Source organism: Adiantum capillus-veneris, chromosome 25 (assembly GCF_014529385.1).
Source record: "Adiantum capillus-veneris isolate H3 chromosome 25, ASM1452938v2, whole genome shotgun sequence".
In the NCBI taxonomy this organism is placed as follows: Eukaryota; Viridiplantae; Streptophyta; class Polypodiopsida; order Polypodiales; family Pteridaceae; genus Adiantum; species Adiantum capillus-veneris.
This window is the reverse complement of record NC_140955.1, coordinates 30,483,841-30,555,929: the sequence shown is the minus strand read 5'-3', so window position 1 is coordinate 30,555,929 and position 72,089 is coordinate 30,483,841. Positions and strand designations below refer to the sequence as shown.

The window sequence follows — 72,089 nt, the reverse complement described above, 5'->3', positions numbered from 1 at the left end:
CCCTAGAAAGAATTCCTCTGACCTCAAACTTCCCAAGGAGGGCTCTGCTCTACTGTGTTGGGTCAATGATCCCCAACCCCCACTTAAAACATGGTAAGGTGATGACTTGCCGAGCCACTTTGGCCCGGGCTAACTGGGTGTCACCCCTTAACCACAAAAAGTTCTTGATCAGTTTCTCTAGATGGTAAATGAGGGAGCTTGAGAAGATCCATCAAGACATGATGTACCACATAGTATCCAACAACACCTGGTTGGCCACTACAACTCTACTTGCCAAAGAGAGCTGTGTTGAACTCCAGTGAAGCAATTTCCTTAGAATGGACAGGCGGAGGGTAGCATTTTGTTGCTCATGGGACAAGTCCAAGCCAACTTCACACCCAAGATAGCGTACTTGAGTCCTTTCACCTAGCAACCAATCTGGCATACAAGCATTGCCAACCTCAAAAGCCACTTTCTTCCTCCAGTTGATCTGTGCTCTTGATGCACAACAAAACTCCTCAAGATCCTGCTCACACCTATGTAGATTGGGCTCCAGGACCTCTAAGTACATGGTTGAGTCGTCAGCAAACTCAACATCAAGTAACTTGTCTCCCCTAATAGGGAGCTCTAAATCACACAACCCAACCTGCTATGAAGTCAAAAATATGCTCATCACCTCAGCATAGAGGGAAGGGGCTAGAGGGAAACCCTACCTGACCAAAAATGTGAGCATGAAGTGTTCCCCTCTTCCCCCTACGAAGAGCACCTAACTGTGTGCAAACCTGTAGAAAGATGAAACTCCTCTGATCCAAGCATCTTAGAACCCCATCCTACGTAAAGTGCCTTCCAAAAAGTTCTAGTCAATTTTATCATAAGCCTTCTCAATATCAAGGAGTATCACAGGACCCTCTCCTCAAAGACGCACAAGGGTAGATGCCTCCCAAAAGGTGAAAATGTTGTCAAGGATGCTATGCTACTTGACAAAGTCTGTTTGGGTCCCATGTATAATGCTCTCAAGTAGTGGCTAAATCCTCAAACTCAGAGCCTTTGCTAGAATTTTGAGAATGGTGATTGGTCGCCACTGCCGAACATCCAAGGATCCCCCTCCTTGGGAATAAGGAAGATCAAACCCTCACTCATGCTGTCAGGCATCTCTCTTGTGTTCAATATGTACTGATAGGTGCTGCAAAGATCCAAATCAAGCAAGTCCCAGTACTCCAAAAAGGAGCTGGGAGTCAAACCATCCTCCCCTATGGACAACTACCTCGGGGGAGTGCTCTGAGGGCCTCATGGAGCTCCTCTAGTTGGAGAGGAAGCTCTAATCTCTGACACATCTTCCCAGTAAACAAGGCTAGACATCTGTGCCCAAACATACTCTTTGCATGCATTGTGATGCTTTGACTGAGGCTCAATTGACAATAGGCTCAACTGATCATAGATCACGATAGAAGTCAGTATCAATTGCATGCATATCCTTAGGCTCTGATGCAACTGACATGTCGGGTCTCCTCAATTGGATAACACGGGTGTATGCATGGCCGGGCCCCTTTGTCTCAAATAACTCCTTAGTAACTCTGTCATCCACTTGGGTCCACTGAGATGCATGTTGCCAATGGAAGGCAATCTCATGACACAGCTCCTCAATGCTAAGCAGCTCCTATCAAGCATGTTGCATCTAATTCTCCAACCAAGGACTGTCTAGGTGGTGCTCCTGCATCCTCTGCAAGGAAACAATGCCTCATCAAAGACGCTTCTCCTCCTCCCTGGCTGCAGCCAAGTGAGCTGCAGACTCTTGGAGGAAGAAGCAACTAAGCTCAAAAAGCCCAAAGGCCACTCTACTATTAGGGGTATCCAGCGTGTCCAAACTCTCTGTCCAAAGTTTCCCCACCCACTCTCTAAGCTCTAAATGCTACCAAACATCAAAAACCTTGAAGGTCATACATAGCCACTCCCAAGATGCCAACTCAACCCTGTGCACAATAGCATGGCTACCTTTAATCCTATCTGAGGGGTCCTCCAACATTTTGACGTCTCCCCCAACACACCACTGCTTTGCATGCGGCAGCCCATCATGATGAGGCATCCCTTGACCTACATAGTAATCTATTGAGCCCTGTCTGGTAATGCCTCTACCCACAATGGTCTGCTGCCATGAGTTCGTATAGTCATACACATTAGGAAAATTTTGAACTCATTTTTGGGCCTTTTAAGAGTGCCACATCATCAAAGTTGTACAAAAGAAAGCAACCCAGTAGACCCCTCTAAATATTGATTAGAACCCCATTATATGACCTATCATTGGAAACTTCTTGAAAAGTGGATTCTAAAGAGCCAAGGTCCGAAAATTTTGGATGACTTCTATGAAAGTTATGCCATTTTTTTTCAATCAGCCAAGTTTTGTTACCGTTACGATAATCTAAAATCACCTTTTTCTAGATCTACATGAAGGCAATGTCCGATACATGCATGCTATATATCAATAGATAGCATTTGAATAGTAGATTCTAAATATCCAACCTCCGACAAGTTTGGATCTTATTTGCAAAAAATTTACCGATCCCCACTTTTTGAAAGCTATGCCACATCAACAATTCTTACAAGGCCCATTTTTTAGTCCAAACTTTTCCTAATGTACCCCACCCTAGATGCCTCCAGGCCCAAATGCAGCTAATCCCACACAAAATTTGATCACATAGTCTAATGCAGCTCTCACAGAGATGATGCTCCTGAAGCATAAGAATGTCAATCTCACCACCCACAAGGCATCATTGAAGCTCATGAAGTAGGCAACCCTGCTGACGTTGGAACTGGGGTCCACCTAATCCTTGTACATTCCATGCGACAACCCTCATGGAGTCAGTGACAGAAGACCGATGTTGCATTAGCATCCAACCTCACTATCTTTGAGATTGGGAGTAATCTGCATCTAAGCAACCCCGAGATAGTCATGACTGGAGAGACTATCCAACTCAGGCCCACTAAGAGAGCATGCCCTACGTCAGGTAACCTTTGTCCAGGAGTCCTCACGTACATATATAGAGCATGGTGGACTTTGCATGTTAACAAAAAAATGTACCACAATGTGTCTACATCCTGCTGTGTCCAGAGGTATCACCGAGAACTTGGCTAATAGCCACAGAGTCTGTACCAAATCTATCACCACCAAGTCTCTCGTGTGATGAATGAACTCAAGAGCCTAAGCCTCAATCCAATCCATCATTGAGTCTAGAGTCCACTCAACCTGGTTCCTACCACACAAAGGTGACGTATGCACCAAAAGGGGTCCGCAAGATAGTCTCCAGGCGGCTCGTGGCAAAAGCGCTGCCAAGAAACCTCCTAGTAGATGATGAAGGTCCTATCCCCAGAGTTGGCTGTGAGGTAGGAACGAGAGAAGCTGATGGAGCAGGGGGGCTAGTGGGTGGAATGGGAAGGAGGGGGGTTAACCAGGGGAATGGGGTGAGGTGGAGAGGGGTTGGGGGGACATGGGTGGCACGAAGGGAGGAGGGGTTTTCTGTGGTGAAGCTGAGGTAGAGGGGGTATCTGAGGGCTCGTCTTGCTGTAAGGGGTTGAAACGGCTCCCTGTGAGAACCCACCACTGCTAGCCTGGTGTAGGACGACAACATGGGGGAGAACTGGTGTGGGGTCCCTGGCAATGTCAACCACAGACTTGTTACCAATCTACATGAGCTGTGTCTGGCCAGCCTTAGGAGGCTGGGTCTGTGCCAAAGATCTGGGCCTCCTCCGTGGACAGACCTTTGCTAGATGTCCCATCTTTTGAAAAATGAGAGGGTGTGGGTGTACTAAACCAGAATGTGTACAATAGGTATGTCACCTGCCTTGGTAGCTACAGAAGTTGTCGTGCGAGGTGTCTCGAAGATCGTGCCAATCTCTCTGAACCAATCTTGGAAAGGAGTGAGAGGTACTCTCTCCTCATGTCTGAGAAGCATACTCAGATGGGTAGGTCTACCTCCTCTACGAGAGCATCGGTAGCCGGATCAAATCCATGGTGCCATTGTAAAAAATGAGCTCTAGCTGCACGAATGGCTAGGGGGCTCATCGCAATGACCTTGGGTGCCATCTTAGAAGTCTCAAACTCTATCTCATAGTAGCCATGCTTGAGAAGCTGAACGTTGATGATCTTGCCCACCTCTACTAAGATGGACCTAGAGGAGATCACGTATCTCCCCTTTACTAGATCGGGTGCCAATAATCTTGCAAATAAGAGAGGTGGATTGAAGGTGCGCCACCTGTGCCTCTAAGCTCGATTGCTCTATAAAAAAAAGAGCAAATTGGTTGGTAGGTTCCACGGGGTTGGGCGAGGGGGCTTCCGTCGAGTCTCTCTGAGGTGGAGCAAAGCCCTCCATCTGTGTCTTTTGCTGTGAAGGAGAGCAAAAGAGGATCAAATGCATTGAAGAGAGTGAGGGGAGACAACATGACAAAATGATGCCGCTGGGAAACACCACCAACAAGGCAAGCTCGCTGAGCAACCCAGAGAGTAGGGGGAAAGAGGGAGGGGGGGTTGGGGGGGGCTAGAGCAATGTGCAAGGAGTGAATGGGGTGAGGGTAGGCCGCAAGAGGCTCAATGCAGCAAGTTTGGTGGTCAACGTGCAACAATAAGCAAGGGGGTGGGTTGTGGGCAGGGCCGAGGGGGTGGGTAGACATTGTGTAGCGGGGGTTGAGCAATGGGGAACGCGCTCCGAGCGAGCATGGGGCTGCATGCAAGGAGCAAAGAGCTGGGGCAAGGGGGAAGGCAACGCGCATGGGAATGGGGGTGTGCTACCCAAGGGAGGTGAGGGGGGGGGGGGAACATTTAACGATGGCGAGGGGCTTGCCGACAATAGAAGCTAGATTTATCTTCAAGTGTACACATTTAAATATCCTAGTTTCAAGAAATAGAAGTTATTTAAAAAAATAAGAAAATAATCCATTTAGCAACATCCCTATGGCTTCTAAATAGTTGTCCTCAATTTTAGTGCATGTACATATCCTTCCAAAATCTTCGGATAATATGCTAATCCCTGCTCTGTCATCCACTGAGCGTCTGAAGTAGAATAATTCTTGAACTTTACCAAATACTTCCGTGTAATCTTTCTAGACTTGAGTGGCCACTCTTGATGATGAATGATCTGCTCCGGTTGGAGAATTTCTTCTGTTTCCTCAACCTCAGGAGGTTCCTCAGCAATAGGCTGACTTGGAGGCACATATGGCCAGAGTAAACTAACATGGAAAGCATTATGGATCCTCCAATTAGGTGGTAGCTCTATTGGTCAGTTATCGTAAACGGCCCATAATAAAAATTGGAAAGTTTTACCACTTTCCCCTATGAGTCGCTTGTTTCTTTAGTGTTGCCTTCTCAAACTTGAGTAAGACCAATTGATTGATTATTAAGTCCACATTCCTTTTGTGCTTGTCTGCTGGTTTCTTTTTTTTTTCTTGCAAGCGCAATATTGCTCTCTTTACTTGCCCATATGCAGTATCCATATCTCGGAAAAACTCATCCGCTACAAATATCTTATCCTTAGTTCAAAGGATTGGTGGAAGCAAAGGCTTACCGTAAAGAATCTCAATGGATTCCTTTCCTGTAGATGAATGTACGGCATTGTTATATGCGTACTTGACAAGGGGCAAATACTTCTCCTAGCTAGATTGTATGTCCAACACATAGGATTTCAACATATCCAACACTGTGGAATTGGTGATCTCACTCTGCCCATCCGTTTGAGGATGATATGCAGTAGAAAAATTCAAATTAGTGCCAAGGTTATTGAATAGTGCAAGCCAAAAAAAAAATCATGCGAGGATCTTGATCATTCACAATAGACTTGGACATTCCATGATAAAACTGGTCTATTGTCTCATAAAGAGGTGATTCTATCAATTAAATACCTGAACTTTTCATTCACACACAGACGTAAAATCTCACTTCCTCACTCAACACCAGATTGGCCCCGAAGTTTGATACCCCTTGTGGTATTCCTTTATTATTAACAAAATAAAAATTACAAAGGTAGGGATTTCCAGAATTCAAAACTTGTTATCTACTAGTTTTCACCTGTTTTGACATGATTTTGGTAGCATAACAGTACTATTGCAAGATTTGAAAAATATCTCAAGTAGGGAAACTCCTTCACTGAATAGTAGTATCAATGCCACGATGTCCAGCATACAGTGGAGCATGATTTTTGGCCTTAATGGCTTCGTAACGCATAGTCGGCCATGCATCATGATAAAGCCATCTTTAAGAATGTAATGATCATGATGTTGTCCGTTGATCAATTGTTCATAGATTCCAAAAAAATCTTCATCAATTGCATACTGCTCTTTCATATCATCAAGTTCCTAATGATAAGAAATCGGGACAATTGACACTTGTGGTTTGCGAGATAAGGCATCAACATCCACATTTTTCTTGCCTTCCACATGCACTATCTTAAAAGGGAACATTGATAGAAAATTTTCCCAGTGCATGTGTTTCTCTAGCAACTTTGCTTGTGTGATAAATTATTTGAGAGTTTGGTGATCCGTTTGCACTACAAAATCAGAACCAAGCAAATAGTGCTTCCAAGTGAACAGTGCATGGAGTACAGCCAACAGTTCTTTCTCATAAACCTCATAAGTCTTTTCAATGTTAGAGAGCACTCTACTCTCATAAACCTCATAAGTCTTTTCAGTGTTAGAGAGTACTCTACTCTCATATGCCACAACTTGGCCATTCTGCATCAAGACATCACCAATGTTGTTTCCACATGCATCACCCTGCAGTACAAAATGACTTAAGCATTGGATCTTTAGTCATTTGATTTTCAAGCATCTAAATGCTGATTTCTCTTTGTCAGTCCACTGCCACTTGATGGTCTTCTTTACAAGCGCATGTAAGGGAGAAGCAATCTCAGAAAAGTGTCTTAAAAATATTATGTAGTAAGAGCATCGGCCAAGAAAAATGTGGACATCATGTAAAATTTTTAGATTTGGCCATGATCAATTGCTTCTATCTTAGCAGGATCTATTCTAACACCATCTTTGGGAACTATGTGGCCAAGAAAGTGAATCTCTTCCAAAAATAATTCACTCTTTTTCCCATTGATGAGCAATCTATTACGTTTGAGCTCATTAAAGACTGCGGTAAGATCATCTATGTGCTCCTCATTCCTTGAAAAGATAATCATATCATCAAAGAATGTGCCTACAAAGGTTCTGTGTGGACGAAAGATTATGTCCATCATTCTGTTAAAGGTGGTAGGAGTGTTGGTCAAACCAAACGGCATCAGTACGAATTTGTAGAGACCAAATGTAGTTCTAAAAGAAGTTTTGTGAATATCCTTGGGCCTTATTTTAATCTGATGTATCCACTCTTTGAATCTATCCTGCTAAATATTCTTGCTCTTTGCAGTCGATCAAGAATGCGATCAATTTGAGGAATCGGAAACCCATTCTTGATTGTAGTCTTGTTCAAGTCTATACACAATCGCTAAGAACTGTCCTTCTTTTGAACTAATAAAACAGCTGAACAAAACGGTGAACTATTGGGCTGAATTAGACCCTTCTCTAATAGCTCATTAAATTGCACCATTATCTCTTTCTGTTGTGATGCACTAACCCTGTATTGTGGCCTATTGGGCGGACTAGACCTTGGGATGAGATCTATAGTATGATCTTCAGGCCTCTAAGGGGATAACTCTCTTGGTAAAGAATCTGAAAAACAATCACTGAATTTATTCAAGAAAGCCTTTCTACTTTCATCTAGTGTACACAAATCATTTTCAACTTCATTAAATTGGTTTGCAAAAACCAAGTACGTAGAAAGATGAATTTTCATTGCTGAAGTAATAGCATAAGAAAAAACTAATGGGACAGACTCCCCTTTTAGCTTTTTTATCCAAGGTGTGAGTTTCTTGTTATCCAATATCCCCGTGGTTCCTTCTTGAAGTACTCTTGAATCCACATGACCCTATTGCAATAGTGCATTAGCCATGTTTGTATTCTCAATCATCTAAGTCATGTTTGCAACATTGGTCTTAATGTAGTAGTCTCTAATTTCTTCGGGCAAACCACAACAGTTTTTCTCAATCTGCTTTGGCAGTGGCATTGTCTTGTATGAAGTAACCGGTAAGAGGTCATCCCAAAATTTCTTGTTATAATACTCTTCCAGATTTGAACAATCTGTTGCATCCAGCTTGTGCCATGCTGTCTGAATGTTTTTTGTCAGCCAAGAAAATGAGAACTATTGTTTGAACTGGACCCAAGTAGCAGGTGCTAATCCTTGCATTAATAGTGAGGTCCACCAATGTAAAAAATTACTCTTTAAAAACGTTAATGCCTTTTGCATCTTAGAAGACTTTGTAAAATTACCTCCAAAGTATGCGACATCAAACTGTTGGATAAAAGTCAAATATTTCAACTTGTCCTGCATACCGCTAGAAGTTCACTGCTTGACCACCTTCCTTATAGTCCTTAGCCTTTACGCTCTAAGGTGTCAAGTGACCATAGACTAGTGGCAGTAAGAATGGAAAATCCTCATGCATCTTCTTCTCTACACTGACCTCACTAGTCTTTGCTGGGAAATGCTCACTAGACGGAGGAATTTCAACCATGCTAACAGGTGGTGCAGGCATCAAAATTAAATTGTAGAAGGTCTAATGTCCCGGCTGTACACTGATGCTAGCATAAAGAGGGTTCACTGCATCAGTAGGCAAGATTCCTGGTGACCCTCTTGGCATGAATCCTAGAAAACTAGTGAGCTACCTTGCCATGGCCTGAAAAATTGACCCACCACCAAAGTATCCAGGTTGGACAGCAAGCTGGGTAGAAATGGTAGGCATAAGAAACTATGCATTACTCCCTTGACCATTCACTCTTGGATCCTGTGCCTGTGTAGCTTGTAGCACTGGACCAATCGTTACTACTGGTATCTTCTCAACATGCTCTACAATAGCAAGAACATGTTCCTTCAATCTATTTGTGGCATGATGAGACGATCTAGCTTGTGAATCCTCTTTGCATGATTTCATAAACTTCTTCATTCTGGGATTTTTGACAAGTTGTTCAAATGTTGCCAACCATGCTCATGAGTTGCGCAATAAACAGATCTTCTTGTTCCTGGTCTTCAAGAGTCATATTAAGCAGTGGCACACACTCTGTCCTGACAAATGTTGACACCTAGTACCCGTCGTGTCTCTACGGTGTCTGTGCATTGAAGAGGAACTCTCTTCAGGAGGAAGCTTGCCTTTGCCTTTATCTGCCATAGCTTCAACTCTGGATGAAGCAAGTCCAAGGTATCCAAAGAAAGATTAGTGTAAGCTTTCTCACCTCTAAACTATCTGTGTGTATATCCTATTCACCCAAGGCTTTCCGTGTTAGACTCTTTAAGGAAAGAGTTCAAATCCCGTTGATGGAACCATAAAACCGGTCTATGGTCTCATAAAGCGATGATTCTATCAATTAAATACTTGGACTTTTCATTCACACACACACTTCAAATCTCACTTCCTCACTCAACACCAGATTGGCCCCAAAGTCTGGTGCACCTTGCGATATTTCTTTATTAATAACAAGAGGAAAATTACAAAGGTAGGGATTTCTAGAATTTAGAACCTGTTATCTGCTGATTTTCACCTGTTTTGACAGGATTTTGGTAGCATAACAATACTATTGAAAGCTTTGAGAAATATCTCAGGTAGGCAATTGATCAAAACCCTCTCAAAGGAGCCCAAAATAGTCAATTTTAGACTGTTGTAATCTTTGGTTATGACCTGTTTTCAACTCTAAACAATCCCTGCACTGTCCCTTGTATCATGGGCCATGTTGCCCTCCATTCGGGCATTAATTTGAGTGAAAAACAGTCCAAATTTAGCACTAATTCAGAGCTAAAATCAATGCCTAATAAGAGAGGTTATCACCCTCTCGCGTTCCTGCTTTGGAGTAGCAATTAGCTACTCCTGTTCCTGATCAATGAGGCTCTTGCATTGGCATTTTGCATCAAAACTACACAGTTGTACATTATGTCAAATGATTAGCCCTCTAGTGGGGCATTACCACTGTATAATAGAGGTAGAGGTGACCTAGAGGGAGCAAGTTCAACCTCCAGTGCATAGAGAGCAGGGAAAGCGAGCAGTCAATAGATTTTGTACATGTTGCAATCCACCACACCTTGCAAAAAGAGCCCTCAGCTGGATTTCAACGTCCTCTCTTACTCTCAAGCTGGAAAGTGGCCAAGAATGTGCAGAGTGGCACTCATGCATGGTTTTCTCGCTTTGTACCTACCGGTCTAAAATTATCTAAACCGGTTACTTAGTTGACTTAGCGGCAAAGTAATAAAATGTTCCTCTTGTCATTCCAAAGCTAATGAGAACATATTTCAAGGTCCAAAAATAAGAACTCCCTAAATTTTAGGGATCATTTCCATTGCATCCCCTCGAGTCTCCTGACCATCTTTTAGCACTGTGATCGCATTTAAAAATGCAACGTGGCCAAGATATAGTGACTTCAAGTCGATGTCCACTCACAGAGTGCACTTTTATGTCCGGTCTCTGTCATGCACAATCTTCAGTGGCCAAGCATACGGTCTTGATCCACTATCACTCTATTCTTCAGTGCCAGTTCTAAGGCTCAGATAGTCCATTAGTCGAAAGTCCAAATGGCTATCTTTATCTGGCCATACAATGGTCCAAGCTTGTTCCAAGAGAATTTCAGGGGAAAGCAACAGTAGAAAAGAAAAATAAAAAGGAAGATATCTATACATATAAAATAGGAGATAAAGAAACTGCAAAAAAGACCACCACTTGGTGACACATGATGCTTGACAACATGTCCTAGAAAAATCCTATTGTTTTCCTGAGTGGAATAAAGTGAGCTTGCTTGCCAAATCTGTCCACAATGGTCCAAGTTGCATCATTTCTAGTTTGAGTCTTTGGGAGATGCATAATTAAATCCATGGCAATACTCTCTCAAGATAATTAGGCACAGACAAAGGTTGGAGTAACCCAAGCATCTTACGTGTGGGGAAGGATGTACAAGATGCAAGAGAGGGAAGGAGAGAAAGGGGGAAGAGGAAAGAGAGCATACACAACAGGTTTGATGGATCTTAGTGAGACAATAATCTCACACTCCTTATTGTTTCCATATAACCAAAGAATAACAATAGACGGGTGCCCGGCCAAACCAACCACGGGCCACTAGCTTAAAACCTAACAATCTCCCTCTTGAAGGCCAACGTGGCCCATGTGGTTGAAGAATGTTTGGGGCTATTATGTACAATTGTACAAAATGTGAAGCATGACCATAGCTTCACCCTACGTCCATCATCTCTATGCAATGTGCGAACCACTTTGAGGCTAAGCTCTTTGTTAGAGCATCCGCTGGGTTTTCATCCATGTGAACTTTAGCAAACTCAATGCATTTGCTAGCCAAAATATCCCATACCACATGATACCTGACCTCTATGTGTTTTGAATTGGAGTGAAATACGGGGTTCTTTGCTTACGCAATTCCACTCTGACTGTCGCAATGTAACACTGGAGTCTGGTGTATACCAAGGTCTCCCACTAGACGAGATAACCACACAGATTCCTCACTGGAACTGGAAATTGCAACATACTCTGCCGCAGTGGTGGAAGACGAAGTTCAATTTTGGAGACATGATCTCCAAGAGACTGTCGCTCTAGCAAACTAGAAAACATAGCTAGATGTGGATCGCCGAGTGTTCACACAACCCGCATAATCCAAATCAATGTATCCAACTATGGATGCATCATTGTTCCCAAAGCGTAAGTACTTGCTGGTTGAGCCCTTGATGTATCTCAAGATGTGCTTCACTGCTTCCCAATGCTTTCTGCCTAGATTTTCCATATATGTGCTAACCACTCCCACTGCATATGCAATGTCTAGCCATGTGCTAACCATGGAGAACATCAGACTACCAACTGCCAAAGAATACGGAAGCTTTACCATCTCTGTTTTCTCAGCATCCGATTTGGGACAATCATGCTTGCTAAGTTTTTTTATACAATCATTGGGGTACTCAATGCTTTCCCCCTTGCATATTAAAACATTGCAAGACCTTGAGAATATACTCTTCCTATGAGAGTTAAAGTATACCACGTTTACGATCTCTCTTGATACCCATACCAAGAAAATGATGTGCATCACCCAAATCTTTCATAGAAAATGCTTGCTTAAGGCATCCTTGAGAAGTGAAAACTTTCTGGATATGAGCATATCATCCACATACAAAATCAAAATGATGAGGGAACCATTGTTCAACCTCCTTGTGTACAAGCAGTGATCCTCTTGTCTCCTTACGTAACCCTGGGACTGAATGAACTTATCAAACTTGATGTGCCATTGCCTTGAGCCTTGCTTTAACCCAGATAAAGCCTTCTTGTGTCTAGACACCATCTCTATCCATGTTGGCTTCTCAGGCTTTATCACAAAACCTTCTTGTTTCATGTAGACATCCTCTTCAAGATCCCACGAAGAAATGTTGTCTTCATATTCATTTGGACCAATTCCATGTCCTTGATGGCTACTAGACCAAGCACAAGATGCATCATAGTCATCTTGACCACGGGAGAAAATATTTCATCAAAATCCACACCTTTTGTTTGCTTGAACCCTTTAGCAACCAATCTAGCCTTATACTTAAGCTCGGGATCATCTGTCATGTACTTCTTCTTGTACACCTATTTTTGCAATGCCTGTTTACCCGCAGGTAACTCTGTCAAATCCCAAGTTTCATTTTCTAAGATTGAGTTATACTCAAATTGCATAGCCTCTTCTCACTTCACACTATTGTCCATTTGAATGGCCTCTTTGTAGCAAGTGGGCCCATCGTAGTCAATGACTAGCAAATAGTCAGTGCCTAGTTCAATCCTGGCTCAAAATGCTCAGGTGCATGAGATGTATGAGTAGATCTTTGAAGTGCTTGACTGCTAGATTCATCTCTCTCTAGAGACATGTGTGTGTGCTAGTGGAAGGTGCATCACTAGCACGTCCAACATTTTGTGTAACTAGTGGTGAGGCAACATATTCAAATCGTACTCTACAAAACTCAATGTCTTTCACTGGATTTCTATGCATTTTAGACTTGTTCATATAACATTCTTAGATTCCGGGTGCCAGAGACAATATCCCATCTCTCCATCCACACCATATCCAATGAAGATGCACTTGTGTGATTTGGGGTCTTACTTTTGTCTAAGCTCTTTTGGCACATGTGAGAATGCCTCACATGCAAACATACGTAATCTGTCATAATTGGGTTGTTTGCCCATCCACATCTCCTGCAGAACCTTGTACTTTAATGGTGTCCTACGTGACCAATTGATCAAATAAGCAGTTTCGTCATGACAGCTTCTCCCCAAAATTCTTGAGGCAAGTTGGCCGTAGACAACATAGAACTGACCCGTTCCTGAATGGTTCTAATCATCCTTTTAGCCACACCGTTCTAAGCGGGTGTGTAAGGCATGGTAAATATCTTATAATGCCTCATTTACTGCAAAAGTCCTTGAGCTCTAATGCCTCCATTGTCAGTTCGCAAAGCTTTAAGCTTTCTACCTGAATGGTCTTTACCAATGCGAAGAACTTTTGAAAGACACTAAAACGTCGCTCTTCTGCTTCAAGAGATAAACCCACACCTTTCTAGTAGAGTCATCTATGAATGTCAAAAAATATAATGCTCCCCATAGAGACTTGATTGGCATAGGTCTGCACAAGTCGCTATTTATGAAATCGAGTGGACTTCCTAACTCCTTGTCTAAAGGCGCTGATGTCAACATAGTTTTTTTTCCATACATGCAATGCTCACATAAAGAGAAGTTAGAGTAATTCAACACAGGGATATAACCAGAACGCTACAAGACTTTCATTCCCTTTTGACTCATATGTCCTAGCCATCTATGCCACAACTCTGTAGACAGCAGCTCGGCTACACAAATAGAATTCTCTTTCACGAAAGAGACATAAAGTGAGTACAATGAGCCAAACTTCTGGCCTTTAAGCATGACCATATTTCCCTTCTTGATAATCCAAGAACCATGAGCAAATATGGTAGTGTAACCCAAATCATTCAGCTGTCCAAACAGACATCAAACTCTTTATCAATTTGGGTACATGTCTAACATTTTGCAGCATAAACTCAATGCCATTACGCATAGAAAAGTTGATATTGTCCACACCGCATATATCAAACTCATAAGAGTTGCCTAGCTTCATTGTGCCATGCATGGCAGTGTACATAGAAAACCACTCCTTGTGAGGAGTCACGTGAAAGCTAGCACATGAGTCCACAATCTTTGGCTGGGTGCCCGCCGATTGTTATTCTTTGCTTATATGAAAACAATAAGGAGTGTGAGAATATTGTCTCACTAAGCTCCACCAAACCTATTGTGTATGCTCTTCTTCATCTTTCCTCTTTCCTCTTTCCCCTTTCTCTCCTTCCCTCTCTTGCATCTTGCACATCCTTCCCCACAAGTGGTATCAGAGCAAGGCGGAAATCCCGAGTCCACCAACAGGTGCATGCATGAGCTTTGCTTTGAGCTAATGCTCAAAGCCTTCCAACAAGAATTTTGAGTTCTATAAATGGAGGAGCTCAAATTCTGCAGTGGAGATTCCAAAGCAATACTGTGGCAAAAGCAAAGCAATACAACATAGTGTTAATTGCTAACAATGGCAACTCTTAGATCTCGTACAACATAGGAGCAATCGACATATTGTTGCAAGACCTCTAGAAGATAATGGTATTGCAAGCAAGGCCAAAAAGAGCTAACTTTTTAACGCTAATGCATCTGAGAAGGAGGTTGCACTATAAAATCTATTAAAAGCATCATTGAGCTCTTTGAAGGTAGCGCAAGGAGAGAATCTCAACATTGTTTGGCTTCCTCAATAGTGCTACAGTGTGAGCTAGAGAGAGAGAGACATCCTCTATGTGTGCATAGAGAGAGAGAGAGAGAGAGAGAGAGAGAGAGAGTGGTTGTGTGTGTGTGTGGGCATCTTCGGCTCCAACATCAGCATCGGCTCAATTTCTTGGCATCGAGCCAACTTTTGCTAAGTTTTTCAACATTGAATCTATTTGCTCTTAGTTTTTGACATCAACACCACTCTCGAACATTGAGAGTGAGAGTGAGAGAGAGAGAGAGAGAGAGAGAGAGAGAGAGAGAGAGAGAGAGAGAGAGAGAGAGAGAGAGAGAGAGAGAGTAGAGACTCTACAGTTTCTTCGACATCGGCTCCAGACTCTCCGATTTTGATACACACAGAATATGTGCACTTCTTGGGATTGTCATCAACTTGATCTCACTTCTCAATATCGGCATCATCTTGATGTCAGCTCTTGGCATCGACATCACTTTTGGCATCAGTTCTTCTTGACATCTCCAACATCGGCTTTCTTGTCAACGATCATTTACCGCAGACGATTCTGTTCATGGATTGCCATACACCAGTTTCTCTAGGTTTTCAAACACTTACAGAGTCTAGACACAGCGCCTTCACGGGCACTTTTGACAATCATTCTGGCGATCATTTCTCTACGGATGGATGACCATGCATTGATAAATGCATGTTTGTTTGAGCATGCAGCATAGTGCTATTGAGCTCTTTTGAGAGTAGATATCCCTGCAAGGGTCCTTTTTACTGCATGCAACAGTTCTTAGCGCCTGTTTGTGCGCGATCACTCATGTATGTTGTGTTGCGGTTACTACCTTTGTACGTCTTTTGTGGTGCCCTTTTGGCTTGACATTTTGGCAGTTTCTTGGTCGTCTCTGAGACTTGGACCACCTTTTTGAGACTGTGGCTAGTCATTTTGAGTATGCTTAGCCTTTAGAGGGTCGTAGTGTGAGGTTTTGTTTGAACTAGGATATTCTCAAATGTTGAGATACCTTCAACGATACAGGTTGCTAGAGTTCCCTTCTTTGGGTAACCTTACCATAGGATATGTCTGATCTGATATTTTTTCTTTTGACACTGAGTTGGCGGTCACACAACAGTTGGTTTTGAGTAGTTTATGCCCAGTGGTTGTTTTGAGTAGTTTATGCACTTACTTTTTCTTGTTGGGTTTGAGAGTTTGCTCCTCATACAGAGGAGACTCTGTTGGATTTTTCCCGCAAGTCCATTTTATGCATTCTTGACATATTTGACTGTTCTTACACAATGAATCTGCTACATTTGGTTTGCGTTTTTGCTCCTCTTATAGGGGAAACTCTGCCAAAATTAACCTTGGTGAATCCCATTTACTTTACCATAATGGATAAGACCAATGCCAAAAATTTATGGGATGCTCTATGTGCAGCATGGGATGGCAACAATGCCTCGAACAAGGTTTTCTTGATGAAGAAGCTTATGTGCATGAATATGTAAGAGGGCACTAATGTTAGTTCTCACCTTAAATGAGTTCAACAACATATTTTTACATATTACTTCAAAAGGTCTCAATTTCGGTGATGAAATGAAGGCCATTTTCTTGCTATGTTCACTACCATTTTCATGGGATATATTCAAGACAACTATAATCAATTCTGCACCTAATGGCAAGCTAGTTTTTAGTGATTTTAGTAGTGTGTTGCTCACTGAGGAGATTCAATGTCAATCTCTTGATGCAAGTGGGTGTGGTGATGCGTATGTGGCTAGTGGAAATCGCGACAAGTAAAGGCAGCCTGGTTGTAGCCGCGGTCGTTCTTAGGATTGCAAGCAAGGTTGCAGCAAGAGTCGCGGCAAAGACATGAGAAATGTTGAGTGTTACTACTACTGCCATAAAAAAGGACACTTGAAGAAAGATTGCCACACACTGCAGTGTGACAAGGGCAATGAGAAAGTGAAGTCTGACAAACCTAAAAGCAATGTGAAAATTGAAGAGATTAATGTGGTTGAGTCTCTAGCCATTGAGATAGTTTGTGACATGCCAAATGATGTGTTGATTTTCATATTGGATTTGAGTCTTGATGCATTATTATCTCTTGACAAGCGTTATGCACAAAATTGGATTGTGGACTCCAAACTAGCCACGGGCCATTGGCCTCCTGAAACCTAACATTATGCCAATCGTACTGACTTTTTGGCATACCAAATATTCCCTAACATACTAATCGATGTTTGCTTAAGGCTTGGCCAAAAGAATTATCTTTCAATGCTAGAGCCATAGGAAGAATACCCCGATGACCCACATAAGGAAAATCATGTGCTTCATCCATGGTTTTCTTCCTCAATGGCACTGCCACACAAATTGCTTGGTGGTGGTAGAGGTAACCATCCCAAATGGAATAGGGATATTCATTCTCTCTGTTTTGTAACTTCTCCAAGATGGAGGACAAGTCTGGATTATTTAGATACAAATCTAGAAGTGATTCCGGTTTTTGATAATACACAAAAGTAGCTGCATTCACCCTAGGTTGTCTAGACAATGTGTCTGTAGCGAAGCATGTGCTTCATCCATGATTTTCTTCCTCAGTGGAACCTCCACACAAATTGCTTGGTGGTGGTAGAGGTAACCATCCCAAATGGAATAGGGATATTCATTCTCTCTATTTTGTAACTTCTCTAGATGGAGGAGAAGTATGGATCGTTTAGATACAAATATGGAAGTGATTTTGGTTACTGCTGATACATCGAAGTAATTGCATTCACCCTAGGTCATCTAGACAATGTGTCTGCAACCACATTCTTACTCCCAACTGTATAAATACTTTGAAAGTGAAACATAGACAAAAAATGGCCTTTCTCATCTGCTTCTCAAATAGTTTCTGTTGCGTGAGAAAATACCACAAACTCTGGTGATCGATTTTGATCACAAAAACCACTCCTAGAAGATAATGCTTCCAGGTAGACAAAGTGTGAATCATAGCTAGAAGTTCCTTCTCATATATTGAGGCATGCAATTCTACATCCTTGAGCCATCTACTTTCATAAGCCGCTCCATGGGCTTCTTAGAAAATCACTACATCGATGCAATCACCTGAAGCATCAAACTGAACCTCGAATGGTTTCTTTAAGTCTGGCACTATCAAAATAGGTTCATGGATGGGGGATATTTCCAGGCGAGCAATTTTTGGTGAGCGCTTTTTAGGAATCAGGTGAGCAGATTCCTAAAAAGATTCTCTCTTCCTCCTTGTCGACTCTTTTGTCTTTTTCATATCTCTATCTCAAAGAGAGAGAGAGAGAGAGAGAGAGAGAGCGAGAGGTATTAGGGAGGTCGAGACATAGATAAAGATAGAGAGAGAGAGAGAGAGAGAGAGAGAGAGAGAGAGAGAGAGAGAGGTATTAGGGAGGTCGAGACATAGATAAAGATAGAGATAGAGAGAGAGAGAGAGAGAGAGAGAGAGAGAGAGGTATTAGGGAGGTTGAGACATAGTCAAAGATATGGAAGCTAAACAAATTGTTTCAAAAACAATAGAGACAAGGGTACTTAAAACAAGAACACCCATTAATAATAGAAAGTTACATTTTATTGCACTTGCATTACATATGCAAGAAGCGTTCATCTTTTGGAAGGCCCGGTTTTAGGAGTTGATGTGCTCCCTTTGAGTGGAAAATGAAGATTCACCACGTTCCCTAGCTGTTGCGTCATTTCCTCCTCATCCTCCTCTGTGATGAGCCCAATCTTGTTCCAGCAAGAGAAAGCAAATTGTCCCTTCTCGTTCAAGCTAAGTAAGCTCCGCATATTGAGTTCCTTGCGGCATTGATAGAGGCAATACACAGTGATGGTTGTCTTTAGAGCCTCCCTAAACCAGTTTGCTCCATACAATGCCTCTCCATTGGGAATGGCTTCCATGGCATCCCACGCAGACTTGATCTTACTGTCAAGATCGTCGGACATCGTGAAAAGAAAGAGAGGTGTGCTAGGAAGCTAGTGGACGCTTTCACAAAAATAATTCAAGTATGGAAATTTATAGCCACTGTGGATATATTATATTACTTTATACACGATTTGACACATAAACAACCAGTTCTCAAATATGAAAAAAAACTGCAAATGAATGTACCAAAATGTGGCCATCATAAGATAAAATTAGAAAGCAGTATAGTTGTACAGGTAAAGCATACTAAGAAAAAGTGAGAATTGACAAATGCTATGCATCCATGCTTGGATAAGTCCCCGGCTTCGGCTCAGTGCCCTGAAGATATCAACATCTTCCAGGATTGGTTGATGGATAAACATGTTCTCATTTTGGCTTAGCCCTAGCACACGCAGATAAATAAAATACAAATGTTTACATGCAAGATATGGTTTTTGCTTTGACACCCGTTCCATGAAGTCTGGACATGTGCACGATGGCTGGTTGCTAATATAAACTTTGTACATCCCGACATGACCATCTTCACTTTTGGTCTCTACTTTGAAGACCTCATTAACACCATGTGCTGCACATATCTCTTCTACGACCTTCGCTCTCAGGGCTAGTGCTAAACTGATCTTGCGAGCAGCATCCTCGAAATGGAAGTCCGATACCGTACACGCAAACCATCTCGCACTGTGGCTCTTGCACTGCCTTCAGGAGTGGATGTATCTTTTGACTTGAAAGGAGAGTTTTTCATATTTTGTGCAGGAGCAACTAGTGTTACATTAGATACTCCTTCTTTGCTGAGATCCACTTGATACCCCCCTTCATGCAATATATGCACCTCATCCTCCGATAGGTTGGTGCCCACATGCACAGCCCAAGTGTGTGGTGGATGCTGAGGCTGTGGCTCAATGTTCTGGTCTACTATATGGCAATGCAAGAAATGATCTAGACAAAACCAAAACCATTGACGCACCACACCATTTGGATGTTTTCGATATCCTTCAAAAGATGGGGTTGGTATACCAAGGTTAGAACCTGCTATACTGCATGCACACCTGCGTCCTCCTCTTGGCGTGCTGCTACATGTGACCCTGCTACCTTGTGGAGTTCGGCGTATGGCCCACATTGCCTCATTGACCTTGCGCTCAACTACATACTGCCCACCAGAACCTATACTTCATTTTAGGGTTTGTGATATCCCTTCTTATGCAAAGTTGATCTTACATAGTCTTCCACACTTCTTGCGATCTTTGGTGACCGAGTTGTACTCAAGCCTATGCAATGCATCATCTTCCACGTTGATAACCTCATTTGGCTTGCGTTTTTGCCTTGATGTCTCCTTATCTCCTGTTAATGGGGTTGGTTGTTTATACATTGGAGTGCCCTCAGTACACAATCACACGTTGCAATACAGAAAGCAATTGTCTTACAAAAGTGGCATGTAAGGCTCTTATCTCCAATCTTACAATATTGCCCGGGTGCAGTTTCCTTTTCATGTACCTGTTGAAATGACTTGTATTGGGAATATGATAATTAACCAAGCGGACACATTGTTCATTCATGCACTTGAGAGATCCTATGCAATGACTAAGACACACTACACCTAGAAAAACAATATTGGACGTAGTAGGCTTCGACCACAAATGAGGATCATACTTATGCTCCATCGCATCCATATGGTGCAACTTTCCCATGGTAGGTGGAAATTTTAGAACGATATCACCATTGTAAGACCTTGGAATCTCTGTAACTTGTTCCACTTGTTGTATTTGCATTAAAAGCTTTGTCAATGTGCCCTTCTTTTCGGCCTATAAGAGTTTTTGTCTTGTACTCCTTTTGAAGCTATTTGAGAGCAAAACTCGAGGGGGGGTACATAGATCTATAAACTCCTTTTGACCAAATTGCACCTTTGACGAACTATCCACAATGGCAATGGGAGTCATGCTAGGTGAGCCTGCATATTGTGTTTGATGGGATACGTTGACTTTGTATTTACGTGAAAGCTGTTCATCCAGTACATAGATGAATTCACCCAAATTGTTGAGCGTCCTCTCAAGAGGCAAATTCATTTCAATATCACCAACTTCGATGACTGCATATAAAGTTGTAAATTGCATTGGAGAAATTAATTCTTAAAAAAATGATTCAGATATTATAAATTTACCATCGTAAAAAGGATAAGAAATCTCTTTACCCAAGAAAAATAAAGAGCAAGCCATAATAATATGCTAAGCAAATAATTAAGCACAAGATCACGTTGTATAAACTAAAACAAATTGTTTATATACTCATGTCTAATAATATAGCCGTTATAAATTTAAAATTAATATTATTTTATTATTTTGAAAAATTAATGTAAAAAAATACTAAATATTTTTTTAAGAAAATATTTGTTACACAATATTTGTTTGCGACTGTGTGATCACGTAAATTTATTTATTTTAATTTCTTTTTTTAATGTTTATGTGTAAAGGAGATGTGTGAGTGATCGGGTGTGCTAAGGATAGGGGGGCAAGATGCTGTAAGTCGAAGTCGAAGGGTTGGGGAGTCAAGTAACGGGGACGTTTAAGAGATAGTACTCCCCGCCCCCCTCCCATGCTATTTGGGCGATGAGGAAGGGGAGTGGGGGGCGGGTACGTTGCCGCTAACGGGGACGAAGGTGGGGTAAGGAGGGGCGGGGCGGGGTGGGGCGGGGTGGGGTTTGCGTGCAGGGCCGCCACTTGGGGCGGAGGCGAAGACGGGGCCGAGGCGGAGCATTGGCCATTGGCGACCAAGCGCCCATGGCACACACGTTGGCCATGGGCAGGCATACGCCCCCACGTAGGGGCGTGTATCCGCCTTTGACCAACGCGTGGCTAGAGGCAGAGTACACACTCACAGTCATACGCGTGGCAGTCCACGTGGACACGTAGGGCCATTCAGGCCACCGGATGTCCACATGGACTTGCCACGTGTACCGTCGTAGCCGACGATACACGTGGCAGGCCACGCGCACTGTACCACGTGGCGTGCCACGTGTACCTTTCGCGGCGGACGGTACACGTGGCAAGCCACGTGGTCGATGCACTGCCTGCGTGGCAGTGCACGTGGCCACGTGGCCTGCCACGTGTACCGTCCGCCACCGAAGGTACACGTGGCGAGTCCACGTGGACATGCGGTGGCATGCGTGGCCCTGCGTGTCCACGCACACACGTTGCAAAAAGCGGTGTGTGTGTGTGTGAGCACACACACACGAACGCATACACACACACCCACGTAGGCGCGTATGTGTGCACACACGCACACAAACACACACACAGGTGCGTGTGTGTGTACACACAGGTGCGTGTGTGTGTACACACGCTGGCGTGTGTGCCAGCGTGTGTGTGTACACCACACACACCCGCCTGCATGCAGCACGTGTGTGTGCACACACACAAATGCCAATACGTGCGTGTGTGTGTGTGTGCTGACACACGTGCACGCCTGCGATATGCACACACACGCACACGCGTGCACGCACACACACACACACACACACACACACACACACACACACTTTCACCCTCCTCTCTCATACGTATACACACACAAGGACAAAATAATAAAATTAAAAAATTAAAATTAATAAATAAAAATGAAAGCTTTATAAAGAGCATTGACCTTCTCTTTTCACTTTCCTCATCTCTATTTTCTTCTATTGCAGAGATCTCTCTCTATCTCTGTGTCAAGTTTTCTTTTGTTCACATCTCAAACTCTTACCTACAACTTCTCATAAATCATACCTATATCTATATTCTTTAATTCTTTAGCGCAAGCATGAGAACAAGAAATCAATCCAAAAATATTGGTGCCGTTGATGAGGTTGATGTTACTACGTCACAAGAAGTACAGGATAACGAACAATCTCAAGCCTTGAGTTCTTTAGATTGCATTGTGTCCATTCGTAGCCAGAGTGGATGGAACAACACAATCAAGCATCGGACCCAATCATCGTGTGGAAACAGGTACCGCTATTGAAGATGTAAGAGATGAAGCGTTTAGAAACGTTGTCGACAAGCACATTTCATTGGGTTGAGTGGATTCTCATAGAGCACCATATGATGGAAAACTTCCACGCTTACCTCTATGTCGACTTCTTTCAAACCCCGCCATCCGCACGCATGATGACCATGTGGCCGATTTGCAACTCTCCACTGCAAACAAAAGCTACCAATCAACCATGGCAAGATTTATTGTTAGTGAACGGATTCCTAGGGAGGATCACAAAAAAATTTCTCATCGTGGTCATGCTTCGAGGTATCTTGCAATGTCATATGATTTGGATGAGGAGCTTCGTCAAATCCCCGAGCTTAGTCACATGGTCGAGAGGTACTTTGTGGTTTGGAATGGTAATCACCGATTGGAGACATGGATGTGGTGGATGAATGAGAATGACATCCCAATTGAGAAGGCACCAAAGGTGGAGTGCGTTCTAGTTGATTTTCAGCCCCATGAGACAACGGAGTTTCTATTGGTTTTGGGAATGATCAATAGGTAAGCCCAACTTTTTTTGTGTGAATGTAAATGCATCTTATTTTTTAACTATATAAATTACAATCGAGTGTTAAACAGGGCCACAAGGGTCTCAGTGCCTCACACAACTACTGATGATGTTTTCATGATGAGAAAGCTAGGGTTGGCGGACCCTACTTCACTTTTGCAAAATTTCCCCGAAAGAGCGTGTTTGGCAACAGAAAGGGCTTTGAATTTTAGAGGTCCAAACAAGTCCAAGTGGCTAAAATTGCTAATGGTTGTCCTTGTGCAACTACTTTGGAAGGTATGCTTTAAACCAATGCTAAATGAGAATATGTTTAGATTGCGCAATCTTATTATGTGTATTTTGATTGAGTCCTTGGCAAATGATAGGAAGAGTTCGATCATATGTTTAGTAGTAAAACAGAAGGGCTACCATCAAAAGGGAGTTTTGACTACGAGTTAGCACCTGACGCATATGAGGAAAGCATCAATCTAGTGCTATCTCAAACGGAGCAATACTTTACGCGCAAAGAGCTTGAGATAGCCACCATTGCAAATCCAGATAATGGCAACAATTTTTTTCAAAAATGTATATCATTTACAGGTTGGGGCGAGAGGACCACGAAAATGACACCCTCGAGAGTGGCAGAGGTTGCGCGTGCACGCATTAGCCCGAAAGAGTAAGTAAAAGTCATTTAAATCATTCGATATATTACTCTTTTTATATGTAGCAATAAAAAATAAGTCTCGCTTTTCCTTTGCTAGGAAGTGCCGCTTGCTTGATTTGCTCCAAGGCGGTGATGCATCCTTGAAGGAGAATGGCATAGATTTGACGGAGAAGGCCTGGATCCAGTGGCTTCGATATCACATGTATTGGTGGCAATTGGAAAGGTTAGATTTAGTGATTATGTGCACCAGCTAGCAATTTGTTGATAATGTAACTTGTGACTTATTATTTGCTGCAATAGAGTGCTTGAGATGGCCGAGAAAATGGAGGTCGAGAATCATGATGTTGCTATCCAACACGAGAAGGCTGAAGGTAGAAATGGTTGCACACTTGCCCACACATTACTGATATACAGATGCAAGCACTTTGAGAAGGCCTTCAAGAAGTGGAGTGCTCGGATCAGGTCCACACAGGATCCCGAAGAGCAACCCCACTTTGCTTGCACGGCACGACGCTTGTTGTACAGGTTTGACATCTTTAATTCACAAATTAAGAATGTAGTAGGACACACTAATCTTGTTCTTGGTGGCTCAAAACATTGTGGTTTGTCTTGTAGATGGTGGAGAGATGCTCTTGTCTTTCCCATTCCCAAGCACCCCAGTGATGCATTGTGCATGTCGGAGAGAGAGGAGACGGGCTTATATCCTGATGAGTTGATAGAAGACTTGCGGCCAAAGGGAGCATGGCTCAAGTGTTCTTGGTGGCTGGACTACCCGGACAAGGACTACCGACCTGAAGAGGAAGATCTATACATATGTATCATTCTATATAGCTTTTACCTTTGCCATGCAGCAATACAACATGGGCTCAATAACTGTTCTTTTTTAATTAATAGCAGAGCATACTCCGTCACGGAAGAAAGCAGTTGTGATAGAGGATGCTCTATCTCCAAACACATCAAAGAAACCGGACAAGAACTTGAAAACAGACCTCAAAGAAAGACTTGCAAGCACAACCGGCTGACAAGCAACATGGGAAGAGAAAGAAGAGGGCTGTAGTTTACAGTGATAGTGAGAGCGAGCATGTGGTTGTGGAGTATTCTGTAGAAGTCAGCGATAGTGCTCATAGCCTTGGTGCTATGAGCCACAGTGTACCGACACTATCCTTCACTCCAAGACCACTGGGGGGCATCCAGAAATCCCCTCCATGTTCACCATCTGATGGCAGGGCTGCAGAGGACCTATCAGACATGGCCAGAGTTGTGGGAGATAACCATCCAGGTACGTGAAAATGGTTAATGTTGTGTTGTTCTCTTTAGCATTGCTTGAAAGATATATTTGATCTTATGTTGCTACATACAGATATGCATGTAGAGCCGCGCCACCTTGCAATGCATGCTAGTGCCAAAGAGTTGGCAAAATCTATTCCAGATGTGTTGTGCAATGAGAGGTCAACCACGCTAATTTACAATCATAGTTATGTGCACAATTTTAGTGCTAACAAAGATTGCATGCAGTTCTATGCAGCCACTACGTAGATTTTTGGGCTCTCTATCAGGAACAGGGCATATGAACCCCATCTTGAGATTGGGCGGCGTACGTTTGGTGTACATGGCCTTTCCCTTACACACTAGGCCACATGCAGCTAGCACAGGTGGGGTTCCTTTATGGAACCAATGGGATAGTGAGCTTGTGGATGTTGCATTCCTTCTGGCAACTGAGTTTCTTTTGGTTGATGGCATGGTTGTGCGACATGTCGTGCAGAACATCTGTCCATTGTCACTTCGAAGGCAGAGGGAGCTGGTTTCCAGTTGTTGAGGATATTGTACATACGGCTGTCGGAGTCTAGTTGTACGACTGTTCAAGACTATTTAGAGGGGGTATGTTTTTTTTGTTTTGATAATGAATAGTAACTTCGATGTTTGTATTTCAAAATAATAATGTTTACTTCCATTCGTAGGTTGGTACTTTGTTGTTGGTCATTTTTTCAACCCCTAGAACCGGTGGGTGTCGGCTTCTGAGGTATGATCGAGCGGATGGAGAGATTGTAGCAAATGTACATGGCTTCTCTGCAGATGAGGACATGTTGTGGGAGAAGCTACCAGGTTCAGATTCCACACAGTGGAATGGGTCGGCCTTATCGTAGAGGTGTTGAGAGGAGTCCAGCATTTGCCAAGTGGTAGAAACTTTTTGGAAGTTTTTCTGATTGTACCTAGATGGCTACTAGGTACCTTCACAGACATAAGAGATGCTGTGTTGGATTGTTTTGCAGGAGTTGGGACATTGGCAGCACAATGTTTACTACTACGTAGACATTGCATCAGTTGTGAGAAGGATTGGGCAGTTTTCAGTGCTTGTCTGGGGCCAGCTCAGTGCCTACCTTCCGATTTAGGCTCGACATTGATGTTTCATAGGAGTGTCAGAGCTCAGGAAACTAAGCAACTGCAGCAGGTATTCGAGGAGCTTCATCCGCTCGACCCACCTTTCCCAACACCACTCAGCAGTCAGGGCGGGGCAGTAGCAGCACCGTATCCCACTTTCACGGCCCCAGTTTTGGCATGGCATGCAACTGGACCGTCTCCCAGTGCATTCATTGCCTCCACATCTGAGGCCCTTCCTGGAGTTGATCCATTGCCTATTTCACTACCTACAGCCCCCTCCCCCCCACATATAGTTTGTACCCTCTGCCATTTGGAGGAGTTCCCCCAGCATTTGATGCACTGCCCCCGTTGGCACGACCTTTGTTTCCTCCCAGTGCATATGGCCCCCCACCACCCTTCTTTCATCCACGTCACCCATGATGTATCCCCCCCCCATATGTATTTACTTTTGATGCAATGGAACACATAGATTTGGGGTTTGCTATATGAAATAGGCCATAATTGTGTGTAAGGAACTCTTGTTTCTCTTATTAATAGTGTATTGAATGAATCCATGGTGTTTTTTGTTTGAATGTAAGTTGGTCGTGAAACGACAATCAAATTTTAGTTGAAGAGAGAGAGAGAGAGAGAGAGAGAGAGAGAGAGAGGAAACAAGAGAGAGAGAGAGAGAGAGAGAGAGATGGGTAGATTGTCCCTTCTTTTGGGAATCCGCTCGCCCGATTCTTAAAAAGCGCTCGACAGAAATTGCTCGCCCAAAATTATGCCCTTCATGGATTAATAAATACTTTAGTCTGTTAAAGGCACCTTGTTTTCTCGATCCCCATTTGAAAAGGATCTTCTTCCTTGTTAGGTCATGGAGCACCAAGGATCTTCTTCCTTCTTAGGTCATGGAGTGTTCCTGCTACTTGAGCAAAGCCTCAGATAAACCTCTACCGATAATAAGAACACAATCCCAAAAATCTCCGTAAATCATACCGTAGTGGGACTTGGCCAATCTTGTACCACCTAGATCTTGGCGGGATCCACACTAACTTGGTTGTGAGAGACTATATGGACGAGATAGCATATATCTATGATAAAGAACTCACTTTTCTTTGCATCTACATGCAATTCATGCTTTCACAATTCCTAAAACAATATGTCCAAGAAAGACGAGCATGTCATTACAGAACACTCCTGTAAAAGCTCGGTGGGGTTGAAAATTTGATCCATCATTCAATTGAATGTGGCGGGAGCATTGGTCAAGCCGAAAGGCCTTACCAAAAATTCATAAAGTCCAAAGGTAGTGCGAAAGGCAAACTTATGAACATCCTAAGGGGCTATGCGTATCTAATGATACCCGCTCTTGAAGTCAGTGCAAATAAAGATACTTGCATCCTATAACTTATCTAGAATATCATCAATTCGAGGAATTGGAAAGCAACTGTGGATGGTGATCTTGTTTAAGGATCAGTAGTCTATGCACATTCGGAACGTGCTATCTTTCTTCTACACCAGTAAATTTGGATAGCATTAAGGCAAAGTACTTGGTGAAACTAGACCTTTTACCAGAAGCTCATTGACTTGCTTCAAAATTTCCTCTTGTTGAGCAAGACTTGCCCTTTATAACAGGGGTTGGTTTGGCGGAGAGCTACTTGGTAAAAGATCAATGCGGATCTTTCGGCGACATTCCGGAGGTAGCTTATCAAGAAGAGTGTCCGTGAAACAATCCTTATACTTTTCAATAAATTGAAAACATTTAATTTCCAAACTAGAGAGCAAACCCTCATTGGTTTTATCCTTTTCCCATGAAAAAATCAAGCAGAAACTCACTTATTTATTTCTTTTTAAATGGAGATATGGCTTACAATAGGGAATAGCCAATCCCTTGCATCAACACAAATTTAATGTTCTTGCCCTCATGCTCAGAAGAGAGGGTCTTTTCTAGATAATTTGGGACCGGTTGCATATGGTAATGCCATGGCATACCCAAGATGATATCACATCCCTCAATGGATGCCATCAAAAATGATTCGCGGTCCTTGTACTCGCCAATTGTTAGAAGCTGGACACACCCTACGGAAAATGACTGCTCGGCAGATTATTATTTTGTAATTATTCATTTATTGAGAAAACCTGACATTTCACCTTGTAAATATTAGGGCTTACAGAAGTTTCCAGATTGTATCCCAGTTTTGACATTTAGATTGAGTAGATGGTTCAATTGGAACATTAGGGTTTGAGAATTGTAATGTATTTATACCAGTTTTTGACCTTAATGAAAGACCTTTTGTCATTTTTTAAAAGTTTTTGAAGTCTGTGAGTGAGCATACTGTGTACGAGAGAGAGTGAGAGCTTCATCTTGACGCTACGTGCGCACCGGTGGTCGGAATCGAGTGCGGAGAAGTGCAGCGTGTTGCCCCCAATGAGAGCTACGTGCCAATACCTACATTACGCGCGTACGGTCTGGTTTTGCAACCTCCATCTACGAGCTTCATCTGGTGATTCGGTAAGCATACATTGTCCGATTTTGTATTGCAGCATATCCACGCGATCGCATTGAGTAGAGCTACACATTAGGCACTTTAGATTTCGGAAACGAAGACCTGCAAATTTCAGCCAGACATCCTACGTGATTTTCCACCAGGTGTTTTGGGTTGGGATTTTGGTTCATAGACCTTAGGGAGAGTGACCTATTGGTGTTAGTAGGGTCTCCTTCAAGTTCTGTGGTGTTTCAAGATTGTTTGATGGGTATTCGGCTCTAGAAAGCGTTGTAGGAAGTTTCCTCTTATGCACTCTTGAAGGCTGTAGCTTAGACATTGGGTAGAGACCTCTGTAGGAATTAGTTAGGAGTCAGTCGAGTGTAGGTTGACACCCTATGCTTGCTTCCACGCACCTGTGGGTCGAGCTTCATCCTTAGCTGACAAATCTTGTAAGGTGAGTTCTCGCTGTGCTGACGTCCGTCGCGGCGTATCCGTCCAACATTGGGGCGGCTGTCGGAGATGAAAACCTTAGGTAGGCGACCGAGACTAGTCCTTGAGGATAGGGATTCTTTGGCTTGCCAAGAGTCTCATTTTACATTTAGATAGGATCAGAGGGTGGAGGACTCTCTAGGTCTTAGAGGGAGTGTAGGGAGCGTGTGTCTGGCCTAGATCCTTCGACTTAGGTAGACTTAGGTAGTTTAGTTGAGTTGTGAGTTGATGAGTAGGAGTTGGAGTGGTAGAAGCGGTGAGAGGAGAGCTTGAGAGTCTGGAGAGGCCAGGAAGCAACCAAAACACCATTATCACCATTTCACATGAGGAGTAGGAGTAGAGTAAGTAGGACATCATGATTCAGGATCTAGAGCAGTTCATGCATGTATACTTGCTTGTTAGATTTATCACAAGTTTGTGAAAGACGCAAAAGTGTGTTTGAAAGCTGAAGTGAAGTCCAAAAGTTACTGTGAGTGTTTCTGATAGAGCTGCAGAGCATCAGGAGAATTTATGTCAGGAAAAAAATTAATTTTAAGCCAGGAGACATCCTACGCGTAGGATGTCTACATGCTAATCTAGTTGGAATTTTGGAATTTTGAGTTGTCTAGTGTGTTCAGAAGGTAGGTTTTACCCTATTTTCACCTAGAAAGTGGAAATTTGACCATATCTTGGCAAGATAAGGCCAGATAGACTGAAATTGTCAGACATCCAACCCAAATTGTGCCAAGGCATTAATTTCAGACCAAAACCATAGGATGAATGCATGAGCATGATCTGCATGATATATTGAGTGACTGAGAGAGGTTTCATCTCATTTGGGTGAGAAAATTGGGTTCAAAGCAGACTTTAGCACTTTTGACTGAAAAAGGCTAGAACAGCTAAAATTGGGGACTTTTGAAATCCAAACCAAAATCTAAGCATACCACTGGGTTGTTGACATCAAGGGGAAGCTGTGGGTCAAGTCTGGGGTCAAACAGACCAAGAAGACATCCTACGCGTAGGATGCTATCTGTGTGATTTTGCACCCCAAACCTAATTTTGAGCATACCAAAGTGATCAGCATATGAAGAGGAGTTTGTGCTTTGCATTTGAAGCCATTCAGAGCAAAAAGACATGCTACGCGTAGAATGTCTAAAGCAAAAAATTAAAGCCAGATACTGACTGTAGGCATAGCAAGGTGTTGTATAGCCTGGGACAAGCCTCCTAGTCAATTTTGGTCCAATTTGGAGTTGATTAGATTGATCAAACCAGCACAGCAGGCTGTAGGAACAAATTTTTGATCCATTGACCAGCTTATAGGTGTCCAAATCAAAAAGTAAAAACAATTGTGGACTCAGCACATCAAGGGGAATCCATATTGCAAAAATCCAAGCAAAATAGAGTAGGAGACATCCTACGCGTAGGATGTCTACTGGGGCTTAGTGAAGAGAAAATTTGACTGAACTTATACAGTGAGGTTCCATTTGGCTTAAGGGTTCCAGAACTTCTTTCAGAAGTGAATTTGGACCTTGTTTAACCTTTTGACGGAGCAAAGACAGAATTAAGACTTTTCAAGTAAATTGACCAACATCCAAGGGAAATACCGTTCCAGATTAGCAGACCTAATCCAAAACATCAGCAGTGTATAAAATACAGTAGTGGTTGAGGTTAACTCTCCAATTATACCAATCATTACCTAGATAACCTCTAGCGGTTAAATGCTTTGATTCGATTACCGAAATTAAACGCTTGTGTACAGGTATATTCAGCAGCAAAGCAAGAAGTTGTGCGGAGACTGGTCCTTTGCCAGGTAAGTGGTTGGATTTATGATAAATTACATTGATAAGTTTGATGAATTTAAGATCAGAAAGATACATTTTTAGAGACCAAAAGGTGGCAGGTGACCAAGATAGCTTAGTGTCCACCGTGGAGAGTGTAACAGACAAATCCTTCTTCATGATGGGTAGTCAACAGCTAGGAGGGTTCACCTATGATGGACCAATGCCAGGAGGAAGCACCTCCCTAAATCCTTTGAATGATTCCAAGTTCACTGTGATCTTCTTAGAAGGAACAAACTCAAGGGGAGCCCTAGTTTATTTTGACTATCGAGGGGCCATCTCAGAGACTAGAGATAATTCGAGTCTATGATGATGGAGATAGATTCCGAGACGAAAAGGGGAACCACTATCTGATAGTTAGTAACCCTGAGGATTACAACAGATATGGAGATAACCTAGCGAAGGGGAAAATGGTTTCAGAAACTCAAGAACCACCTCCAAACATTGATCGACCTGGAGCAATTTTTAAGTATGATAAGAAAACAACCAAGGTTTCAACTTATAATAATAATGTGGGAATTTACAAACATGAGAGCGAGGGAATAGTCTCCTACTTTCATTGCAAAGAACCATACCCAAACGAGTTAAGCAAAGACAAGGTTCTTTACTTATTCTCTTATGAAATTGCTATGGGGAAGGATATCGTTTTCATTGATAGGTACGGGCGAGAATACCAACGTATTTTCCCAGAGGAGGTAGAAAAGGCAACAGTTCCAGGAGCATCAACATATGCCCCTGATGAAGTGCCAAGAGCCACCTACACCCCTAGCAAGTCGACAAATCCCTTTTTAGAGGAGTATGACGCAACCTCACATTCTACTCGACCGTAGATATTCAACAACCAAAACCAACCAGCAACCCAGCCATCATTGCAGGCATGGCTTCGACAGAGTGCAACATTGGAGCAAGACCGAAACCGAGATGGTTATCAAGACGCATGAGGGCTAAGGGATTTACAAGAACCACCACTCTATTCACGGTATCAAGGAGAGAGTAAGCCAAAGACTCAAGGGTCAACAGAGCCTGGAAGACCACCCATAGAACGAGTTCGGAGAGATGAACCATCTCTTACAAGAACTGTTAGAAATTACGGCTTAGGAGCACCATTAGGAGAGGAACCAACTTACTATAGAAGACCAGACGAGGTATATCGACTAGGACGTGGAGATCCAATGATGAGATTTGTAGACCATCGTAGAATTAGACCTTCTCAAGTGCAAAAATGGGTAAACAAGAAGTACACGGGAAACAGAGATCCGAGAGATTATGTAGCGGCCTTTGTGTGTGTAATTAGAGCTAAAGAGGTGTTAGACTTCCCTACCCAATTTGCAGGGTTTGGACTAACCTTAGAGGACGATGCAGCTACTTGGTTTGACTCTGTGGAGCAAAGAGACTTTGAGTCTATGGAGGAGGTGTTTGAAGAATTTATCGAGAAATTCTCACAAAGGGGGGGATATCTCATAATACAGTCTCACAAATCCATAAATTCAAACAGAAAGAAGGGGAATTTGTGCGAAAGGCAGCTTTAGGACTAAAAAGATATGTTAAGTTCTGCCATGTGGAAGAACTGCCAACTCAGTCCAGACTTATGCTTATATTTATCCAAGGACTAAGGAATGTGGATCTCCAGAAGGACTTACATATGAAGAGGAGCATGACGTTGAATGAGTTAACTAAGGAGGCTCTTTACCTTGTAGACAATTGTGCGGTCTACAAAGAGGGTGAGTTCAAGGATCTTGACGACGATTCATCCTAACAACAAAGTGGAAGCAAGTCTTCTAAGACAGCACCGAAAGGAGAAGTAGATGTAAACCAAGAGCAGCTTGTAGAGGAAGTGCTAAAAAAGATTAACTTGTACGCCAAACCCCAGGCTAAATAGCCCAAGTGGTGTGCTATTGAACAAAAATGGACAAACCATGGGATGGAGGAATGTTATTATAACAAGGGATATGTGAGAGAGAGACCTTAAGCTCCCCAAGCTCAGGTAGCTTCTCCTCAAATTCCACCGATGCCTAGGTATCAAGCAGGCAACCTACCAGGACCTGTAGGTGTAGAAAGACCACAACCAGTGTTGGGACAACAACCACCCCTACCAGGATTACGACCAGTCGACATAAGATACACACCAACAGTAACCGAATAAGAAGAGAAGGCTTTGGTGCCTATGCATGCATATTATGAATATCCCAATGGATATGCGAAAAATCATGTCTATTATCCACCGGAAGAACCCTCAACACCAGAGCCATGGAGCATGATAGGAGGTACAGGACCACCAAAAGTTGCACAGGCAACAGGAGAAGGAAGATATAGCTTGGATGAAAGAACATTGTTGTTCATAGCCAACGGAGGCATGGGTGGGCAGAGACATGCATACCAACAAAGAGGAGCTCAAGGAGCACCTCAACAACCTAAAGGACTCTGCTACAAGTGTGGCGGAGACCATTGGCTAAGAGACTGTCCTCATGATGAAATCATTAGAGTGAACGCATATTGTACCGAGTGTAAAGTTACTCATTTGATTCCTGATTGCCATAAGAACCCGAGCAAAGGAGCAAAAACTACCTTGAACATGCTGAAAGCAGTGCTTTCTAGTGGAGGGTCAGAAAACGAGACAATCATACCTATTCAGGTAGTGACGCGAGCCCAAGCTCAAAGAATGATGAACGAACCCATAATTGAAGAGCCTAAAACCGATGCCCCAAGTTCAGAAATGAAAAATCAGAGAAGCACTTGAAAAGCTAGAAAGGCGTGTATGAAAGCCAGGAAAGAACGAGAGCAAACTGCTCTATCCGAGGAATTAAAACACACAAAGGATAGATTAGAGCGGTTAGAGGATCTAGCTAGCCTAAGATCACACACTACGGCAGCCATAGCACCCAAGGAAATAGCAGAACCCAAAAGTGCAGGTTCAGGAGGATCAATACTGGACGACAAGGTAAATGAGCAGTTAGATGCACTTCTAAAAGCTTACGAAGCCAGACTCAAAAAGAACCAAACCCAAGAGCAAAGATGGATGACTTATCCATATGCTGAAATAGAAAAACAGAGGTTGAAAATGTATAGAAAGATGATTGAAACAACTCAATCTTTGATAGAAAACCCGCTTGGTAAACCTGCAAATTGGCATGAAGTACCAGCTCCAACCCCTATCAAACCAGCTTTAGAGGAACAAGTAGAAACAAAGTAAAGACTCACGAATGCCTCTGAGTCTAGGGGAGGGCCTATCATAGTGCCAAATACAACAGATAAGGCAAGTGACGGGTTCCAGCCTAAAACATTGGCAGAAATGGGTAAGGATTGTAATGGTCTAGATGATCTGTGGAAGCAAATCCGTGAGGCCAACGAAGCTAATAGGGTGAGTTACCACATGAACAGCACGAGAAAAGAAAAGAATGAGATCTTACCTCCTATTGAAGAATTTGAGGCAAGATCGCAAATGAACTTTGATATGCATTCACAAGGGGGAGACCAGGGATCAATTAGTTCGGGGCACAACCAACTAGACTCGCTGAAAACTCTACCCTCTTACCTAGGAGAGTATGAAGCCAAGTCGGAGGTGAGAGCAATCCCATCTCAAAGACTTTCTTCTAACAGAGTGATGGATTCACAAGGGTTGATTGAGTTATTGTCCACTCCGTGGCATGCACAATCACATTAGCTGAACTCCTAAGGTTACGACCAAACATGTGGACCACAGTAGGAAAATACTTAGAAAAATTTGGAGTGAATGACCCCACCTCAAAGCTTCAGGAAGGGATCAAAGAATTGGACAGGCCTCAACTAAACACTAGGCCAGTACCTTAAACAAGGTTGGAGAGTATTGCGAGGGAGAAGATGGAAACACCACGCTACTAGTAGAATTCCAAGGAGTAGTTTCCAAAGCTATTCTTGACAGTGGAGCAGGAGTTGCTATCGCCACCAAGGAAATCTGGAAAAAATGGGGAAAACCAGCTTTGAGAGCTACCAGAATGAAATTGCAATTGACAGATGGGTTCATGGAGAAGCCTCTAGGACTCTTAGAAAAAGTGATGTCACCTCATGCGAAATCGAGTATGAGCATACATTTGCAATAGTCAATTTCGACAAAAAGAAAAATTACGAGATCATCTTGGGAAGACCATTCATGAGACAATTGAAGATGGTCCAAGATTGGGGTTATGACCAAAATACAACAACCAAAATACACCTAAAAGACCATAGTTACAAGGATGTGAACCAGACACCAGTGGAAGAGTTTGATTCAGCTACATTGGCAGGATCGGAACTCCCAGCATGGTTAGGACAACAAAAAGAGCTATGGATGTGCGGAGCTTCACATTGTGGGAGCTTAAAAAGAGAGGAATGTGTCTTAGAAAGAGCTATTGAGGACAAGGATTATATTCCGGAACCTTTTCCTGAAGATGCCTTAGAACCTATAGAATGGGAACACATACTAGAAACATTGGGTGTCTGTACCATTACAGATAGTCCAATGACAAAATTTTATGATAAGGATGGCTATGATGTGCTACCCTATTAAATGGTAAGCATTATACCAGGAGGAAATGTGATGGTAGAACCACCAGAACAAGAAGATTTTTATAACTCCTCTAAGCATCTGGATGTAAATAACAATGCAGATAACAAGTGTTCAGACAACTCAAGTGAGCGTGGGGAGAAAACAGACAGTATCAAGTTTTATGATTTTGCCAATCAGCACCCTAGACGCCAGGAACGCTATAGGAGAAAATGAGCAAAAAACAAAATGAGAGAAAACCTGATGCCCAGGATAAAAGATAAAACTCACTATCTAATGCTCGTCAAAGCAGAGGATTGTGTAAAAGATCAAATATCAGGAAGATTCTCAAAAGTTCGGAGAGAAGGAACACGAGAGGAAATAAGACGAGTACAGAAAGCTAAAACGGAAACAAAATCACAAAAATCTCAAAAATAAAAAAGAGAAACAACAAAAGACCCAGAGTGGACCAAACTGGAGCGTAAACAGAAATACCAAGAACTAAAACGGTCTTTACGAGAGGTATGGACTACTGAGGAAGATAGTGATGGTAAAGGGGAGTCTGAAAAAGGAAACATGAATGTACCATCACACTATCGAAAATTCACCATCCAGGATAGAAAAATCATAATGACACCACCAGTCAGGGAAAGAACAAACCAGGAATCTTACGATAGGCCGGAAAATGCAAAACGGATAGACCTCGCTGAACCAGGTGAGAAGCCTCAGCCGGTCTATATAGCAACTGATTTAGAGCCTGAAGAAGAAGAAAGGCTAACACAACTTCTCAAGAAGTATAAATATGTGTTTGCATGGTCCTACAAAGACCTCAAAGGAGTTGATCCATTGATATGTCAACATACAATTCCTTTGAAATCAGATGCCAAACCTAGCAAACAACGTCCTTATACATATAATGACACATTTGCTAAACGAATCAAAGAAGAGATTGACAAGCTGATGGATGCTGAATTCATCTATGAAATCAAACATACAGATTGGGTGTCACCCATTGTGGTTGTCCCCAAGAAGAATGAAAAACTGCGAGTGTGTGTAAACCCAAAAAGGTAAATGTAGCCACCATAAGGGACAATTATCCCTTGCCAATCACAGAACATGTACTTGAGAGGGTGGCCGGGAAACGGGCTTATTCCTTTCTAGATGGGTTTTCAGGATACAACCAACTGGCGATTGCAATAGAAGATCAACACAAAACAGCGTTTTCCACAGAATGGGGAATATATGCGTATCCAGTTATGCCTTTTGGCTTAACTAATGCCCCAGCTACCTTTCAAAGGTTAATGATGCATACGTTCAAAGAATACCTAAGAATATTCTTAGAATTATACATGGATGATCTTTGTGTACACTCTCTTCTACGAGAGAAACTGTTGGGAGAAGAGGGGGAGATCGACCGCTTAAAGTACTCAACATAAGCTTTCAAGCCATCACCATCAAAATGTCCACCTCTTCTTCCAATTTCCAAGCACACACACTCACCTAGACTATGACACACACACACACAGTAAACAGAGAATTGATATAGACAAGCTTGTAAGGGGATGTAAGAGATGTGTAAGATATGTAGACTAGATTTAGAGAGTACACAGCAAATTAACCATAGCTTAAGAGAGTAGAGAAGAGAATCTGCAAGAGAAAGGCCTAAATCTAGCCCCAAACTCCATGGCACCTCTCTTGTGGAGTTGGTATTTAATATATTATTTTTGAGTTTAAGGTGCCAAAAATTGAGGCCCCTCTTTTACAACCACTTTACTTTTGCAAATGAGTGAAGCTCATTAGTTCTTGCATGACCCATAAGGGGAGTTCCCACTACAACTATTTACAGAGCCATAGTGGCTTATTGAAATGATGTTCTAAGATACTGTGCAAATATAAAATGGCCAAGAGTAATTGCCGCCGCCTCTTCATCAACTCCCCGCATTCCACTCTACAAAATCATCATCAACTCAATTAGTAAAATAAATAGACAGCACATAATTAACCATTACGCCCAGTTATCCCAATTGCAGCTAACCACTACAATAGGAGGGTGCCCAGTCTCGTAACATCCCTCCCACCAGGGATAGCAACTGTCCTCAATTGCTCAATAGAGAAATCAACTGAATCGTGAGTGATGGAAAGTGTGGAGAAGATCGAGAAAGTTGCGAAAAAACTTTTCAGGCATCCATTTGGCATCCTCTCTAGGGTGTCCTTTGAAAGTCAAAAGGTAACGGTTATAAACCATTCCAGTGCGTGTAGTGGTGGTATCATGGTCAACTATTTTGTCAGGGATGAGTTGCTCTTCTTGGTCCACAAGTGAAGGTGGGTCTTCATAAATGTGGTGTGTAGGTAGGGGTCCTCGGAATGGGCGTAAAAGACTAATGTGAAATGCATTGTGAATGTGCCTGTGTGAAGGTAATTAACTAGTAAAATACATAACAAGGTTAGGCTTCTTGTTTAAATAAAGATCATGACCGAAAATATAGTGAGTATTCAAGCATGAGCTAAGGACATGGAGAATGCACAAGATCTTAAGAGTCCTCATGCCTAGCATATCCTGCATTACAACCATAGAAGGTGGCCACAAGTGTGATTATCTGAAAAGAAAACTTTACCAAGAATTTAGTACCTGCTAGGGCCAATAAGCCCAAAGCTACAAGATATGCAATACCATAGCAACTTGTAAACTTCACTTTTCTATCAAATAAGTAAATTCTATTAGGAAGAAATTGGTGTATTTGTTATACAGACATGTTTCAATGTCGAAATAGAGTTAGCATAGTAGTAATAAATAAAGTAATGATGTCAGTTTAGCAACTTAATGACTTGGCATTCAGCTTTTTGAATAAAAATGTATTCCATTGTAAATTTGGAGTTTGAAGTTCACAATTCTCGAGAGAATTTTGTACTTACAAGTGATTGTATGTGTGATCTGTCAACATTAGAACTAAAAAAAAAGGCTTTGTGCCATGATTAATAGCATCAAGATTGAAAAATATGTAGCATGCAATCATCAATGATTAACTACAAGTATCACATAAATTTTTCATAAATCATAACATAAAAATGAATATTACCACGAATGTCCTGGCGATTGGATAACTTCCAAGGAGGTAGGAAGAGAGATGATACACGTAAAGATAAGGAGATGCTTAGATGTTTGATATAAAAACTATAAGTTGATAATCCTTGTAAACTTCAAAATAGGTCTTTGAAAAAAAAAAAAAACTTCAAAGTTAGAAAAGACACTAATCAATTTATTTGATATAAAGATTCGTACTGAGATTATTCTTGCATGATCTAGCTTGGTAGATCGAGGGGCATAGAGTTACGAAAAGTGAGTTGTCACTTTGGCATTATTGGAAAAATAGATCTAAAGAAGCAGTTTTTTGTCGTGACTATGAATTAGTCATCAACTAGTGAAATTGATGCTAAAAGGAAACATATATAAAATGTAGGAAAGAATAGAACTTATCAGGCGGTAAATGCAACTCGAGTCACAAGGTAGAATGTGATATTGATAGCTCTGCATCTCTGGATTGATTTTTGGAAGGCGGCCAGCATGTCCAAGCGGCTTAAGATATAGACATGAGTAAGAGGATTCTTGCACTATCTGCTCGGTACCATCTCGGCAACTAACAACTAGAGAAAACTCCATGGAGAGTTAATAGCATAAAGTTCATCTGATAAAACTTGTTTAAACACATGTAATAAATTTAAATTAATTTATCTGGGTGTCAAATCTAGTAGGCTTCTTTGTAAGCCCTTTTGATAGTTTCTATCGGCTTTGAGAGCTTTTCAACATCATCAGCATTAGCGGTATTCAATTTGTACAATGAGCTCAACAATGGTATTGGCCCTAGAAAATTGTCAGAACACAAGCTACTACTTCCAAGTTCTTTTGAAATGATAATGTCAATGTCGCAAATGATTTGCAACTTAGCTATTCCGCTTGGTTGTTGAATGAAATTGGAGTTTGAAATTGGGTCCGAGCTCTTTTGAATCGGGAGGCATCGACTTGGAAGGCCAGCTTCAAAGGCCTTGGTGGGAATAGGGCTAGTTCTCATAAACTCAACTTTCAAAGGTCAAAATTTAAGGTCACAAGGTCATTTTTTAATAAAATAGTGCAAGATTATCATGGGAGACTAATAAACAAGAGTTCGATTGGCAAAGAATTGCCTGTTAAAAGACTAGGCATGCAATGGGTAGCAAAAAGGGATAAGGGCGGACAAAATAACCAAGGTTAGGCGGTCAAAATAAGGTGTAAGTTGGGTGGTCGAAAGAATTTTAAGTGATTGGCTTTGAAATTTGGTCAAGTGCAATACTAATTGGGTAGTCGACCGAGAAAGTTCTTAAATGGGACGGCCACTCACGGGTATAATAGGGTGGACACGCCCTTGAGGATTTGTTCCTTGAGTACCAAGTGAGTGGTTGACAGTGTTCGGGAAAAATCATTTTTTTTTCAAACATACAAAATCCTTTTCTTGAATTTTCCAGGAGGAAATTTTAGAAAATTAGTTTTTTTTATAGTTATTACGCTATTTTTTTCTCGATTTTGGGGCAAAATTTCTCCTTTACTCTATGCCCTCAACTGGCATTTGTTCGAAATTGAAAATGGCACGATATTGAGCTGAGACACATTTTTCTCGAACACTCGTGGGTGACCATGAATTTGAAGCGAGTGGGGTGGTGATTGCATGGCCAAAGTTGGAACGTAGCATATTGGGTGGTCAAGAGGTTAGTAGCCTCTTTTTATGGGTAAAAGGGAGTGAAAAAACTGTGACTGAGAGCCGTCCAAAGATAGTAGTTCCGTGCACCGGGGGAGTTTGCCCGAGTGGTTAAGGGGCGACCTCAAATTGCCTGCACTCAAGTGTGCGAGGCTGTAGGGAGTTTCGGGTTGATGGCAAGTTGTTGCAGGGAGGCGGAAAGTGAGAAGAGCGGCTCAAGAGCCTTTTGAGGCCTAGGCGACAACTGTGAGCACAAAGAGAGAACGATGGCGATGGGCTTTGGCTTGTACCCGCCTCTAGGAAGTGTATCAGACGATGATGCAAAAGCAAAAATTTCTTGTGAGTCTGTGATTATGTGAGGTTGAGCGAGCCGCGACCATATTCACTGCAAGATGAAGCAATTTTGGTGATGTTGACAGCTAGCAGAAGGTAGGGGATGGGCGGTGTTAGTGTGCACTGTGGAGAAAATCGAAGCCTGAATCAGGGAGGTAATCGGCCCTTGTGTTGGCTAGTGGCGGCCTTGAGAAGCTGGGAGGCAATGAGATGATTGGGTAATTAACTTTGACTTGTACCCTCCAGCCGTAGGTGAATCTGATGATAGCATCGAAGACAAAAAAAAAGCCTTTTGGTGACCTCATTCTTGAATATCAACAGGCCGAGTGAGTTTGGTGATGCCGATAGTTAGCAAGAGGCTAGGGGCCAGTAGTGTGGAACAAATCAAAGCCTGCAGGGCCTTGTTGGTCGCACAGTTTGGTCTCAATTGCAGAGGAAGAAAATGACGGTGCAATAGTGTATGAAGTACCTCATAAGCTTCTTTTTTTTATTAAAAAAAAAAGTTTTGTTGACAGCACAAGCTCGGGGCTTGTTCCTACGATTGTGGAGTCTATAGTTTTAATATCTTTTTGCTTGGAATTGTCTCAGCAATCCTTTCCGCATTCCTCTCCTTTTTTTTTTTTCCTACAACGGCACCTATGTTTCTCTCTTACCATTTTGCCTCTCTATTACTGTGTTCGCCAATTTAATCCACCTACTGCTTTATGAATATTCCCTATATACTAATATCATTTAATTGACGGTTAGAGTCTTTTTTGACATCAACCACTTCTTTAATTCCTATTTCCTACTATTATAGAGTCGGCCTCTCTCATAGGCTTATTGGAGAGCTCTTCCGGACTAATTATTGATTGGTTTCCTCGATTTAGATGCTTAAAACACATCCTTAAAACTAATATTAAGAAAAAATTACATGAAGATATAAACAAAATTAAACTTAGCTGTAATGATTGATCAACAGGATCTTCATGGTTGTGAATTGTTGTTCCACCAAGAGGATTTCAAAAGCTCCAATTTCCAATTTAAATCTTCATCCCTATGGTCGGCGCGTTTCCAAGAGCATCGCCTCGCTCTGATACCACTGTTGGGAGAAGAGGGGGAGATCGACCGCTTAAAGTACTCAACATAAGCTTTCAAGCCATCACCATCAAACTGTCCACCTCTTCTTCCAATTTCCAAGCACACACACTCACCTAGACTATGACACACACACACAGTAAACAGAGAATTGATATAGACAAGCTTGTAAGGGGATGTAAGAGATGTTGACTAGATTTAGAGAGTACACAGCAAATTAACCATAGCTTAAGAGAGTAGAGAAGAGAATCTGCAAGAGAAAGGCCTAAATCTAGCCCCAAACTCCACGGCACCTCTCTTGTGGAGTTGGTATTTAATATATTATTTTTGAGTTTAAGGTGCCAAAAATTGAGGCACCTCTTTTACAACCACTTTACTTTTGCAAATGAGTGAAGCTCATTAGTTCTTGCATGACCCATAAGGGGAGTTCCCACTACAACTATTTACAGCGCCATAGTGGCTTATTGAAATGATGTTCTAAGATACTGTGCAAATATAAAATGGCCAAGAGTAATTGCCGTTGCCTCTTCATCAACTCCCCGCATTCCACTCTACAAAATCATCATCAACTCAATTAGTAAAATAAATAGACAGCACATAATTAACCATTACGCCCAGCTATCCCAATTGCAGCTAACCACTACAACAGGAGGGTGCCCAGTCTCGTAACAGAAACATATTGACCATTTGCAAAAGTTATTTGAAAAGTGAAGAACATATCGAATTTGTCTTAACCGGGAAAAGTGCATTTTTATGGTTAGGCAAGGCCGCATCTTAGAACACATTGTCTCAAGAAATTGCATAACCACTGACCTAGACAAAATCAAAGTCATAGTAGACCTGCCCAGGCCTACTAATGCGAAACAAGTGCAATCCTTCATAGGACAATGCGGATATTATCGAAGATTCATATATATGTGTGCAGTCATCGTACAACCTCTGTATCGTCTACTAGTCAGTTTCGACTGGACTGAGGAGTGTGAAACTTCATTCCAAAAGCTAAAGGAAGACCTTGTATCAGCACCTGTACTTAAAGCACCGGATTGGGAAAAGATATTCCATGTTCACATTGATACATCTGCATATGCCATCGGGAGTATTCTGGCTCAACCTAGAGACGGAACAATGGATTTTCCAGTTTGTTATGCAAGCCGACAGTTAAACAGTGCGTAAAAGAACTACACAACCACCGAAAGGGAGGGGTTAGGAATGATTTATGCTGTAAAGAAATTTCGGCATTATTTGCTCGCAAACAAATTTGTGTTCTTCACAAATCATCAAGCTCTTTTGTATCTGGTAAATAAACCATGCAATACTGGGAGGATTGTACGTTGGTTTATTATATTGCTAGAGTTTGATTTCACAGTGGTGGTAAAAAAGGGTAAAATTCATTTACGGGCGGATCATCTTTCAAGGCTACACAACAGGGAAGCTCCTGAAGGAGTAGATGATGACATACCAAATGCTTATCTTTTCAATATTGAAATGATATTCAAATGGTCTCAGGAAATTGTTAGCATTATTTCCTTTGGAGGTAGGTTTGATAACACAGAAGACAGATCCAAACAACAAACAATTCGACAAACAAGAAACTTCCAGTTGATCACAGGACGGCTGTATCATCTAGGATCGGACCAAATTCTACGACTATGTATAAATCCAGAGGAATTCGAGTGTTATCTTGAAGAAGCACATGTCCAAGATTGTGCGTTTCATTGTTCAACGGTGAAAACACACCAAAGACTGAAACAGTTAGGGGTTTATTGGCCAACTATGTACGCAGACATACATGCTTATGTTACCAATTGTACTATATGTAGTGCCAACCGACCAGTGGATCACGCGACATTGTTTCAGGTAAACATTGCACCGACATGGAGTCAATATATCATTGATTTCTTAACCACAAGGACGTTTCCTGAAAACATAACAAAAGCACGGAAAAGGGCTATAGAGATGGAGGCTCATGACTTTCAGTTAATTGGGAACCAACTCTATAAGCGAGAAAAGGACAATCAACTTAGAATCTGTGCAAGTGAAAGTGAATACCTGCTGATTCTAGAACACATACATGGCAGAATAAGTGGAGGCCATTATTGAGGTGATAAGACGGCAAAAATTGTCTTAACCGCAAGAATATGGTGGCCCACATTACATATGGATGCTGAAGAGTTTGTAAAGCATTGTGACGCTTGTCAGCGCACCAAGGTGCCAATAAAGAGAGATGAGATGCCACTAAGGCCAATGATGGGAGCAAGGGCATTTGCAAAATGGGGCATTAATTTTGTGGGACCTATTTCACCCCCTGCATATCGCACCCATACCCAATATATCATTGTGGCTACGGACTATCTTACAAAATGGGCGGAAGCCAAGGCCACGCAAAAAGCAGATGCACGAACCACTGCACAATTTTTGTATGAGAATGTTTTTGTACGATACGCTTTACCACTAGAAATTGTCAGTGACCGATCGAGGAACACATTTTCTCAATGAAGTCATTGAATATCTGCTAGAGGAATTCATGGTAATACATAGAAAATCTGCTCCATATCATCCACAAGCAAATGGACAAGCTGAGGCCACAAATAAAACACTATGCACGGTTCTCACTAAAATTGTATCAGAGTTGAGAACAGACTGGGATCAGCAGCTACACTCAACACTATGGGCATACAGGGTAGCTTACAAAACATCGATAGGAACGACACCGTACAACATGGTGTTTGGTCTAAATGCTATATTACCCATAGAGTTTTGAATCCCAACTCTACGAGTAGGGGAAACGCTTAGAATGGACAGGACATGAGCTCTCTTCAAGAATAGATGATCTTGAAAAGCTAGATGAACTTCGCTTAAGAGCTGTAGCTTCGATCTATGCTAAAAAGAGAAGACAGAAGAAGTTTTTTGACAAGCATGTGCGCAGGAAAGAGTTCAAAACAGGTGATTATGTACTTGTTTATACCTTGAAGCAACATGCCAAGAAACTTTAAAAGCGGGGGATGGGACCCTTTGTGATTAGTGACCTATCACAAAGCGGAGCTGTCAAGCTTGCTACATTAGAAGGTGAAGAAATGCCAAATTGGATTAGAGGGTGTCGATTGAAGAAATATCATTTACCACTAACATAGGATATACTTCAACAAATCCATCAAGAAAAACAATGAATGAAGGAGAAATAGAGGGTTCGAGAAGAAGCTCAAGCAGAATCACAAGAACGCATTGCAAAAAGAAGACTTCTGCGACAACAACAACAATGTGGAGCACCGTTGCGAATCAATGCCATTCGACTAACGAATTTTGATGAAGACACAGTGGAGCCAATAATTGCAATCAAAGTGGGTAGAAATCAAGTTGAATCAACGGCATTGCTTGATTCTGGAGCTCAAGCAAATTTGATCACTTACAGATTATACAAACAGCTCAAGCCCACAGGTCAACTTCATCCTACTCCACAAGTGTTGGAAAGTAGTACATCACATTCACTGAAAACATTGGGTTGGACTATATTGCATGTACAAATACATCAATATATTTACCCAACAAGTTTTATGTGGTCGAGGATGAAAGCACACAACACCCCATGTTGTTGGGACAACCTTGGAAAAAAGAGTACAACCTGCAGATAGACTGGAGTGCGAATACAGTCAAAATTCAACATGCACAAGAACAACAGGTAGTAGCCTTTGCTCAGCAACCCCGGAATAATCAGCTACCAGCAATGCAATCACTGGATAAAGAGCCCAAAGGAAGGGTGCCATTAAAGAACAACATGATACCTAAGGCTAACAACCAGGGAACTGCCAACCATGCTCACTACAAGTATAAAAAGTCACCGACCGCAGTAAAGAGATCAGAAGCAGTATGGGTGTGGAAGGATAGAAGAGACTTGGCAAACAAACCACAACACAAAAGAATAAATCAACAGAAGCAAATAGTTCAACCAAAAACCAAGGGAATAAAATAGATATGGATCCAAAGAAAATGCTCAGCAACAACTCAAATAAGACTTGCATCTGGATCCCGAAACCGAAGCAAAAGGAACTCCCTTCAGTACAAGCAACATCGGAAGGCAGACAACTGCATATGAAACCAACAAACCGATTTATGTAGGTGCCAATCATCAACAAAAAAATGGCAACCAAGGCAGTAGAAATAAACCTACAAAGACTGGCAAAACAAAGCTACAAATGGAAAGCAAAAAAGACAAGGTCTATGGCCATTCCGGCCAAGCCAATTCTCTCCAAGGAGACGACTACGGCCCTACCAACAGTAGTGGTGAAGCAAGCGACTTTTGCAAGAAAGACAATCAAACAAAGAGCAGTAGAGTTACAGCTTTTACTTGCAAAGAAAACAAGAAACCTCAACGGCGAATGCCAATAAGCATCTTGCTTATACCCTTCTCTTGCACAACATTATTTTCCATGCATTGACCGAGTATGCACTATATAGGGCCACATCACACGGCCAAGCATTAGCACAATTTTTTTCAACCTATGCACGGCACATACTCCGAGGCGATACCTTGTCAACCGGGAGGACTCCGGCTAGGAGGGGGGGAGGCATTCTCAAATGCGGACCCAATGGCAGAAAGAGCGAAAAAGGGCATGTTTTTTGACTATTTTTAAGGGTTGTTGTTTGATTGCGAATTTTTTTGAACTAACCCAAGTACATATGCCCTTATATAGCATGAACCTACAGGTATATGGGGCCAAACGCCAAATCAAGCCCTTAGGTGTGTGTATATAAGTAAAAATAGCCATTTTTCGGGCAAAATATTGGTAAAATGGAGACATCCGGCCATAAAAATTGCATGAGAGTGTATATAATGTTTTGCGGTGATATTTTTGATTTATTATGATTTTTGGGGATTTTTTGGGTTTGATTTGCTATTTTTCTTTTAATTTTACTAATTTTCGGCAGAAAAACTTCAAAAATACAAAAAGCAGGTGAAAAACGATCGTAATGAAAAACAAAAAATATGGGGATGATCAATGACTATAGGTTTTCAGTGGGGGTGCAATTATGAGACTGGAGCGGAAAGCGTGTTTTGGCCAGATTTTGACTGAAACGTCAAATTTCTTGCAAACTGGGCAAATGGAGTCCAAATGAAGAAATTTTTGAGCCTAAAACGCATCTCGCAAGAAGTTGGTAGCACATGTCAAATTTCATGAAAAGTGGTTCAAGGACCCCCATTATAAGAATTTTTCACTTCATTTTTAGCTCATTTCCACTATTGACCTTTGAGAGAGAGCTTCTGCCACCTAGAGCGAACGGAACTTCTAGCAGCTTCTACGATGCGCATGACTACCCGATGAGCTTCAGACATGAGAGGTAGGCTCACCACCTTGAGCTTTTCGCGCATGTTTGTCGTTTTGTCGCAAAAACTAGCGTAGGGTTCAGACAGAAAGCAGGCAGTAGAGACCTACAAGTAGAAGTGGCTGCCAACCCAAAAGCAATGAGACTTCATCGGCAGCTTACCCTAGCATAGGAGACCAGTCTTGGATGTCCAAAGGCAGTAGAAAACCATCGGAAAAAACCCTAATTCCTAGAGCCTCGCAAGAGGCCACCAAATGGGAAATCGGCGGAGAGGCGTCCAAATGCTACCAAAATTCATGGGTAGGAGCATCTCGACATGCTCAACAAGTCTATGTAGCCCACATGACCAAAAGGTGACCCGAGGTGGCACCAAACGTCAGAAACGGCATTAGACACACAAAGCGTCAAATAGCTCTTGCGGCCAAACCGCATGACCGTTTGCCACCAAACTTCACGAGCGGCTTTCCGAGACCATCAACAACCAAGTCCTATGGTGGTAGACCACCACAAGTCATCGAAAACATGTAAACGCAACCATGGGTGCTTCTAGAGCGACAAATTGCCAAACGGATCTCTGGTGAAGCCAAAGTCGACAAAAACCATACGGCAAGGATCCCCAAGGGATCGGGAAGCTATTGAGACCAACATCAAGAAATTTCATCGCCAAAAAGCACTCCAAAAGTTAGAAAACGGCTCGGAGGCTCTGAAATCCACATAGGGAGTTACTTTCTATCCATTTGACTTTTTTGTTGAAATTAGGCTTAAAAGGGACTCAAGGGGACTAAGGGCAGGCACCAGGAGCAGTCTCCACATAAAACGCATCAGGAGACATCCTACGTGTAGGATGTCTCAAGGCCATTTTTGGACACAAAACCCAACATTTTTCATTGCACAAAGTTTCTGAATAGCCTTTACATGCTAGCCAACAAGTTTCATCACATTTGGACCAAAATTGACCTCATATGTACCAAAAAACGCAAAGTTAGGGCATAGAGGCAATAATGGGCCATAGACCTATCATAACTTGTCCAAATCACATGAAACTTGCATAATACATTCATGAGCACATTGCCAACCAATCTGTGTGGTCACTTGCAAATGATGAAGTAGACATCCTACGCATAGGATGTCTCTTTGACATTTTTGGCCTACAGAGGATGTTTTTCCATTCCAGATCTATTCATATCATCTCCAAGAGCTCATATATCAAGTTTGAAGCCATTCTAATCATTTTTGACTCCCAACACCTCCAAGATGCACTTTTTGAGCCCAAAAATATTATACAGGGTCTTACCCACATCAAATCTTGTCCAAATCAAAATCCAAGAGCATGGCCATGTTCCATAGGCCAAGAGCTACCCACAGAACAAATCTCAAGCTAATTTGATGAAAAGACATCCTACGCGCAGCTTAAATTTGACCTTCTATGCAAAAAGTGACATCATGAGAGCCATTACCATGGTGCAAGGAGCCCATATATCAATTTTCAACCCATTTGGATATCATTTGCCACCTGTTGTGGACATTCTACTCAAATTGTGAGCATAAAGCCTGAATCTGCCCAAAAATGCACTTTTTGATGCCCAAATCCAATTACAATCACATAGCCATGTTGCACAGGCCAAGGACCACCAGCATGTCAAGTATCACTACAAACTGATGAAAAAGACATCCTACGCGTAGGATGTCTAGATGATAAAATTTTGCCAGAATTGTACTGTGAGCACATGCATAGTTTCCCAAGTTCCTTTTTAAGTTTTATTTTCAATTTTCAAGTCATTTGGATAGTTAAAACTCAGTTTCTCAGCTGATATGGAAAAAACGCTAACTTCGGACTACTGAGTGCAACAGGATCTATGGCAGCCGCAAAGTCACCGGCAAAGAAGAAGAGGATGACCATAAAAGATTACTTGGAAGAAGTAGAGCCGTTCGTCATACCAGAAGGAACTCTAAAGCCAACCAGCATGTGGATCCAAGAGGACTTGCTAGAGTCAAATGATCTGAAGATCTACCAAGGCGTGTTCAAAGACACCGAAGGAAATGTAATAGAGCTACCCATGCTACCGCGGGAGCTCAATGAGTTTTTCAGAAGCAAAATGGCAGAGTACCTCGAAAATAGATCTCCATAATTATTTTGAAGTTGTGCCAGCTGGAATTGACATAAAAAGAGTATGGGAGTTCGTGACTACAATCAAAGAAGATGGAGTGGCTAGAGTTACGGATCTACAAGGCAAGCCAGACACGGAGATTTTAATCACAGAGAAAGTAGTGGCAGCTGCACTAGACCTCTCTAACAAAGGGGATAGTGTAACCAAAAGAAGGGACGAAGTAAAGGTGTACAGAAAATAAATGCAACTACACCTTTGAAGACATTGCCAACCCTAAAGTGGCAATCATGAGTCATCTGTACAACTAGTACTTCCATATGTGTACAAAGCGGCCACAAAAGTACAGAATGCCGCTTGGAGCAATTGCCACAACCTTCACCTAGGCAATGCAGAAAAGGAAGCCGAAGGTAATCAACTATGCAGCTTATATACATGATAATCTGGTGAAGATGGGCAACCCCACCTACATCGTGTCGGGCGAACTAATCACGAAAGTGATTTATGGGGCATTGCACGCCAAGGGAAGATGGCCCGACCCTCCATCACAGAATGATTGGCTAAGGCTCAAGGAAGATAAGGAAGAGGAACAGCCCAAAGCACAAAGGGTGGCCACAAGGGTGAAAAGCCAGTTAGAAACCGTGCAAGAGGAGCAACCAGAGTTAAAGAAAGGAAAGAAAGAGAGTGTCCAAGTGCTGGTCAAAGAGACAAAATCACAGAAAGCGGCACGGCTAGAGCGGCTAATGGAAAGTTTCAGAGCCGAAAGAGCCCTCAAGGGGGATTTGAGCGAGCTATGGAAGCCGTCACTAGAAGCAATGTCGGGATCATCCGGGTGCATAGAGACAGATTTGAAGATTATATTAAGAATTTTGAGATTTTGGATGCCACGACAAAAAATATCCCACATGTATCATTTACAAAAGCAGAAGTAGAGCAAGTCCGACGGCAACTGCTAGAAGAGCAGGAAGGCCGAGAGATAGATAGATAGATAGTTCTATTATCGTCCTGGGAGGTCAAATATGACCTATGGGACCAAATGAACATGTCACGTGGTGTGAGTGGAGTTCATAAGTGACTCTCGATGCTCAAAAATGGTTGAAATGAGCGTCGCAATAGAGAGTCCACATCGTGGTTGGGAGAGGAAGGTATGTAGGGAGAGCTCATGGCTGAATATATGGGGAAAAGAGGACCTAATGTGGTCAAAAGCTGAGCACTCAAGTAGTGTGTGGTACTCACTCTCTCGCACTTGACGAGGGCATAAGGTGCAAAGTCGATGACACTCCTCGCCAGTGCACCAACGTCCTGTCTCACAGCGTAGAGAATGGGAGCTAAGACGAATGGAGGCAATGGTGCGGATCGCACTCAACGGGATGGGCTCAAGGATGTAGGAATGGGTTCGGTTACCTCGTTCCGAGAAGAAGAGAGATTTGTAGTTTGGGGCAACGTGTGTGGTGTAATGGCTGAAGCGAGAACCTCCGGATTTCTCCCAAGCCATGATACATTGGCGTTGTAAGAAGGCCTCATTAACTTGGGAGTCGATCGACGCATCCTTGACCAAGTGACATGCATCCCATCTTCCAAACCATTTCTTGATATCAAGCATCCACCCCGAACTTAGTATTTTGCTCTTGCATGTCTTTTGAACCTTTTGACTTGCTTCATATGCGATTCTAGGAAGTCGATGCAAAGGGCTACGTTGTGTCTTACGCATGTACTCCACAACCCTTTCCATGCCCAAGACCTCAATGGGAAGCGATCCGGACTCAAGAAGTAAGAGCATGTAGGGTGTTTGTGTCTTGACTTGGAGAAAGTTGGTGAGAAAACGCTTTTGGACATTCTCAAACTCTTTCCAAGTAGACTTCCCGATGCTTCCACCCCACACCTCCACTCCATAAAGAAGCACCGGTGTCACCAATGTGTCAAAGAGGTACTTTTTGAGATCCCAACACTTGATGTCTCCTGCATTGCACATGTTCTCAAATGCATAATAAGCCCTCTTTCCGGCTTCCAAGCGACGCATTGCACAATCCTTCCATTTATGATTGGATGGAACCTCAAGGCCAAGGTACTTGAAGTGATCTACCACTTCAAGTTTCTCATTGTTGTATACAATGCATGGATTTTCGTCATTGAGGGTCTTTACAAGCATAACCTTGGTTTTGGATCCATTCACGATCAGCCCGCTATGTAGGCAAAAGCGTTCCAAGACACTCATAAGCTTTTGTGCATCTTCTAAGGTATGTGCCAAGAGCACTACATCATCGGCATAAAGCAAAAGCATGATCACTGCATTTCCAATCTTAACCTCTTCTATGCCTTCTTGCTGCATAAAATCAAGAACCATGTATTCCAATTCATCAATGAGTAGCCCAAAGAGGGTTGGGGAAAGTGGGCATCCTTGTTTGACACCAATAGTGCTTGCAAAAAATTCTGAAATTCCATCTCCCATACGTAATCGACATATCACTTTTTGGTAGATGCGAAAGACTGCATGCATAAATTCTCTCGGCACTTGAAGGCTTTGCATACGTCTCCAAAGATTTCCTCGCGGTACCATGTCAAAAGCTTTCTTGAAATCCACAAAGCAACAATACAACTTTTTTCCTTTCAATCGAGACGCTTCCATAAGAACTCGAAGAGTGACAAGGTGATCAATAGTGCTATGATTCTTTCGAAAACCTGCTTGGCCAAGCGCACGTTTGCCATTCTTTTCAGCCCATTCACTTATCTTCATCTCCATGATACATCCAAATAACTTTGCCATCAAAGAACCAACCATTATAGTGCGATAGTTGTTCACACTGTTTACATCTCCTCCTTTGTGCAAAGGTTTGATCCAATTTGCACTCCAATCATGAGGCATGCCATACTGAAGTGCAAGGTTAAACATATCGCATATCCAATATCGTGTTTTCTTGCTTGTCCATTTAATCATTTCAGCCTTGACACCTTGAAGGTCACCTGCCTTGCGAGTAGCAAGTTTCTCAAGCGCGCGGCATACATCTTCAATGGTAAAGAAGGGAGACATAAATGGAAGGGAGCTACAACCCTCCATCTTATCAACATTGGGTTGCTCATAGAGGTTCTTACAATGCATATACATATCCTCAAGAGTCAAGTCACCAAAGCTCTCAACGCGCTTGCCTTTTAGATTTTGCCAAAACTTGCCACATGCATGTGCTTTCTCTTGTGCTAAAAGAAGTTGTTTTTCGACTTCCCACCTTCTCCTCTTCTTTTGAACAAGTGCTTTGTATGTGTGTGAACATTCCAAGTAAACTTCCTTGTCTTTGATTGCATCCAATCTTAGCAAGTGTTTTCGGGCTTGACTACATTCCATGTCAAACCATTTCTTCTTGGTGCTACCCTTCTTAGACCTTTTGCAAGACATGTGTTTTGCCGAAAAGCATTCCTTCGCACAAGAGAAAATTACTTCTTTGAAAACTTTCCACTTGCATTCTAATGTTGGGCTCCCTTGATGCTCTATCATGCTTAACATTTGGTCCACCATATCAGCATATATAAGTGCTCGTTTGAAGTCTAGACGTAGGTACAAATGATTCACATCATGATTGGAGGCTACATGCTCGGGCCGTTTACCACACTTGAGGTCAATACATAACATCCTATGATCCGATTCCGGATTCCATTCACCAAGTGTAAAGCTTTGTATGCATTCTAGAGTGGCTTCTGAGAACAACATATAGTCAATCACGCTAGCACCATTGTGCTTTCTACATGTAAAGTCATTGGTGCCTTGCCATAGAGATACACCATTTGCAATGAGCATTCCGGTACTATTGCACATATGTAGAAGTGACTTTCCATAGTGATCCACTTCTTTTGCATCATTAGAACTTTGATTATACATGTATGAGTCATCCACTCTTCTTGATACATGCGGCATGTCGACTTGTTGTGTGTCGTGTTGTAACATATTTGTGCGAGCATTCATGTCTCCAAAAACAATGACTTCACCTTGATCCTTGTAATGAGCAATGTCTTCCTCTAGTTCAACAAAGGGCTGATCTCTATCCATATTCAAGCGAGCATAAAAGTTGGAGTCATAGTGAGGAATGTAGCAGCCGGCCACAAACATGACTTGACCATTTGGTGGGCTGATTTTCAGCCATAAGTAGCGTTTATACTTATCTTCTTTGACAATGGAAACATCTTTCAAACCCTTTTTGGTCATACATGCTACGCCTCCTTGGCCTCTTCGTTGCTTTGTATTTTTGGCCCACATCAAAGAATGCACATCGTATTTGTCAAATCCAAGAATTCGTTGCGCATCATGCTCCCATGTTTCGACAAGAAGTATCACATCGGAGTCATTGGTAAGCTCATCAATGCCAATTCCCGCATTCCATGGATACCCGTTACAATTCCAAAAGCTTATTCGCAAGCGTGAGTTGGTCTCATAGATCATGTGTCCCTATTTGTTGGGTGGACTTGCATCGGGAGAGAGAGAGAGAGAGAGAGAGAGAGAGAGAGAGAGAGAGAGAGAGAGAGAGAGAGAGGAAGACAAAAGCAGACAGGGATTTCAAGAAAAAACCGGAAACTCCACCGTCCAGCCCTGAGTCAAGCCCACCGCCATCACCACCTTCTTGTAGCCCTCCACAAACTCAACACAAGGAGGAGCTAGACAAACCTGAAGATCAAAAAGATACAAGGCAAGAACAGAGCCAAGAGCAAGAGCAAAAAGAAGAAGCTAAGCCCAAAAGTGAGCAGCCAGAGCCAAATGAAGCAAGCTATAACACTTTTCTTGATCTACTAGCTGCTGGATATTCAAAAGAAGAGGCAGCCACAGTCTCATTTGACTTGGCAAGCACAAGGCCCAAAGAGCAAATGCAGAGCCTACGGTTAGTGGAGCTAAAAGAGATGGCCACTGATACAGTGGATATGCAGCCACCCACCAATGATTGGGATGTGGTGATGACCAAGCTAACCAGGCTAAGGGCACAATCATTGGCCACAGAAATCTCAAAGCCACTGAAGTGAAAATCAAGTCTGAAGTTGACACTCTACACAAACAAAGCCAAAGGCATATAGAGAGAGAAGTAGAGCTGCAAGCCAGTCTGGCAAAGGCATTGCAAAGATCCCAAGAGATGGAAAGAGAGAATCAGGCGGTAGCTCAAAGACTGCAAGGAACCGAAGAAGAATATAGAAAACTCAGCAAGTCATTGACAGATGCAGAGAGGGAAAGGGATAACCTAACCCTACAACTTGCTGAAGAGTCCAAGGAAGTGGAAGCAATGCAGAATGCCAAAGAGAAGGTAGAAATAGAGCAAGAGGCTAGCCAGGATGAGGTCATTGAGCTCAAGGACCAGCTTAAAGTTAAAGATCAAACCATCCAACGGCTATGGGTATCTCCTGCCAGAGTCAGAGCTACTAGCTCGACTCACACCACTTCAGAGAGCCAGCTTTATGAAGAACAAATGAAAGAGCTCCAGAAGGAGTTGACCTTAGAGAAGAAGCAAAGGCTGATGATTGCCGAGGGGTCAGTGGTCATGCAAACCCGCATGGAAGAAGAGCACAAGGCAATGCAAGATGAGCTAGAAACCATCAAGAGAAAGCTCGAGGAGGCGGAGAAGATAAACGCCGATTTGAACGACCTCCTTGTGAATATGGGAGAGCAAGATAAAGCGGAAAAGCAGACATTCCAAAAGCAATTAGAAGAGCTGAGAGGCCAGCAGGCAGAAGAGTAGTTAAGCATAGGGCCATCAGCCATGGAAGGAAAAGACTTAGAGAATGTGGCAGAACCTGTGGACACACCCATGCAAGAGGAAATCCTTGTAGGACCCTCTCAAGAGCCACAAGATCTGACACAAGAAGAAGAAGAGAAGCTGTGAAAGGCCATAGAAGCGGAAATCAGAGAAACGGCCAAGGAAGCCTTGGAATGGGATCAGAGTGTGTTTAAATCAATGACAATTCAGAAGATGGACGCCAGCAACCTTCGGTGTGAATGGCTATAGCCCTCTCTCCCATATCCTTTGCTAAAGTACGAAGCCACCACAATCAACAAAAGAATCAGAGAAGAGCCAACAGTGCCACTGTACACAGCAGACATCTCCAAGCCTGAAGGGGTAAAGTTGATAGTCGACTCTCAACCCATGTGGAGAAAGGCATGGCTGACGAAGTATCCATAGTATCTAATCCATTTGGTAGAGGCACCAAAAGTCATCAGAGATAACCTAAGTTTCTGCTCTCTACCAAGGATACGGACGTGGAAGGCCCAAGAGCTACTGCAAAGAAGCCAACCTACTTGGCTAAACTATCCAAAGCTGCATAGTGTATTGAATAAGTGTTTAATACATGGTAAAAACCCTAACGGGTGCCATCAAATTATTCACTGGCTCACCTGACCTATCTTGCATTATGATGAGAAAGATTTGCAAAACCCTTTTGGCAGTCTTCAAGATGTTCAAACCAGCCAGGCAACAGACAGTATCTTCTTCTTTCAAGATACATACAGATGTGCATACGATCTGTCTGGTCAGCCTTCCAAGGAGGTGATACATGGATTGTATCAAAGGATCATGTTTTTGCCATCCTATCACCTCCAGGCCTTTGAAGAAGCTTTCCACACCGGCTTCTTCACAATCAACTCTGACATATTTGGTCCAACACTACTGGCTCAACATGCAAGATACGAGTCACTGCTCAAGATGAGAGAAACCCTAAGATGAAGAAGCAGCTCAACAGCCATGTCCGGGACGACATGAGCAAGGCGGGGGGGAGTGTTAGAAGCTGGACACACTCTACGAAAAATGACTGCTCGACAGATTATTATTTTGTAATTATTCATTTATTGAGAAAACCTTTCACCTTGTAAATATTGGGGCTTACAGAAGTTTCCAGATTGTATCCCAAGTTTTGACATTTAGATTGAGTATATGGTTAAATTGGAACATTAGGGTTTGAGAATTGTAAGGTATTTATACCACTTTTTGACCTTAATAAAAGACCTCTTGTCATTTTTAAAAGTTTTTGAACTCTGTGAGTGAGCGTACTGTGTACGAAAGAGAGTGAGAGCTTCATCTTGATGCTACGTGCGCACCGGTGGTCAGAATGGAGTGCGAAGAAGTACAGCATGTTGCCCCCGATAAGAGCTACGTGCCAATACCTACATTGCGCGCGTATGGTCCGGTTTTGCGAGCTCCATCTACGAGCTTCATCTGGTGATTCGGTGAGCATACGTTGTCCGATTTTGCATTGCAGCATATCCACGCGATCGCATTGAGTAGAGCTACACATTAGGCACTTTAGATTTCGGAAACAAAGACCTGCAAATTTCGGCCAGACATCCTACGTGATTTTGCACCAAGTGTTTTGGGTTGGGATTTTGGTTCATAGACCTTAGGGAGAGTGACCTATTGGTGTTAGTAGGGTCTCCTTCAAGTTCTGTGGTGTTTCAAGATTGTTTGATGGGTATTCGGCTCTAGAAAGCATTGTAGGAAGTTTCCTCTTATGCACTCTTGAAGGTTGTAGCTTAGACATTGGGTAGAGACCTCTGTAGGAATTAGTTAGGAGTCGGTCGAGTGTAGGTTGACACCCTATGCTTGCTTCCAGGTGCCTGCGGGTCGAGCTTCATCCTTAGCTGAAAAATCTTGTTAGGTGAGTTCTCGCTGTGCTGACGTCCATCGCGGCGTATCCGTCCAACACCAATCTAAAGATTAATTTGTCCTTGCACGGGAGTTCCATTGGTAGTCAACCCCTCTAATGCCAATCTGGAAGTTACCAGAGTTCCAAGCCGCGAGCCGATGTGAGGCCCAAGCGTTCTGCAGTTTCCAATGAGATAAAGTTGTCCCTTGTTCCAGGATCATAGAGGATCAATACCCGCTGGTATTTATAGATCCCGAGCCTTTTAGGAGCTGAAGCCTGACGCTTCTCGTTATCTATTTTTGAATTCGAGATCAATGGAGCAGGTTCCTTCTTCAATTGTTCCTTCTAAAAAGATGTTTGTTCCTGCCGCTGCTGCGGAAGAGGGCAGTCGATCTGCATGTGTGCTCTCTCACCACAGTAAAAGCACCTCCATTTCTCTTTGAAGCTTTGTACTTGGTTTGGAGTGAGACACTTGAGCTGTTTGTCGGTACCCTTTGACTTCTTAGGCTGATCCAGTTCCTCACGGCGATACTTTTTGCCTTGGTTCCGTGGTCATCATAGACCACTCTCTGCCTTACACAATACGTGCTATGTTCCTTTTGTCTAGGGGTACCAATGGACTGTAGATCCTTGGCAATGATTTCCGACTCCATCATCCGCTGAAGGGTATCATGGGGATACACCTTCATGCTCTTTCAAAGTGGTGTTTGAAGGTCTATTTTGCATTTTCACATCTTTTCCTCATCAGAGATCTTCATGAAAGGCTTAACTTTCAAAAGAACGGACAAATTGTCAACATAAGCCGTGACTTTTTCATGTTCCTTCTGGGCGAGCCAATCCCATTCCTTCTAAATGTCCTTCTCAAAGTCAGGTGGAAGAAATTATTCATAAACGTCAATTTTAAATTGAGTCCACGTTTTGTCTTGTGTATCTTCTAGAATATTGGCCAACCACCACTAGCTTGTCGTCTCCTTGAGATACATCCCAACATGGTGCAACTTGGATTTATTGGTGACGTCTCCGTTGACAAAAGAAACTTCAAAGTGGGTGATAAGAGATAGTGCCTTAGAGATGTCTCTCCATCCCCTGTGTAACTATCAAACTTGACATCTATGTCACCGGATTTGAAAATCCACATCATGCGGTGACGCTTGTGGCTATCCTTCTTTAACTTGGGCTTCTCTTAAGTATTACGTAGGGAAGTAGTAGGAATTTTCTTCTTTGAAGAAGGTTTAGATATTCTATGAGAAGTAGAAGTAGTACTGTAATCAAGAGAATATGATGGAGAAGAGATAGAGACATCATTGCTTTCATTCAGTAGAGAGAGCACTTTTTCCTCGCTCTTGCTCTTGGAAGGCATTTTGTTTTGATCTAGAGATCCCTCGTGCACTTCGGCACCTCTTTCCACATTTTCCTCCTGCGGCTTGTTATCACCAGTAGGATTTTCTTAACGCCCATCGGCATGTGGTCTTTGCGGCTTCAACTCATACTTATTGAAGTTCGTCTTCAGCGGTTCTTCCATGGCTCATCATGGTTCTTTCTATTCCTTCTTGAATTTATCCTCCTTTACAAAGAAAGAGAGAAATCTGAACTCTGATACCACTGTCACAAACGAGAGTCCACATAAATAATCAACAAGCTGCAAATAAATAGACTTTCAACCAAAAGAGATGAGGGAGAAGATTGACACAATATTAGGGACCAGAAGATGGGTTGGTCCCCCCCTAAAGAGAATCTTTATTAGGGAGAATATTTTACAAGCATAAGAAGCAAAGTTAGCCCCTCTGTTCTAAATCTCAAACTCGATGGATTCCATTTTCAGAATCCTTGAGCGTAGGCTGAGGCCTCCTTGCTCCTCCTCCATAATGGAGTACTTGCAAAAACACAAACACGAAACAACAACTTGTAGAGAGTATTCATACTCGGTACCTATCGCTTCAAGTGCAAAAAGCGACCTTCGCCCGCTGGCTTCGCACAATCACTCACAAATTCCCAACAATAGAGTCTTCAAGAGCTAGCGTTGCAAAATTGATGAGAGAGAGAGAGAATGTTGGCTGCTTCTGATAAGCTCCTGGGACCGGTAGGAATAGGCGGCACGGTGCTGGCAACAATAGTTACAGAGGGGGAGTGCTAGAGAAGGGGAGAGGGCTTGCGACAACTTTGGCGATGCAAGAGAGAGAGAGAGGTCGTACGTCTATTTTCAACCCATAGCTAGCACTAGATTTTTACATAGATCCTTGATTTAAGTGGCTGCCCACTTATTCAATAGGTGGTCGACCAATTTTTTAAAATATGTGAACCTGTTTAAAAACTCAACAAAACACTCAGTGATCTAAAAATGGATGCTACACAACAATTCCCATGCCTCCCTGGATGTAGTTCTTAGGCACAGATGCAATGCAAACATAGATTCCTCACGGGAAAGCATCTGCTTTTCCCAGAAAGCACTAAAAATATTCCACTCTTTTAGAAAAAGCTTCTCAAAACCCATGTTTATTCTTGTGCCTGGGTCTTTACGAGTATTCCTTTTTCTAGTTTGGATTTCTTGCCAGACCAATCAAATATTCCCTTTTCGATGTTCGCGTCACCCATCATATGACGCATCAAGAATATCCACTTCCCGGTCTCTCCCACTGAACTGACAATATAGCCCCTTCGCGAGTCTTAATATCACCCATCATATGACACATCAGAGTTGTCCGTTCCTAATGGCTTGGATCAATTTCAGTAGATCTACAGTTCCTAACTTTACAATTCAAGTGTAAACATTTAAATATCCTAATTTTAATAAATAGAAATTACTCAAAAAGATAAGAAAGTAATCCATTTAGCAACAAGAACTATCCACCTATGGATGCAAAGTGCATGGGAGAAAGTGAGCTGGGTAGAGTCACGGAATGTATTGTAGCTTTATCTTGAAGCCTTTGGTTTACAACCCACATATTCTCCAACTCAAATCACTTCAGTAGAGCAAAGGTCAAAGGTCTTGAAACATGCTCAAAAGAGGGGTGATGCTCGAGCCAGCACTTGACATGTACATACGGATTTAGTGCAATAGAAGTGGTGCCCCTTTAAGTATTTCTTTATGTTGCTTGAACTCAGTACAAGGCCGTTACTCACTCTCTGCGTCTTCACCCAGAAGAGTGCCAGAGAATGAGCCCTTGACTCATATTTAAAGGCTCTTGGCCATGAAAATCAATTACATGAAACGCTTCAAGTTCTAAAAGCATCTGGTCCAAAAGCTAATGCCCAAAAGCTGCAAGCATGTTTCACAAAAATCCGTACACTTGCCACATCAACAACACAAATTGTGGAAGTCTGTACAGTCTGCACGTGGCATTGCAACACAAAATGCGGGCGTCCGTACAGCTACCACATCATCATGCTCCACAAAAATCTTTGTATGTGTGTGTGTGTGGGTCTCGCTTTATTTAATCTCTTTAGGTCACTTAGGCCCCATTGGATGGGGTTTCGTAAGTTGGTGGGAACTCTTTATTAAAAATAGGCCACTCGGCAAGTCTCTGTAAGTTGGTAAAACCTCTTCTGATTCTTCTTCTTCTTCTCACGTTGCTTCTTAGGGTTTAGTCCCCTTGACAAGGATCTATAGGTTGGCTCCATTCTTCAGTGGCTTGACACATCAAAATTTCGTAACATCCCCCCTTCTTAAAAAAAAGTAATCGTCCACGATTACCATATATCTGCAAAACAACTCAAGATTGCTCAAATTTTTTTGAGGGACAATCAGTTTTCTCATTTCAAATTGGAGCTCTTGATATCCTAGGTCGTTGGCTTCCCAGAAAAATCTCACCCAATAAGGAGTATATTGTCATTCCAGATCGGAGCTCTTGATATTATGGCGTAGCAAAATTAGCCATCACACCCAGACCGTGCTGATCTCCAACAAGTGTCTTGATGTACTAAAATTACATACCCCGGCAATCTCATTCAATCAGGAATAATCAGTGGTTGGCACATCACAATGCAACACAAATTCTCACATATGCATGTTACAAGACACAACGAGTTGGTCCATAAGCTCCTGAATAGTCGAAACAGGCCTCGATAAGCAATGTTCCTGTGGCAGTGATGGTAGTCCCAAGACATAGAAATCACACTGGACCTCCAAGGTTATCAGCTCAAGAAGAGACAATTATTAAGAGATGTCCAAAATTTTCAAGTTGTAATCTGTTGTGGCAAGCATTTCAAGATACCCCACTTTGCCAAAATATGAATTCTAAAGGAAGATGCCAAAAAGCATGTAACTTCGGGGAAAACATTTCTTGAAAGCTTGCTAAGTCCTTGGAGTGTGCGGCTTGGTAGCTATAGACATCCACCATTGCATGGAATTGCCTCTGAGAAAAACAACGGCTTGAAAAATATTTGTTCCTTCTCTTGCACGTGATGTGTATGGTTTATGCCCTGTACGTCAGAGGGATGCAAACATGAGGGCACCTGATGTGCGATGGAGTAAGGGGGGGAGTGGCTAATAAGTCCGGGATTGGGACACAAAGATTCTTCATTAAAATGCCTTGTAAAAAGTCCACGGTCGAGACATGAAGATTCCTTCAATAAAATTCCTGTAAAAACTTGGAAGCATTATCTTTCTCTGTCTACTCTTTAGTAGGGTCGGTATGCTTTCGAAAAAGCACACGCATGAAGCTCTGATACCACTGTAATGGGATAGGCACCATGTGCCAATGCAAAAGAACATGTTGAACAACTTTAAGCAGTTCAAATGACATTTGAACTAAAAGAGATGCACGACACACGAGACGGGGAGTGGCGGAGCTCCACCCCAAGAGAGAACTAGCCCCAAACCTTGATGCCCCTTTTGGTATTTCTTTATATTGCTTAAACTTAGTACAGTGGTGGTACTTGCGCTCCACACCTTCACCAAAAGAGTGCTAGAGAATGAGCCCTTGGCTCATATTTTAAGGCTCTTGACCATGAAAAGTAGCTACATGAAAAGCTGATGCCCAAAAGCTACCTGCGTGTTTCACTGAAATCCATACATTTGCCACATCAACAATGCAAAACGTGGGCATTCGTACATATTTCACTTCATCATGCTCCACACAAATCTATGTGTGTGTGTGGGTCCCACTTTATTGAATCTCTTTAGGTCACTTGGGCCCATCGAACGGGGTCTCGTAAGTTGGTGGGAACTCTTCTTTAAAAATAGGCCACTCGACAAGTCTCTGTAAGTTGCTAAAACATCTTCTACTTCTTCTTCTTCTACTGCTACTGCTTCTTAGGGTTTAGCCCCCTTGGTCAGGATCTATATGTTGGCTCAGTTCTTTGTGACAATTCATACCATAAACCAATCGCCAACCTCTTTAGTTCCAAGCAAGACCCTATTCAAGACTTACTTTGGTAGAAAGCCCAATGTCTGTCATTTTTGCATATTTGGGAGTAATGCATACATCCATCTACCAAAGGAGCAAAGGGGGAAGTTTGACAAGTCCAGAAGAATGGTTTTTGTCGGCGACAATTCACTTTTCAAAGGATATCAACTTTATGATCCATACAAGACGAATGTTGTACTCAGTCATCCAGTCGTCTTCGATGAGTTTCTTCCTTTGGAGGGGGCTTCCGCTCCCAAGTCTTCCACGATGACCCCAGATTTGCCAATACTTGGAGGCCCAAATTATGATTTTCCTCTTAATAACCCTCTTCTCCAACTCTTGTCCCTTAGACTACGGAGAAAGCACCCGTTGCAAATGATGCAGATGACAGTGGTTCTCACCATAGTGTAGAAATAGAGCCAAATATACCAGTTGCTCCTCCCCCGAGAGCAAGTCAGACAAGCTACCAAAGTGGCTGTTGGAGATTTTTCTATTTGCAGAGACTTCAAATTTGCCACTAGATTGACAAGATGTCGATACTACAAGACGATCTTAGCGACTTCAATTTGCTGAGGTAGATGGGACTTTATTACAGGTAAACTATGCTATGATGTTGACAATGATCAAGGACAGAGATCCTCTGACAGTTGAGAGGTGCTTTCATAACCAAAGCAAAAGTTGGTCATGCAGAAAGAAGTTGATCCCATCAAGAACAACAACACTTGGGAGTTGGTTCCGTGGCCTGCCAAGTGGAAGGTGATTGGCATCAAATGGGTCTACAAGACCAAGTACAAATTTGATGGTTCTTTGGATAAGCACAAGGCACGATTCACTTCCAAGGGCTTCTCTCAAAGACAAGGGGTGGACTATGACGAGACCTTTGCATCGACTGCGAGGATGGCGACCATTCGGACAGTTTTTGCCCTTTTTTCGTGGCCAGTTTTTTAGATGGATGTAGTTTTGGCTTTTCTAAACTGTTACTTAGAGGAGGAGGTGTATGTGGAGAAACCTCTAGGGTTCGAGGATCCAGATTTTAGAGACATGGTTTGTAGGTTGCTAAAGGCTCTCTATGGCCTCAGGCAAGCCCCTCGAGCATGGTACAAGGAAATAGACTCTTTCTTTCTAAGACACTCCTTTCGTCGTTCTTCTACAGACCCATATTTTGTATGTTTACAATGAGGGAGGATTGATGACTCTTGTTATCCTTTATGTGGACGATCTTGTGAGTACAAGTAGCCATGTTGAGCACATCAACAATACTATGGAGACCTTGGTTAAGGAGTTTGAGATGACAAATCTTGGCTTGCTTCACTACTTTCTTGGATTGGAGATATGGCTAGACAAAGGGGGACATCTTTCTCTCTCAGGAGCGATATACTTCCAAGCATCGTTCTGATTTATGATGCTGGTCAAATTCATTGATTCCTACTAGCATCAATAATTCTTAGCAGCCTTCTCCACGTAGTCTACACTCTATATTATCCTAGATAGTGCTAATGAAATCTTTAATAAAGATTTCTCTCTCATTTATTCGCTAGATTTTGGCATCTGCACATAGTGAAATTGCATGTATGCACTCCTTGTGAATGGCCCACGAGATGATTTTCCTTTTTGCTCATGTGTCATTTTTGCACTGATTATTAAAAAAAACAATTCAAATACAATTGCATAGCACACTGATGGTTTCACACATGTAAGACTATCAAAATATTAGGTTAAAGACATTCAACACTCTAAAAACTATATCAAATCATAAGACATTGATTCACACTAGTTCGCACAAACCATGACGATAACGTAATGAGATACATTGACTCAATGACTTAATCATTTGGACAGTACGGGTTAAAAATCCTAAACACTTCAAGAAACTATGCTAGACCATAAGACATTAGTTCACACTTTGATTGTTAACACTTCAAAAGACTAGGTTACAATAGAAGACATTTGGATCATATTTTTAGTTATGAGATGAGGTGAAGAACATAGCCAAAGTTTTATTTTGCCAAAATTGATACCAAGTTAGGATTATGATGATAACTTTTAAGATAGAAATTTCATAGAAACTTAGTGTAATTTTAACAAAAATTTCATAAATTGAATATAACTTCTCATCAAAAGAAGATTTTGCATAGATTTCAAGACAAAACTTAAGATTTCTAATGTATCTATTCGTCAATACCCATCAATTAAGCATTTTTCAAGATCTAAAACTCACAAGCATCTTGTAAGTTAAGCTCATATAAAAAAAATTATAGTGCATAAATAAAAAAACTAATCTTTAATAAATAAAAAATAAGAAATACAACATGCGCAGTTGTGGGATATGATATAAATCAACAAATATGGTTTGCATAACCATCAAATAGTATCACCTTAAGTAATGGAGTTGTAGATGTAGTATATATGCAATATAAGAGATTGCAAATTTTTGTATGAAATAAATGTTTCATGTGGTCGTTGATTGAAGGAATGCCAAACAAATATATAAGTAGTTACAATGGAGTATTACATGCACCTTGCCCATTTTTTTTGAGACTAAAGTATGAATTTTAGTGAAACATCGACTGCTATTTTTTGAAGGTGATTTTTTTTAATTGTAGTTATTATTGAGGTTGTGTACAAAAGTGACATGTTACAATTATTATGAGTACTTTGGATAACATTTTATAAGTTTGCAATAGCATTTCTTAATATGTTTTCTAGATTTCATGTACCGTTTATTTAAATTTGTGAAAAACAAACACTAAAATGTTCTTTTTGGTACCAAACTAGTGTTAATATAATAAAGATGGTTGACAAATAATCCATCAGATACTTGTTACAAAATTAAAATTTTCTTTTATTTTTTTAGATGTGTTATGGTTTGATACGATATACTTTGACAAAAACACTCAACATAAACATTTTTAGACATTTTGAAAATTTGTATACGAAATACTCTTCACGATCGCGGTATCGATCAAGTATTTTGTGTACATAATACTCAAACAAACACTATATATACATACGCATACAATTATATGACGTTCATAAACGAGCATCGGTCAGTAACGCGGCCATATGATGCTCATATTTAAACTTTTTTTACTCTTTATATTTGAGCAGGACTTGGTCGGTAGCACGATTAATGTATGTCGTTTATAGTACATTAATCGTGCTACCGACCAAGTCCTGCTCAAATATAAAGAGTAAAAAAAAGTTAAATATGAGCATCATATGGCCGCGTTACTAACCGATGCCCGTATATAGTCTTTTGCATGGAAAAGGGAAGTTGACTCATCATAATGATACTAGTATCGTTGCGTTATCGACGTAATACCCATATGACGAGTCAATACTTACCACAAGAATATCATATTCCCTACATAACCGAGGTAATGGCCCTGTGGTAAGCATCGTTCCATGGAATGGCTAATGCACACAGCCAGGTTGTGTGGTAAGGTACCCTGTTATTACCATACAATACGACACAAGGCATGCTACCACACAACGTACACACAACACAAACACACGAGTTGTGTGGTCAGGTATTGTGCTACTGCTGTGTATTGCAATGCAGAGCACACCCCCACCCGACTCTCTCTCTCTCTCTCTCTCTCTCTCTCTCTCTCTCTCTCTCTCTCTCTCTCTCTCTCTCTCTGTCTGTGGCTCTGAAAATGTGACCCGTGGGTCCGAAGAGGTCCGCCTTTATATTAAGCTGTGGACTCGCCGAGCTTTTTGCTTTTCTCGATGGGCCCGCCGGTATTTTTTTTTCTAGACGGGTTCGTCAGGAAAGGTAAAAAGCTCGATATGCTTTTTGTGGGTTAATAGGTCACCTTTAACCGGCTTAATTGTGACCATGTAAACTATGATTATGTAAATATGACAATAACACTTAGTAATCACTATATTTTTTACTTGATTAAGTGAATATTAAATCCTTGCTTGGTATTCTTTCCCTTTTTTGATAGGCTTGGGAGAAACATCTGCTTCTTTCACAGATTTTCATTTGTCTCATTGCAAGCATCAAGACTTTGCAAGATTTTTTAAAAAATCAAGAAAGACAAGTTCGATTAAGCAATGGAACTTCAAGAGCCTTTCATTTCGATTAAGCAATAGAACTTCAAGAACCTATTATTTCGATCTCAATCTTTGCAAAATAAGCAAGCCTTAGAAAACATTTTTCGAAGGATTGGCTCAATGCAGCCAAACCAGGCTAAGACACAGTTGACAACGACTGAGAGCTTACAGCAAGTAAATAGATAGCTTGATGCTAGCAAATATAGAGAAAATGTCCAAGAAATAGGGAAGTAGCTGATTTAAGATATAGAAAAGTTGAGCTTAGTAGCAACATGCGTAATCATCGAGATGGTTGAGTTTGGTTGAGCTTAGTATGCAGCAGAAGCTTGTACACAAGAAGATTTAGAAATTTTCTCATGTAGGAAAAGGGAGCCTTTTCCAGTGTTTTTCATACAATGCATAAAATCATGAGCTTCTTTTCGAGAGGCACCGCATACCTAGCTAGGTACGATTAGGGGCAGGGGACCCCCGACCCCTCCACCGGCGGGCTCACGGTGGTCCCCTACCCCCAATCGTATCTAGCTAGGTATGCCGTGCCTCCCTCACAAAAGCTGTGAGAATCTGTTCATAACTTCTTGTGTTACTAAAGGTGGGAGCTTCAAACATGAGCATGAATAATATGCCATGCTTATAAAGGTAGCAACAAGATGCAATAAAGTATGTTTCCCCAATTTTGGAAACAGGTGGATTAATAGGGTGTCCTCAATTTTCTTCGAGGTGCTTAATTAAGGCGAATCCATGGAGATGCTCTCGTAGGTTTCTAGGGAAAAATTGAGTAGGAGGCACGTGGAGGAGAGAGAGAGAGAGAGAGATCATGCGGAGAGAGACATAGATTTTTCTCACAATCGCTTTTGTATCACAATTGATGAGAGCTCGTCGACGTTAAAATTATCTTCTTCTTTTTCTTGTCCTTCTTCTGCTTCCTTTGGATGATCTTGGTAATGCGCAGGTAGGGGTGGCGGGATATCATGGCCTCGTTAGTCTTGCCCAAAAGTCAATTTCGCAGTTGAGGATGAAAGGCTTCAGGTGAGCATTGCTGAATCTTTCAAAGACACATTGCATGGCTTTAGCATGGAGGATAGAAGGCAGACGAAGATAGGGGTTTTGTTTTATTGTGCGATTAGGAGACGACTGCTGCCTTGCTCGCAAGCATGACTGAAGAGAAGGCGGACAAAGAGGCAGGTGGTGGGAATAACGGCTTGAGAGTTGTGAAAACTTACGAAAGTTATTAATGAAAAGTTTCAATTTGGAACTAAAAAACAGAAGGGATAAACTAAAAAACGTGAATAAACAGATACGAAAAAGGTTAGTTAATTACTTAAAGAAGAGATCTAGAAAGATTTAGAGAGAACATTCGGGAAAAAAATCAAGATATTTCAAATAAATAAATATGTTAAGTTTTGTTTTTTTAATAGATGTCTCTTTCAATTGATTGAATTCTTCTCGCGAACAAAATAATACTTCAAAAAATTTGATACTGTGATAGAAAATTTAATACTAATGGCATCTCTCTTTCAATCAATCATATTCTTCTCACAGGGAAAAATATACTTTGAAAATTTGATAATGTGCTTGTGGAAAATAGTAAGATTCGTTAAACACAAAAAATCTAATACCTTACCTACAACATTTTATGACGGCAAAACATAATATGTTTCTTAGGCATCAAGTGAGGACCTTTTTCATTTTTCATCGCTTTCGCAACTAATTTTTATGAAAAGCGAACAAAAAACCAAACTCTTTGGATTGTTTGTTCATGCAATAATGGAGAGGTCTCTACCATATCTTCAGCATCTATATTATATATGAAGCAGTTTAAATTTTTCAAGGAAGGAGAGACCCTCAATGTGTCACTCACTCTCCGACTAAGAGAAAACCTTGCAAAACAAAAGTGAAGGGTTAGATTTAAAATGCAAAAGTAAAGAGTAACATTGTAAGTAGTGACAGTAACATTGTAAGTAGTGACAGGCTTTTAAGAATGTAAAGTCAATAAACTTCTAGTTTGCATAGAATAAATGTTTCAATTTAAATATACATAGCAAAAAATGGATAATTTTAGTGAAGATTTTATTATTTAATAAGAATTTAATTTTGAATTATATATTTAGCTTTATCTTTTCAAAGGGTTATTTTCAAAACCAATATAAATATTTTTTAGATATTTCTAAAAGTTTGTCTTTTATTAAGAGATCGAGAAAAAAAAGCTCGTCTCATGTCCTAATGATATCTTGCTTATGCAAATAAAGAGGTAGATCCACGATATTGGCTCAGAGAGAGAGAGAGAGAGAGAGAGAGAGAGAGAGAGAGAGAGAGAGAGAGAGAGGTCTGTATGTGTATGCACATGCATGAGAGAGAGAGAGAGAGAAGATTTTATTGTTGAGCTCATATGCACTATATTCCACCAAGGGCATCCTTCAAGCCCTTCCAATTTCCAAGATATTATGGTTTTCTTCGCACTATAGTGTAATTTTAAAGGATACTAACGGTTTTCATCGGTAGAAAATGGATGATATGCCTAATAAAAACTAACCCTCACATTGGCACCCCAAATGAAGAGAGATCTATCTATACTATATATGAAGCAACTTAATTTTTTCAAGGAAGGAGAGACCCTCCATGTGTCACTCACTGCTTCACTTAAGAGAAAACCTTCCAAAACAAAAGTGAAGGGTTAGATTGAAAATGCAAAAGTATAGGGTAACATTGTAAGAAGTGAAGGGCTTTTAAGATATAACGTCAATAGACTTTCTACTTTGCATAGAATAAATATTTCAATTTAAATGTACATAACAAAAAAGGAATAATTTTAGTGAAGATTTTATTATTTAATAAGAATTTAATTTTGAATATATATATTTGGCCTTTTCTTTTCAAGGGTTTTTTTTTAAAACCAATGTAAATATTTTTTAAGATATTTTTAAAAGTTTTTATTTTTTTAAGAGATCGAGAAAAAAAAAAGCTCGCCTCATGTCGACTTGGTGATGTTTTGCTTTGAGGACATGCATGCAAATAAAGAGGTCGATCCACGTTATTGGATGAGAGAGAGAGAGAGAGAGAGAGAGAGAGAGAGAGAGAGAGGTGTCTGTATGTGTATGCACACATGTACATACATGAGAGGGAGAGAAAGAGAGAGGATTTTATCGTTGAGCTCATATGCACTATATTCCACCAAGGGCATCCTTCAAGCCCTTCCAATTTCCAAGATATTATGGTTTTCTTCGCACTATAGTGTACTTTTAAAAGGGTAGCTGACGGTTTTCATGGGTAGAAAATGGATGAAATGCGTAATAAAAAACAACCCTCATATTGGCACCCCAAATGAGGAGAGATATTGCTCAATTAACCAACCTTTTACCCGTTCTTGGATATTTTGTCCTTTTTATTTTTAAGAGTTAAAATGTGGGCCATGCTTAAAAACCTATAAATTCTCTAAATTTCGACACGCAAGGGTGCCTATTAAAAATCAACCAGAGAGAGAGAGAGAGAGAGAGAGAGAGAGAGAGAGAGGATAATTTTTGAGCGCCCAATAAATGATGCGGCAAGGACAAGTAGGGAGAGAGAAAGACATAGCAAAATGTTCAAGGGTGTAGGAACAATTTAAAAAGACACTAAAAGTCAACAAAAGTGAATATTTATTGGGAGAGAGAGAGAGAGAGAGAGAGAGAGAGAGACCGACCAATCATAGTCCATGCAAACTACTATCCACCCAACGTGTGTGTGTGTGTGTGTGTGTGTGTGTGTGTGTGAGAGAGAGAGAGAGAGACCGACCAATCATAGTCCATGCAAACTACTATCCACCCAACATGTGTGTGTGTGTGTGTGTGTGTGTGTGTGTGTGTGTGTGTGTGTGTGTGAGAGAGAGAGAGAGAGAGAGAGAGAAAGAGAGAGAGGTTTTGCTATTGGGGGGGAGAGCATAGAAATTTTGAATGTCATAATTATAGCAGGAGGCCTCAAGACCTATATGAAAATCTTTGATTCAAGCATAATATATATGTGTGTGTGTGTGTGTGTGTGTGTGTGTGTGTGTGTGTGTACACACACACACACACACACATATATACATATATTTATTGTTTATTCATTTATTTATTTATTTACACACACATATACATACATTCATACCTACACACACACACACACACACATGTTGGGTGGATAGTAGTTTTTCATATATATATATATATATATATATATATATATATGAAAAACTACCAAAATATCCCTCAATTTTCAAGAAGCCCAAAAATACCCAATTATTTTGTCATAAACTCTCAAAATTCCCTTCAAATTTTTCAGAATTCCCAAACTACCCTTGGTTGTGAGATTAAATTTCTCCAACGACACAAAACTTTGTAGCTTTTCATAAGAAGGCTGATTATCTTTGAATAGAAGAAGCTAAAAATAGAATTTGAGTTGGTTATGTAGGCTTTGGAGATTAATTACTTCATTATTTTTAGACATAATATGTATATGTATGCATATATACATGTATACATATGTATGTATGTATGTACACACACACACACACACAAAGACACAGCTTTACGTCTTAAAAACAACCATAATTCCAAGCACACATTGTGTGTGTTTGTGTGTGTGTGTGTGTGTGTGTGTGTGTGTGTGTGTGTGTGTGTGTGTGTGTGTGTGTGAGAGAGAGAGAGAGAGAGATTTATGTGTATCATTCCTGTTTTATTAAATGCTTCAAATCTTTGAAATAATTTGACATTTTTCTTAATGATGTTAGAATATTCTATAACTTCTTTATTGATGTCAATGGTGGCTCTTCTCTATTGGTGGTATTTCTAAAATTCCCATAAAGAAGATGCTCACCTATTATGGATATACTGGTGGCAGTTAACAAATTGAGTCCACGAGGTTTCTAGGAGAAAGAAATGTAGACCGTGATCCAGGCTAAAATGTAAGAAAATCAATTTGATGTGATCAAAAGTTGAACACTAAAGTAGGGTATGATATTCGTACTCTCAAATTTTCAAAGGATATGATGTACATACAAAAAGACGCTCTCCTACATTGCCTCAATGTTCGGTCTCACATGTAAGGGAGTAGGAGCTAAGCCAAATGGTTGGTATGATATAGATTGTGCATAAGGGAATAGTCTCAAGCATGTATATGGTTGAATACAATATGCTCTCACAAAGAGGAACATGCTTTTTTAATTCGGGGAGAGAGGGAGAGAAACATCAATGACATGCATGATCTTAGGTCATCGACTTCATTTTGCACCACATCCTTCAGTTTAACATAATGGCCAAAACTCTTACAAAAATAAACAACTAAGCAACCTTATTTTACTTTTATTTCTATCACATTCAAAGATGCAAATCACGTGAAAGTGTAAATGAACAAATAGTGTGAACCTTATTGTATTAAGCTCCTTATGCATTATTGTGAGTAGGTCTGTACGCGTGTCTCATTAAACGGAATGAACCAAGATACCTAACTTGCAAAAGGCAAAAAGGCAAAAGAGGGAGTAAATTTGGGGTTTATCTGATTTGTGAAAATTCTCAAAATACCCCTCAAATTTCAAAAATTATTCAATATTTCCTAATCCGTTTTTGAGTACTCACTGCTTAGCATGTGATTTGTTGCAAATTACCTTGCCAAAAAAAAAAGGCAATTATGTCTAATGTCTAAAGGTAAAAAAGCAGAGGGAAAGCCCTACACAGATGGCACGTGGAGGGGGAAGAGAGGGACACGGATTTTTTTTTGCATGCGTGCTTTGCGCAGTGCCACAGAGCAGAGCCTGCTCTTCTGTCATAGTTCTTACTAAAAGCTCCCACTCTCTATTCCTCTTATGCTAGGCTACATCGAGGAGCAGGCTTGTGAGACACTTTGAGTCGCTGCAGTTGCTCTTGTGTTGCTTCACAGGCAACAGCAAGAGATGTGAACCATTCCGCTTCTGCTTTGCTACATAATGTCCAGCGGAATTCTCTCTCTCTCTC

The 72,089-nt window shown here is 41.6% G+C and overlaps 2 pseudogenes; one reads left to right on the top strand and one right to left on the bottom strand.

Annotated features, from left to right (window-relative positions):
• The window catches only part of LOC147424651 (uncharacterized), a 20,692-nt pseudogene extending 11,996 nt beyond the window's left edge, over positions 1-8,696 (bottom strand).
• Positions 8,697-31,468: 22,772 nt separating this feature from the next.
• On the top strand, positions 31,469-63,012 carry LOC147424650 (uncharacterized; annotated as a pseudogene).
• Positions 63,013-72,089: the final 9,077 nt, after the last annotated feature.